Genomic DNA, 72,089 nt, shown 5'->3' with positions numbered 1-72,089 from the left:
TGAAGATTTACATGTTCTGATTGTTAAGTTGAAGAATATTAATGGGTAAAACGAGAAGAAGTCTCAACGGGTTATTATCCCTCCAAAGAAACTTAATTTATGATTAATACAATTCCAGTGTGAAACGTGCGGGGTTTAGGCACGTCGAAAAATCGTTTACAACCCCTTTTACATGACAATATTTAGTAGTTCAATGTACAAGTCAGCATTGTTGATTAATACACTAAAATTAATCACATTCTATGTCATGGGTTCGATGCATGATAGCACAAACAATTATTTACATCTCATCCAATCAAAATAAATGGGTGCCCATCTAAAACTCAAACACATTATTTGCATTCTATATTGTTTGAGGTTAATTTAACTAATGTTTAGACTAATTCATGATTAATTGGATAATTGAGGAACAAATTGCGAATCAAGAACAACCAACTAGGGTTGTTCTATCCTTTATGAGGCTTTAGCGTACATACGTATCTTGGTTCAAGTTATTTTAGAGTTCCAATTTCATATTTCATAGGAAACAACAACGTATAATTTTTTACTTGAAAATTAGATTTGGAGGGTAATTGCGAAGTTATTGTTTAAGTTTTTCTAGTCATAACTCTTCAGTTTAAATTATGGCCTTAAAGTTCTAGCCTTAATTGTGTTTTCAAATTTTAATTTTCAGAGTTGTCTCTTAGTTTTACAGCTTTGGCTAATTGAGTTTTTAATCTTAAATTGCAATCTTAATACAATACCTAGCTAGTTGTTACAATTTAAATGTGCAGTAGCAGCAAGTTTTTTTATTAAATAATTTATAAGGTTTAATTTTCAATTTTTTAGTATGTAAGATAATGAGTTTAATCCACCTCTAACACCCCCATACATGCCTATAAAAGGTGTAGCTCACAACTTTCAACATACTTTTGACCTTCCAACTCTTCTCCTAGCACTGTTATTCTCTTTCTCTCCTCTAATAAAATGATTATCTTACATATATTGGATTTAGTTTGTGAGGTTCTAATTTAGTGTGCACCTCACCAGTAGCATAGTGTAATGGAATTAACACAAAATTTTCAAATCCCGTGAGAATTACACGTACAAGACAATATTTACATGATTCAGTAATTTGCCTACATTTATGGAGTTGTAGGGATTTCACTTTTATCAAGAAAAAATTACAGAGTGCGGCTCTCTCTCAGAAACTGCGTCTCTCTCACACAAAAAGACGGTCAACCCTAATCATCGAAAAACGATAATTTTATATCATGCGCACAGCAATGAATTACAAAACGGGCCCAAAAATTTTATATCTCTTCACTTCATGGACTAACCCTTAGGATGAAAATCTCTTATTAAAAAACGCGCAACATTAATTCAGGTCAAGTCATCATCCGGATCAAACGCAACTAGGCTCCACAAAACACAACACATAGGTTGTCAAATTAGACCTCGAGTATCTTCTGCAATATTGAAGGCAACAAGTTCAATTGTAGGACAACAAAATTTTTTGATCTTGCAATCTCTTATCGTAATTTATTCTTTGTAAAATTTTATCTTTCTAAGTATTCTATTTTTATTTGAAGTCCTTAAGGTTTCATTATGCTTATAAGAAATAAAATTTAAATTATTTCCAACAACACTAAAAACAATTATAATATCTAGTTCAATTAAAATACAAACACAAGGCAGAATATAATTGGTCTTGGTGTACCAGTCAGTATGCTAACTAATCTATCCAGTGTACCCAATATTTTTTCGTAGAGGGAGAACATATTTTTTAAAGAGGAAGACGTTGTAATCATGTCTGGCTCATATTTCAAATGTCTAAAACCCAAAGAAACAATAAGGACCCATTATATTACTTCAAGTCATAACCAAACTGCAAATTAAACACCCTAACAAATGAATCATGCACAATAAATATAGAATTCAAGTTCATCAAATTCTTGATTCTGTTACACGTAAAATGTTTATTCGATGCTGCCAATCAAGAAATAAAGTGTGTGAGTGTTAACTTTTGAATCCGATCCCGGTTTTGATGCTGGTAAAACACATGTATCTTATGTATGTGTCTAGTGTTTTGAACAGGTTTACAATTCAGAATGCACACAAAAAATAGGAAGATGGAAGCCAGAAAGCTAACATCAACTGTCGTTTTTCATGAAAGACAGAAGAGTAAAGAAGAAGACATTTGTTTTGTAATTATATTGCATTTATTTTTTATTATTTGATCAATAATAATGCATACATATGCATGATATGACTTGAATGTTTAGATGACCGTAGACTTACCTTAGGACACCTAACGTTTAACCAAAAGCTTTTTTCATAAAAACTAAAATCAAACAAAGGTTTTGGAACAGTTTTAGGTAACTTCGGTCGACGGACTTCGGGTTTTTAGGCTTAATTCAAAATTCTCGGTCGATCGAATCCTTTGGTACAAAAAAACTTGGTTGACCGAACCAGCCTCGAGTCAAAGTTTGATTTGCCCAATCGACCAAACATATGGCATTATAAATGTCATGGTCGACCGAACGGTCGAAAGTCAACATTTGACTTCATGGTCGACTGTTCCAATTTGAACATATCTTCCTTGGTTGGTCGAACCATCACATGTCTAACACCCCAACTACTTGGTCGACCAAACTAACAGTTCATTTTGGCCACGATGGACCAAACCTCGGGGTATGGTCAACCGACCTTATCTTGGTCGACTGAACCGATGAAAGGGTTCAAAATTGCCCTGATATGGTCGACTGAACTTGCAGTTCAAATTATCCACGATCGACCGAACTCAGTGATATGGTCGACCAAACCTCTCCGGTTGGAAATTTTTTAAGGGCTAAAACGTCATTAATTTTTTAATTAAATTTTTCCAAAATACCGAGCGTGCCCCCAACGGTCATAATTTTTGAAAAATCTATAAATACCTCCTCCATAACTTATATTAGCAACTTTGATTAACTCTAAATTTCTTTCTAATCTTTTGTTAATCAACGTTCCATCAAATCAAATTTTATTTGAAAAATCATTCTTTTGGGGCAAAATCTTTTAAGCAAATCTCTCTCAACTCTCTTTCACTTGTTTTTTTCAAAATCATTTTTGAGGAGAGTATTTTATTTAGGACATTTTATTTGCATGTACTCTCACTTAACACTTAATCTTTGAAAAAAAAATTTTTAAGTTTTGATTAGGTTTTCTCCCAGTTATTTCTTTGATAAATATTTTTGGGAAAAAATTATTTGCAGTACAAATATTTTCCTGAGTTTAAATTCCTAGATTCTCCAAATATTCTTTATTTACAAAAATATTTATAGGAAAACAATAATACTCATTTTTCATATATTTTATTTGTACAAAATCGTTTGATAGCACCCTGACTCTACTGAGCATAATGTATATCATTATAGAGTGCATATATTTTATGAGCTTAAATGTGTACATCTCAACTTATTGTTTGAAGCATGTAATATGTACAGAAATCTTTTTATTGTACCGGTTGGGTTCATCTCATTAATTGAACTAGAGAGTCTCAGCCCCGTAAGTGAGACCGGTTGGGTTCAATCTGGAATTTGAACTAAGAGAGTCTCAGTCCTCTAAGTGAGACAAGTTAGACTCACCCTTACAATTCAGTTGGGGTTTACCTCACCCCGTAAGGAGAGGTTGTAACGATTTCTACTCTGCCCGTTTAAGTGAGCAAGTTTAGTAGAATCTTTGGGGAGTATGCCCAAGGCGAGGACGTAGACTGGTTTGACCGAAAATTTAAAACAAATATCGTGTGTTGCTCTCTCCTTATCTCATTTAATTTATGCCCTTTAAATTCAATATGTGTATGTCTGTTCATTTATGGTTATAATTATTTGCATGCATACTTTTATTTAAATGAGATATGCTGCACATGTATATTCACACTTATAACTTAATCATTTTTCATATACGTTATTATATTGAATGAGATATGATATGTGGCGAAATGGCGTAAATGTTTAATTTAGCCAAAATATTTTTAAAACCCAATTCACTCCCCTCTTAGGATCACACAAATTCCAACAGTGAGGATATTAAAAGAAAGCTAGATTGCATGCATTACTCCATTAAATGATGGGGATTTTCCCTCCAATGCACTCCTAAGTTGAATTTAAAGTAAAACTTTGTAATGGTGAAATTAAGTTGTCAAACAATATTTTAATAATTCGATTAGAGCTTTTCTTTGCCAATACGAGAGACCTGTTGAGAATTCCACTTGTGAAGTTTATCCCACATTAGAAAAAAGTGAGTAATTGATGGCAGTGTATGACTGAGGCTAAAGAAGGATCATATAAGCTGCCAAGATGGATCCTAATTGGGTCAAGACGTGGGAGGTAGGATTGGTTTGGAAGTGTCATTTGGAATAAAATTCAAGACACGTGAGATTACCTACTTGAGAAAACTATTGGAGAATTTGTCATGTAAGGGAGAAGATGACTTCCGTTCAAAGGAGAATAATTGGAACTCACATGTGGTGGAGCTTCCGTTCAAGTGGGGAGCAATTGAAACTCACAAGTGAGGGGGAGATTGTTGAGAATTCCACTTATGAAATTTGTCCCACATTGGAAAAAGTGAGTATTTGATGGATACTTATATACATGGTGTAACCCAAGACCCAATAGGCTTAAGCTATTGGGTCAAGTTGGTACTCACCCATGTGTATCAAGCACATCTATGGACTCCTCCAATGTTAACAAGACCATCCTTGATTATGCAAGAGACCTTGGTATCAGTAGTTGCAAATGTGTATAGAACCTCCTTGGGTCAACAGTGTTTTATGAGGAAGAAGTTGAAGTGAAACTAGGAGAAAGTAGACAAATCGACAAAATGAATGAGCTATTGTGAAAGCTAAAAGGTTTGCATCCTTTACTTCTAATGGAGAAGAGGAAGCAATTAGAAATTCAAGATTAAGTTAGAGATTCACACAAGGATGCAAAATGAATTTGAAAAACAAAACTAAGAATTAACAAAGGTAAATTTGGTATTTTAAAAGTTATTACTAAAGATTATAAAAATAAAAATAAAAAGGAAAAAAATTATACTGTTAGGAATATAAATTGTCCAAGTTGTAAAGATTCATATGACAATTATGGTACTCCTAATTAGTTCTTATAACCAAAACTCCTCATTAGACCCATCCATTATAGAATTTTTTATTATTTTTTTTTAGAGGGTAAAAGCTGAAATATATTCAATAAGAATCGCAGCAAATAACCTCAAACCAGAGGCTTGAAAACGAAAATAAAACAGCTGCTGAACAACTCACAAAGGCAACACAGTGGCAGAACAACAAGAAAAAGCCAGAAAAAAAAAAAAAAAAATACAAGGCTCCTCCAAATACAACAGCAAAAATATCTTAAAACCAATCAGCAAACAAAGTGTTAGAAATACTAATAACATAAAATGATAAATTTACAAATAAAAAATAAAAAAATAAATCATGATTCACAAATAGGCTGAAGCACGAATATCTCACTCTCTTTAAGAAGATTCAAACCCTCTACGGTTTATTGGTTTAGCTCACGAACCGGTGCAACAAATTTCTTCAAGACTTGTCTTCCCTAGGATACAACAGCCCGATATGAATCGTACGACTCTCTCCAATTCTGCACAAACAGAAGAGTCCAAAGTTCCACAAAAAAAATACCTTCTTTTGTTTGTCAAACTCTTTAGACTCAAAATAAAAATTATATGATGAGAATGAAGAGAAAAAGTTGGTCTTTTTTTTCTTTTGCTAATGCCTCAAGGGTCTATTTATAGGCACAAAATGACCTTTCATTTTCCATGTAGTTAATAAATAAGTTATGTATATATTAAGTAAATACAACCTAGATTCAAGGTACATTCATCTAATTAACTTTGTGCATTTAAGAGATATATGAATAAATGACCATAACCCAATCCAAGATACGTCTTCATTTTTCTAAGATAAAATAATAATATTAAAATACACTAACACAAAGAAACCAAGACCATCCACAAACTGTAACAAGAAGAGCTAGATTGTTGTAGCGCCAAAAAAAGAAAAGTCGTAGAGTAGTTCTCTAGATTTCCCAACATAAGAATCAATCACCAAGAACAAAGCAGAGCTCGCAAAAACTAAAATAGCCCCCTATTAGTCTCCTAAATCGGACAAAATGCATTAGAACTCTACCCCCGTCTAGGTTCGCAAGGACCGAGGAGGATCTAGACCATAGAAAAAGATTATCGAGACATCTAGAAAGAACTTCCAAAGTTGAAAAGGAGGATTCCTGAAAATCCTTCTATTTATTTCTTTCCAAATCTCCCAACAAACAATGCCCATGATGGCTGCTTTAAGACTTTAGAAAACCTTCAAATCTAGTGAAATTCCATAGATCGTAAAATGAGCTTTATTTGAAGAGGAAGACCAATTGGAGCTGCAAACAACTACATTTGGAGACCCATAATTTCCTACTAAATTGACAATGAAGGAGCAAATGATTAACCTCCTCATCTTCCTCTTTGCAAAGAACGCACTTCGTGGCTAATTTCCATCCTCTCTGCTAAAATGTCATCCACTATAGCATTACTAATTAATTACAACTCAATGGGAAAAATATCAATACTCACATCAATTATTTGTGCATAGGGGATAGTAATTATCCTTCATTAGTGTCCTTTAGTAATTGTATCATTCCACGATGATTCAAGCTTGTTCTTTAATGATCTTATATCCATATATATATATATATACCGTGATTAATTTAACTTTACACATATAATGACGTGAGTGTTCATAGTTAAACCAAAAACTGCAATTAATATAGAATAATCAAAAGGAATCCATGACATATATGTGGTGAAAGTGATGTATATGATGGATTGGGGAGGCAATTAATTAGTTGAAGACCTTGATGCATGGGTGTCATCTTCAAAACGTCCAAGCAAGAAGAAAACAAATGAATGGGAAGCGTGCGCGTGCATGGGGACATAGTGTGGCATGCCTCTTGGCTGCAAACCATAGCTAGCAATTAAGAAGGTGGTTTAAAGCATATTACTCAAGAAAAAGTGAGTGCGGGAGAAGGAGAAGGAGCTAGCGAGGAGGGTCCATCCCACCACCATGCAGCTACACAGATATGGTGCAATGCACATTTCTACTGCATTCCTTGGCCAAACATGGCCTTGGTAGGCCTCCATTACCACTAACTAAGCACACCCACATGCTTGTGTATATTCCCTCCATGACTCCTGTTTGCCACCATATTTTATCTTGTATTCAAACAAATATTATTTGAAGGGGAGCCTAAGTGCAACGGTAGATTTATTGCTATGTGATTCGGAGGTCCAGGTTCGAGACGAGAAAATAGTCTCTCACAAAAATATCAGATAAGGTTGCGTACTATAAACCCATTTTGATCTTTCTCTCGACATATAGGATCCATTTGAGTCAAAGTTTTACTTGAAAAAAAAGACAAAAAATAAGGATTATATTTCCTTCTATATTAAATACTATTAAAAATGAAAATTTATTTTTATACGGTTGAAAATCACAAAAAATTAAATATTAATAACGTGCAATGTCAAAACTTTGTGCGTAGATTCATATATTTTTATTTTTTTTCACTTTCTTTTACAATCAAATATAAAAATGTAAATTTTCTGATTTTTTTTTTCTTTTCTTTTCTTTAATATTTTTTAAATTTCAAAAAAGACCTAACATGGTGAAAAGTGAGAATGCCTCTAGTGATATATATGTGTGGTCACTCTTCAAACCCCAAAGACCAAAAGCTTATCCTCATTAGTTGAAATTTTGGTGAAGCTCACATAACCAATGATATATAGTTTGTGCCCCTAGCCTTTTTGCCCATGCTGCACTGCTAGACCTTGAATCTAGTCATCCTTTCGGTGGGAGAAAAATAAAATAAAATAAAATAAAATTCACGAAGGTATGTATAAGAGTTATTGTTAAACAATTTCGAACTCATTCAATTGTGAAAAATAATTTATTTTTAAAAAAATTACAAAAAAAAATAGCTAGTTACTTCATTTTTATTTTTATTTTTATTTTTTTAAAAAGCAACAATAAAAAGTGTTGACACTGTCTGCTTTAAGAATTGTACTATTTTTTAAATTATTACAAAAAAAGTACTGCCTTATTTTAAAATTTTTAAAATTTACATAAAAAAATTTGAAAAAATATATATTATTTTATACTTTTAAAATTTTCTATATTCGGGAACATGAAATTCAAAATTGGACTTTGATTCATATGGATTGTGACAAAATCTATTAAATAATTACATTGAATTTATTTCAAATCCAAACATATCCATGTCCAAGACCTAAAATCTATAATCTCATATATTAGGCACCTTACAGAATTTTTTAGAAAATTAAAATACCAATAATTTCATTTTTTGTAATTATTTTAAAAAAATAAAAAATAAAAAAAATATTTTGCACAACTAAACAATTCTTTATTCTTACCTTTTTTTAGTATATATAAGAATGGAAAACTAAATAATTAAATTTAATTTTAAAAATACTTTTAAAAAATAAAAAATAAATAAACATTTAAAATATATTTTTCACAACTAATTAAATGCCTCAATATTTGTAAACTTTATTTGGACTGCCCTTGTATCAGGATTCATGTAAGGTCAGCTGACATATTGCATCAATTGTTTTGCATTCCTCTTCGGATTTTATTCAATCCCTCCCTTTAAGTTGTTGGGAAGTGACAAGAGATTCTTGTAATCTAAACTCTTTTAAGTTATGTTTGGAACTCAAAAGAATATTAAGGAAAAGAAAAAAAAAATTCAAATTTAAATATCAAAAAAAGTAGGAAAAAAATAAATTATAGTAATTTAAGGAATAAGACTTTGATTTTACACATCACATTTGATTTTTGTTAATTTTTAATTATATTTGAATAATTTTTAAAAAATTTTTATACAAAGGCAAATGCATTAATGATGGAAGAGACAAGGAAGGAGTTTGAACTTTCAAGAAATACAACTGGAAGAACAAAATAAATCAGCGAAAAGTCAAGTTGCATTCTACCTACTCAAACATTGGACAATCAAGATGACTCTTAAGAAAAAGAAAAAAAGAAAAAAAAAATAACAAAGTCAGCCCCCCAAATCCGAAATTGCAGTCAAAAACACCTCCCATTTCAAAGATTTGAGGTTGATACATATTCGACCAAATCCATTGATGCAAATTTTATAAATAATTATGTGAAATCAGAGTGGCATTAGAATACTTATCTCAGAAGATTTTCTCATTTCTCTCCTTCCGGATTTCCCAACAAACGGTCCCAAGGATTGCAAGTTTGAAACTTCTAAGGAACCCCTCTTTAATAATGAAGGCAATTGTTTTGGCATGACCCAATTGAGGTTTAACCTCTTCCAAACAGAGTTCCAGATTTGTATGCTAAAGGAGCAATATAAGAAGAGATTATTCACTTCTTCAATATCCTTCTTGCATAGAAAACACATAAGGGACATAATCCACCCTTTCTTTCAACTGTAAGAATTTTATTATTAAATTTTTTTTATTATTAATTGCCAACCAACAAAATATGCTAATCTTCGAAGGGATAAAGGGATTCCACAACGCTTTAAAAGGCACAATTAGCCTAGTTTGAGATACTTTTGAGAGAGATAATTATAAAGGCTCATTACTGAAAAGAATTAAGGATTGGAAACATCTCAAAAACATGTGTAAGAACTTGAACCGTGATAAATGGGTTTAAATAAATAAGAGATGGGTAAATTGATATTTGAACAGGCTTCGTCGACGAAGCCAAAGTTTGTCGAAGAAGGCCTTGTATCTCTCATTGACGAAGTTCAGAGGCTCGTCGGCGAGGAGAAGCCGAGGGGTTTCGAAAAATCGGAGATCTTAAACTCATCGACGAGAAGACTATAGAGCCTCGTCGACGAGAACGCAATTCTTCGACGAGAAGTGGCCGAGTCAAAGGGTTATAAATAGAAGTTTTCATTACTTCCAAGCTAAGAAAACTAAATCCTATCTCTCTCTCTCTCTCTCTCTCTCTCTCTCTCTCTCTCTCTCTCTCTAGAACTCTCCTTACTCTCTATCTCTCTAGATTTCTTCACTGTTTGTCGCTGGAATCATGAATATAAAGTTACCACAAGGATTGTGGAAGGATTCTCTACAAGTTCTATGAATTGGAATCTCGTTTCAGAGATTATCAGGTTTTAGCGAAAAATCGAGGTAAGGCTCGGTTTTCAATTCTGATCCTATTGTTTTGTATAGGACAGTCTTGTGAGTATATTCTATACTGTGATTTGTAGGTTTTTGAACTCGGTTCGCTGTTTAGGAGTGTTAGAGTTCAGGATTTGCTATTTAGGGAAAGGTAAGGGGAATCGTGTTTATATCGATTATTTTTTAAATCGAACTCGGTAAAATTGTGGTTCACGGTCCTGTGTGTGTTTTGGCTACTCATTTGGGAGGATCTCACGGGGAAAACTATGGGTTTTTCATGATTACAGTTTTGGAAAAAAGGCGGCAACGGGCTGCATCCCTGGTTTTATTGAAAACCTAATGTATATGTTGATTTATACTGCGCTTTAGGGATGGTCATGCCTTGACTTGTTTAAACCATATTTTTTTAGAAAACCACGATTTTAGATTACAAAATGGGTGTGGTTTGTTTGGTTATATGAGCATACATGTGTGTGTGATTGATTAAATGCTAGTAGGAACATAGTTCCAAATTGTGATAAAGGGATTCCACAACGCTTTAAAAGGCACAATTAGCCTATTTTAAGATACTTTTGAGAGAGATAATTATAAAGGCTCATTACTGAAAAGAATTAAGGATTGGAAGCATCTCAAAAACATGTGTAAGAACTTGAACCGTGACAAATGGGTTTAAATAAATAAGAGAGGAGTAAATTGGTATTTGAACAGGCTTCGTCGATGAAGCCAAAGTTTTTCGAAGAAGGCCTTGTATCTCTCATTGACGAAGTTCAGAGGCTCGTCGACGAGGAGAAGCCGAGGGGTTTCAGAAAATCGGAGATCTTAGACTCATCGACGAGAAGACTATAGAGCCTCGTCGACGAGAATGCAATTCTTCGACGAGAAGTGGCCGACTCAAAGGGTTATAAATAGAAGTTTTCATTACTTCCAAGCTAAGAAAACTAAATCCTCTCTCTCTCTCTCTCTCTCTCTCTCTCTCTCTCGAACTCTCTCTCGAACTCTCTCTCTCTCTCGAACTCTCTCTCGAACTCTCCTTACTCTCTATCTCTCTAGATTTCTTCACTATTTGTCGCTGGAATCATGAATATGAAGTTACCACAAGGATTGTGGAAGGATTCTCTACAAGTTCTATGAATTGGAATCTCGTTTCAGAGATTTTCAGGTTTTGGCGAAAAATCAAGGTAAGGCTCGGTTTTCAATTCTAATCCTATAGTTTTGTAGAGGACAGTCTTGTGAGTATATTCTATACTGTGATTTGTAGGTTTTGGAACTCGGTTCGTTGTTTAGGAGTGTTAGAGTTCAGGATTTGCTATTTAGGGAAAGGTAAGGGGAATTGTGTTTATATCGGTTATTTTTGAAATCGAACTCGGTAAAACTATGGTTCACGGTCCTGTGTGTGTTTTGGCTACTCATTTGGGGGGATCTAACGGGGAAAACTATGGGTTTTTCATGATTACAGTTTTGGGAAAAAGGCGGCAACGGGCTGCATCCCTGGTTTTATTGAAAACCTAATGTATATGTTGATTTATACTGCGCTTTAGGGATAGTCGTGCCTTGACTTGTTTAAACTGTATTTGTTTGGAAAACCATGATTTTAGATTACAAAATGGGTGTGGTTTGTTTGGTTATATGAGCATGCATATGTGTGTGATTGATTAAATGCTAGTAGGAACATAGTTCCAAATTGTTCCAGTTACTGAGAGTGTCCGGCTCTATATCCGATGGCGTATGAAATCGCTGGCCATATATTGGTAGAGATCTGGCTTTATATCTGAGGGGGTGAGCCTATTCTGGAAGATCAGGCAGAGGGGTGTGGATCCATAGTTAGCGCTGGTACGATGCCATTGGAGTCGGGGACTAGTCATGTGTCGATGAAGCCGTGTTCGCGGGATGGGTATGGGCTAATGTCGTATGTCACGGGTCGGCTTCAGGCCGATGGGTGTGACGACACCAGGATTGCTAATCATGTGTGTAGTAACCGGGAAAAAAATATATATAATAATAATAAAATAATAAAATAAAATTAATTAATTAAATTAACAAGTAAAATGAATAGTATGATAAGGAACAAATATATATATATATATATATATAAATATTAAAGCATGTATATATATATATATATATATATATATGTGTGTGTGTGTGTGTGTGTGCGTGTGTATATATATATATATAAAGTATAAAAGCTTCTTCAAGAAGCTACACTTTAATAAATGTTTACTATTATATATATATATATATATATATATATATATATATATATATAATAACACAAGCTTCTTTAAGAAACTTTGAGTTCATTCTCTCTCTCTCTCTCTCTCTTCTCCCTCTCTCCTACGACTCTCTCTCTTCGATTTCGGGCTAGTTTTACGCCGGATCGACAAATCGAAGCCACCAGACGCTCCTGGCGAAGTTCTCTATAAGTCTGCCGGAGCGGATCGTCAGGGAAACGAAGTTGGATTTCATCCCAAATCCAAAGTAAGACTTTATATTCAATATTTGGATTTTTGACAGTTGAAGAAAATGATATACGCGTAAAAATACTGAACTTTAATACTGGAAATTTTCAGTTCCAGGGTATTGATTGGGAACATTGGGAATCATCCCTAAGTTGAGGTAAGACTTTTTAAGTCGAATTTGACTTAATGGTAGTTATAGAAAATGTTGTACGTACGAAAATACTAAATTTTAATTCTGCGAGTTTTCATTTTCAGGGTATTGAGTTGAGAACCTTGTGGGTACGGGGAAGATTTTCTTAGGGGCTTTTCAGGAATCAGGTAAGGGGATAAACTAAGCTAGTTTTGTTTTGAGAAAATATATGTATATATATATAGCATTTGGTTTCAGGAAAAATAAATATATTTATATATATGATTTATATTTGGAAAATACTGTTTAAATGATGATATGTTGAATACGTAGAAAATTTGTTTAGTGTGGCATGAGTATAAAAATGTTGTGAAATACTGTTTTTTTTTTTTTTTTTGAATGGGGACGATATGGATTTCTATGAGGGAAAATCGGCGTAGGGGCCAAGATATTTTTATATGTATATGTGATTTGCCGGCGTATGGGTCGTGCTATGTGGATGAGATTTGCCGGTGTACGGGCCGTGCTATGTGATTTTCCAGCGTACGAGCTGTGCTATGTGATTTGCCAGCGTACGGGCTGTGCTATGTGATTTGCTGGCGTACGGGCCGTGCTATGTTAAAATGTGTAATACCGGCGTACGGGCCGATGATTTTTATGATACACGTATATATGTGAAATGATATGATTGATGTGAAAATAAATGATATGAGATATTTATGTATCACGGTTTTAGTATATGTATATGATATCAGAACCTGGTTGGCTTGGTCTAGGCTAGCACTTGCACGGTACCGTTGCTATGTGTCCATGGTCCTCGTGATCATGATATCTGTGTTAACGCCGCTGTACGGAGTGGTGTGAGATTAGATGGTCGATGTGGTTATTTTCAAGAAGTGTGCTGTTATCGCCCCTGGTGTACGAACCAGTCTGGGTAGACCCATCGGACCTACAGACTACTGTTTGACTTGGCAGTGGTCGGCCAACCATTGTCAGGTCCCGCCTTCGGGCCACACAACGCAGTCATGTGGGGGTAATACATGACAACAGCCAGCTAACCTACCAGGATTGTTTTATGTTATTATTAGTGTATGAGATGAGATATGTTTATGAAAATGCAATATATTCTGCTATGTATTGATATGCATATGTTTTCCCATATTTAATAAACAGTATTGAATATGTTATGTATGGTATATGTAGAACACAGAATACTCATGTTGCCACACACTGGTATTAGTTTATTTCCCTTACTGAGAGGTATCTCACCCCTAAATCTTATACATTTTTCAGGAGCCCCTGATAGGAGAACGGGAAAAGCCCCGCTGATCTAGATCAGTTGTTTGCCCTCTTTGGAAGGGTAAGTTTTTGGTAGGGACAGTTAGGTTTATTGGGGGATTGTCCCTAGATTTCATTTTTGAGATGTATATACTGTGAGATAGTAATTGTAGTGACTCTGGTATGTGTTATGCACATTATGATGAGATGTATATGATTTTAAACTTCAGGCTGCGTAGGCTTCTGCTGTATGTCTTGTTATATCCCTGGTGCCCACGGACCCAGGTGGATATGACCTGCTGAGCTAGGATGTATGATGTGATGATAATTTATTTATATATAAAAAAATATATATATGTGAAAAAGGAGCAGGTCGTTACAATGTGTGTGTGTGCCTGTATGCACTGTTGTGAAATTAGTACTAGATTGCATTTAACTACGTGTATGTTGCATCATGATAACACTCAAATGTCACACACCGATATAACCTGTGTTCTTCCTTACTAAGAGGTGTCTCACCCTTACTATACATACATTTTTATAGGTCCTTCGAGTAACCGGAACTACCGTCTTGGTGTAGGGAGCGTAGTGGCCAGTGTACTGCGGGTAGCGCTTAGGTAAGTGCTAGGACTTGTATTTTGTGGGTTGCCATTTTGAGATGTGTTGGGCACCCAATTGTACATTATTTGATGGAACCTTGATTCTATCCTTGTACAAACTCTGGTATGGTACTATATTTATGTATAGAACGACCTTTTTTTGCAGCGTATATTATGTTGTGTTTGGATGAGTTTAGGGTGCCTAGGAACCCCACGATTAGACCCTCATCCTTTGTACTGTATTTGTGGATGGTTTGTATGATACGGGGACAGGTTAGATTACATTTTCACCCCTAGGTTCCATATCCAGATTCAGGGCATGACAACATGTGTCTAGCTCCTCCCTATTTATGTGTATACCGTATAAAAAATGTGAAGAACTTTATCATTTGGTTGACTTCCTTGCCTCTGACTTGTCCTATGAAGGATACATCCCAAACAATTTTGTTGTTGCGAAAACTCATAACCTCGGCCACTCTGACTTCCTTACGGCGAGTCACCAATAAAATTTTAGGTAAAGCTCCTGCAGACATGATTTAGCGGCCTAATTGTCCAACCAAAATTTGGTTTTATTGCCATCTCCTAATCATGATGTGATCCCAAATTATTTTTTTTCAATTTAGCAAATTTTTTCCGCAAGCTCCAGCCTTGGCTTCTTGAAGGCATTATTGGGAACCAGTCATCACAACAGTAACTATATTTGATACATATCACTGATTTCCAAAACACCTAATCTTCCCCACAAACACTACAAAAAATTAGGGTATTAGTGAAGGAACAAATCCATCGCTAATACTTATAAATTCATCACTAATACTATTAGTGATAAATTTATATATATTAGTGACGGTTTTAAATTAGTTGTTATATCTGTCGTTACTACTAACTGTTAGTGACGAATTTTAAATTTGTCACTAATATTCTGAACAAAATTTTTTTTTATTTTTTTAAATAATAGTAGTGACGATTATTTAATCGTCACTAATAAGTGTCTTTTAGTGACAGACTTAATTCGTCTCTAATACAATAGAAATCTTTACTAATATTTTTTCAAGATAATTTCTGCACGAAAAATGTTTTCTCGCGATATTTTCCTGTTTTTAATAACGAAACTATTAGTGGCGGTTTCAAATCCATCACTAATACCCACATTTAGTGATGGAATTGAATCTGACACTAATAGTTTCATCACTAAAAACTAGTTTTTTTGTAGTGAAAACCTCCATAGTCATTTCCCCGTAAAGGCTTTATTCATAAACTCCAACCTTTTTATGCCCAACCCACCCTAATTTTGGGTTGTGAAACCAAGTTCCAACTTGTAAAAGGGTATTTAAAATTCTCCCTTGAGCCTTTCTAAAAGGAATTCATCTGCATCTTCTCCGACGCATATATGACTTTCTTTCGCATAGGTAACATGCACATAATAAAGATGGGCTAATTTGAAAGAACTGAGCTAATAAAAGTTAATCTGTTAACTTTTTGAGTCTGATCCCTATTTTGATACTGACAAAGCACAAAGTTCTTATGTGTGTTTTTAAGTGCTTGAACAAGTTTACTATTCATCACACACATAAGGCAAATGGGAAATGGAAACTAGAAGCTTGAAGCACAAACATCGAGCGTATTCCATGAAGTTTTGAAGAGCAAAAGAAGAAGAAGAAGACTTATGATTTGTATTTTTAATGCATTTAAGTTTAGTTTTGGTCTGTAATAATGCATGGCATGCATGGTACAAATGAAAGTTCAAACTGGCTATAGACTAGCCTAAGGGCACCTTCACCTTATCAAAATCTTTTTTATAAAGGCTTAACTCAAACAAAGGATTTTAAAATAACTTTAAGGTCAAAATCAGGGCTTACAAAGACTTCGGTCGACCGACGTTTGATTTTTTGGCTTAATTAAAAAGCCTTGGTCGCCCAACCCCTTATGCACTGAATGACTCGGTTGACCAAACCGTGCCACATGAGGCATATGTTGTGCAACCTCTTCCGACCGAACTAAAATGAACATACTATCCACCATCAACCGATCAGTCAAATTTTACTTTTCATTTTACTCAGCCAACCGAACTTCAAGCCCGAAAAACCAAACCTAAGCCTTGGTCAACCAAACCTACGAAGGTTCGTAAATCACCCTGGCTTGGTAGACTAGTCACCTCTCACAGCCAACCGAACCAAAAAGTTGAATTCAAAATTCTGTGTGTATTCGGCTGATCGGCCCTATCCCACGGTCTACTGAACCTCTCGGGTTCTCAATTTTTTACTGCACTAATTTGGGTTAAAGCTTAATTAAATAATTTTAAAAATACTCGTTATGTCCCTAACGGTCAGATTTTCAGGAAACTCTATATATACCCCCTCATAACTCAATTTTTAACTAAGTAATTAGAAAGAAAATCCTTCTAAAATATTTTTTATTCTTATTCATTTTTAATACTCTCTTACACTTTTATTTGAAAAAAATTTCTTTTGGAGAGCATGTATCTTTTGGGCATTCATTCGTTGTTAGATATAATACTCTCACTCATCTTCATTTGTTGAAAATCTTTTTGAGAGTATTAGCTAGAGGTTCCCCTGTATATTTTACTTGATAAATATTTTTGGGGCGAACTGATTATAGCTTGAAGATCTTAACATACTTATTGCAAGATTCCAAAAAGCTCATATTCTTATTTGCAAAATTCTTTTTGAGCATACCCTAGTTTTCTTAGGCAATACTTTTGAATATCATTGTTGGAGGAAAGCTATTGAGATTTCAAGATCTTTGAAAGAGTATATATTTTCATAAAACATTTTTTTATCAAAGATCATTATCTTCACTATCTCTCACATTATTTAATACCTGTACGTTTAAGAGATATACCACATACTCACATTGAGCTTTAATTGCATATCCTTTGTGAGTGCATTCTTAGTGCGTTATTGTGTACACATCCGTCTATTATAGAAGCATCTCTTTGTACAAAATCATTTGAATATATATTGTATTCCCAACGTGTGATCGTCGGAAGAGGATTGTGAAAACTAAGGTGTGGTCTCAAAAGGGGGTGAATTGGGTTTAAAATTTTTTAAAATCTTTTTAATTAATTCTTAATTTCTTTGTTTGATTTAACAATCACCCAAAATAAAACCTTGGTTCTTTTTATACAATCCACAACACAATTAAACTATCAATCAACCACACCAAACTTTAAAACCAATCAATCAAATCCACAAAATATTCAATCAAGATATACTATGCAATTCTTTTAGCTTTTCCAAGAATTCAAGATGGTTAGTTTGTTTGCAACCTTGTATATGAATTTGTAAGCCTTGTAGAGAATGTAATTTTTTTCTCAATTTGATATTCAACAAAACATCCACACTCTTCCCAAAATTCAGAATTCAAATAAACTCTTAATTAATTTATCTTTGGGTGTTAACCAATTAACATACTCCTTTTGAGGTTTCTGTAAAGAATTAATCAACTAACATACTCCCTTTCGGTTTCTGCAATCCCAAATCAAAATTAAACTTTAAGTTTACTTAATTTCCAAATTTACGCATTATATATGATTTAGGAATTTAAAACATTCACGCAATTAATATATGTGCTGAAAGTAAAGAGAGTAAGGGAAAGAGAGAGTGAGACCACAATTTTTACAAGATTCGGCTTATCCCCAGCTTACGTCCTCGCTTTTAGCAAACCACCAAAAGATTCACTAAATCAATTCCTTTTTCAGGCGGAACAACACCGTTACCCACTCCTTCAGTAGGCTAGAGCCTACCTCTCCGAGTGATATCCTCTCACTCGGTCACTCCTTCAATTAGGCTAGAGTCCGCCTCTCTAAGCGATATCCTCTCTCTTAACCAACGATCCAAACACCTTGGAATCGTCAAAATCACTGCAAGACAATAAAATGATAGCTACGTACAAGGACACTCTCTTAAAAGCAAATTAGTACAAATTCAAAACTATATACTTCAAAGCAATTCAAATATGAAATTCAGATTAAATCTCAAATAGTATATCACCGAATGGTTCTTCCAATGGATGATAGAATTCAGAATTGTAGCACAAGATTGGTGATTTAGAATCAACAAAACCTTAGTAAATTTCGTTCACAAGATGAGAGTGAAAGAGCCTTTGAGTGTTGAGCACAATTGAGAGAGTTTGAATGCTGAATTTAATTCTTGGTAATTGAACTAATTGATCTTAGGTGTATTTATAGTGTTATAAAAATATTTAACTTGATCCCCAAGTTTACTTGAAGTAGTGTCCAAGTTTTGAACAAGCTTGAGCCTCAAATTGATTTTTTAAAAATATGCTCATTATGAATTTTAAATTCTACCGCGTGGCAGTAGCCTAAGGGGTTCTTGTCAGTCATCTGTTCATGAATTACACAGATAAAATACACAGGCTGGGTGGCAATCGCCTATCACCTTGGGGTCAGGCGCTTGTCACTTAATAACTTAGATTTTAAAAAAGGCAGAAGGGTGACAGTAGCCTGATGAAACCTTGTCAGGCTTCTCATTTTGCACCGTCAGGCGCCTGTCAAGACCCAAATAGTAGCCTAACGACCTTCTGTCTGTATATTTTGAAAGCCTTTAAAGTGGCATCCTACTAACTATTTTCAGTCAGGCTCCTATCCAGTAAAAATCTGGTTTTAAAATATTTTTCTTATTCACTCTCTTTACTTCTTAATTCTTGGAATATCAATTTGTTCTCTTTGAAAAATATGTTCCAAGGTTTTAAAATAAGGTCTCTAGGTCTCTTCATTCCTAATGATCTTCAAAAATAATTTTTATAATTTGAAAATACTCGAAGTACTTACAATATATCTCCTATTGAGTATCTTTATTTCTTTTGATTTCTCTTTGTTGCTGAGCTTAAATAATCCATTAAGCTTTCATTCTTGAAGCTTTGTCTTTAATATCAATGCTCTCATGATCTTCAAGTTTTAACTTTGAATTCATGCTACTAAGCTTCATTTGATTTTCTTTCTTTGGAATACAAGCTTTGTGAGCACTTGAGTTGATATGAGCTTTCAATGTTCTTGTAATCTTTGAGTCTTTCCATGTTGATCTCTTGAGCTTTCAAAATAGATCACTTGTCTTCATGAAGTATGCTTTTGTTTCAATATCTGAAATATCACAACTTTGAAGAATATTAAATAACCTTACTTTGTTATCATCAAAATTAAAAGTCATAAAACTTGATTAGGTCAACAGATTGCACTAGCCTGTAACGTGCACCAAATAGTTCAGACTCGACTAGGAGGACCAAGTGCACCATTATTTGGTGTGGTTGTAAAGGTTGGGGTCAGCCCTATAAATATGGGCTAGGGTATTCCCTTGCCTAGTAAGGAGAGGGTATTGTGACTGGTGTTGCTCCACACATTAAGTGAGTATTAGTGGAATCATCTTACTTGCGTTCCTGAGGCAGGGACGTAGGCAAGTTTAGCTAAACCCTGATAATATTTCTTGTGTTTGATTTTAATTTTTGCGATTTAATTTATACACTTGAATGTTAATTTTTCTATTATTGAGAATTATTGAAAAATACTAAGATTGTTTTATCTGCATATATATTTGCTCAGTTTAATTTTTGGTGGGTTATTGGTATTTGCTTAGATAGACCCTAGGTTGTGAAATACTATTTGTGGATTATAATTGAATCTAGGCAAAAAAATTTAAATACCAAATTCACCCCCTATTGGGAATACACAAATTCCAATTCAATCTACCTCCTATTAAAAGAAATTTTTCTTTTCAGGTTGCTAACTTGCACTCCATTTTTTCCATATTCGAGTCCCAAATAGATGGAAAATGTTAAGCTGAAATGGAAACGGAGAAAATGGAAATGCCTTAAAATAGATGAGCTATAGTGGAGGAGAGAGATAATACCGCATGCCAAATTCACTCCATCAAAAACACAATTATTCATGTGCTAAAATAATTCATTAAATACCACGTGCACATTATCCTATTAGAATGCAATAACTCATTTCCTTCTGTATATATCCTATGTATCCATAAATAAGAACATTTGTGTTGTGTGAAGTGTGCAAGTAAAGTGAGTGAGCGAGGAGTGTGAGAGTGCTGAAGGTGAGAGAAAGAAAAGTGTGAAAAGAGTTGAGTTGAGTGTGTGTCACCTCGTCTTGTTTTTCTCCCAAGTTATAGTATATTCGGTCTGCTTCGTAGACTTAGGTCATATTAGACCAAACCACATAAATCTGGTGTTCTTATTTTGTGTGTTTATTTTGCTTATGTTTGTGATTATTGTTCCTAGATCCCAAACAAGTGGTATCAGAGCCAGATCAGTGCAAAGTCGCCAGATCGGAGTAAAATTGCCATATTTGAGCAAAGTCGCCAAATCGGAGGTCTCACGAGCTATATTGTACTAATTACGTGTCTAAGAAAAATTTTGTCTAGGAAAATGGGACTTAAGCGGTCCATTGTGACCTCCCACTTCCCTGAAAATTTACCTGCTCTAAGTTAGCACAATCATCACTGTGCCCCACTACCATGTTAGCACAAGGCCCCACTGCCACGTTAACGTCATGTCATCACTAGGTCCCTCCTGCCACATCATCACTGGGTCCCTCCTGCCACGTCAATAGCTAGTTAACAGCGTCAGTAACAGATTTAATTAATGTCGTCAGTAACGACATCAGAATATTTCGTTAAAGGGGAGTATATTCCGTTACGTTTAACGAAAAGTTGACCAATTTTGTCCTAAAAGCTTGACTAGATTTTTGAAGTCATTTCAGATCCGTTTTTCGAATGACTTGAACCATTTCTAAGGTTTTCATCCATTCCAAATCTAGTCATACTATCTGTTTGACCTGATTCCATCTCTAGATTGATGAATTGAGATGTCGAATGAAAAGAGCTCAAAGATCGAGATGTTAAATGGTACCAACTTCAGTTTCTAGAAGATGCAGATTGAGGACTACTTGTTTGGTAAGGAGTTGCACTTACCATTGAAGGGAAATCCAAATTCCATAAAGGAGGACGAGTGGGAATCGCTTGATTGAAAAGCTCTTGGAGCTATCAGGATTACGCTGGTAAAGTCTATTGCCTTCAATATCAAGCATATGACAATCACCAAGTCTCTTATGGATGCGCTCTCCAACATGTTTTAGCAGTCATTAGCCACCAATAAGGTACACTTAATGAAGAAGTTATTTACCATGAACATGTCTGCAGGTGAAAGTTTTAGTAGACATTTGAATAATTTCAACGAACTGTCGGATTAACTCGCCTCAGTTGAAATTAAGTTTGACAGTGAGATTCGCGCCTTACTGATTCTTAGTCAGTTACCTGAGTGTTGGAAATGTGTTGTTACTACGATCAATAGTTCTACAGGAAAATCAAAATTGAACTTTGATGAAGTCGTCAGTATGATTTTGAAGAAGAGATCAGGATGCATTCAAACAGTGCTTCCACCTCAAGTTCAGCCTTAAACGTGGAAAGTCGAGGGAGAGATTCTTGGAAAGGAAGTGTGCATGGATGATCAAACAACTCTGGCAGATCTAGGACTAGGCGGTCCAAATCTAGAAATCTCAGAGGTTCCTAGGGCACAAAGAACATTGAGTGCTAGCACTGTGGAAAGTTCAATCATTTCAGAAACCAATGCAAAGGTCCAAGAAAGGAATATAAGGCAAAGACAGAAGCAAATGTTGCTTCAAAAGAAGGTGATATGTTGATATGCCCTTTGGAGAGCAAGAAGGATTCATCGGTTTTAGACTATAGAGCCTCATTTCATGCCACTTGCAGTAAAGATTGCCTAACGGAGTATATATCAAGTGACTTCGGTAAGGTATACCTTGGCAATGATCAACCTTGCAATATAACTGAAAAGGGAATTGTAAAGATCAAGATTAACAGGTTAGTATGGAAGTTGAAGGATGTCTGATATATTCCAAACCTGAAAAAGAATTTGATCTCAGTTGGTCAACAGGCAGATTAGGGATACATCACAACATTCATTGGCAATAAATGGAAGATTTCAAAGGGTGCACTGTCGATTGCACGATGTAAGAAAAGTGGAACACTTTATATGACTTCTAATGCATGTATGTCTATTTCAATTGCTACAGGAAATGTCTATAGCAACATTTGGCATTAACGACTTGGTCACATGAGTGAGAAGGGACTCAGGGTGATGCACTCAAAGGGAAATTTGAGTGATCTGCGGTCAGTACAGATTGATATGTGCGACGACTGTATACTTAGGAAACAAAAAAAAAGTTCAGTTTCCAAATATTCATCAGTACCCCAAAGAAGAAGATACTTGAACTAGTCCACTCAGATGTATGGGGACCAATCCATCTCATCCCTAGGTGGAAGGAATTACCCCATGACGTTTATTCAAGATTCTCGGAAGGTATGAGTTTACTTCCTGAAATAAAAATCTGATGTCTTTGATGATTTCTAGATTTGTAAAGCAATAGTTGAAAATAAAACTGGTTTAAAAATCAAGAAGCTGAGAACTGATAACGGTGGTGAGTATGATGACACCGGGTTCAAGAAATTATGCTATAAGCATGGTATCAAGATGGAAAGAATTGTGCTAGGTACGCCTCAGCACAATGGCATAGCCGATCAAAGGAACCAATTATTGACTAAAAGTGTCAAAAGCATGTGTGTGCAGTCAAGCTTACCAAGGTAGTTTTAGGCAGAAGCAGCCAATACAGCAGCATTAATAGGAGTCCATTAGTACCATTGGAAAACAATCTACTAGAAGAGGTACGAAGCAAAAAAGATGTGAGACTTTCACATTTGAAAATTTTTTGTCATGCGGCATATGTGCATGTTAATGATCATGTCAGAAACAAGCTTGATCCAAAGTCCCGAAAATGCACCTTTGTCAGTTACGGTGAAGATGAGTATGGATATCGCATTTGGGATAATTAAAACAAGAAGGTGATCAGAAGTATAGATGTGATCTTTAATGAAAATGTGATGTACAAAGACAGACACACAACAAAACCAACAAAACCCGTTGAACCAGTTCAAAATGAAAACAACCTATGTAGACTGATATCCTAGAAGGTTTTGGGACATAATAGCAAAACTATAGAGACCCAAAGAATTATAGTAATTAAATAATAAAATAAAGGAGAGAAAAAGGATTTTTAAAAGGGGTTTTAGTAGGGTCTCATCGACCAGTGCAAAGTGTTCGTCGACAAGCAAGCCTCTTGGACTCGTTGATGGAGTTGTGTATCTCATCGACGAGAAATTACCATGAGGGCTATTTTCAGTGCCTGAAACTCGTTGATGAGGAGTAAGTATTCATCGATGAACTATCTTCATAGACTCGTCAACAAGGTGACGTGTCTCGTCAACGAGTCTGAATTCTATAAATATACCTACTCCAGATTTTCAGCGTTAAAATTTTTAGGAAACCCTCCCTCCCTCCCTCCCTCTCTCTCTTCTCTCTCTCTCTCTCTCTCTCTCTCTCTCTCTCTCTCTCTCTCTCTCTCTCTCTCTCTCTCTCTCTCTCTTCGATTTCGGCTCCGTTCTTCGCCGGTTCGAAGATCGGAAGCTGTCATGCTACTCCTGGGAAGATTCTCTTCAAGTCTGCTGGAGTAGTTCGTTAGTTAGGCCAACTTGGGTACCATCCCAAAATCTGGGTAAGTTAGTCATTTTAGGCTTTATAAGTTATTTGGTGTTGTTGGACTAGAGAAAATGTTTTAAATAGTATTATACTGAAGTTTGGTTGGGGAAAACACAATTTCAGGGTGTTGAGTTGGGAAACACACAGGTGTGAATTTGGAGTATTTTGTGGGTTTCTCAGTAAGTCAGGTAAGGGGATAAATTAAGTCAGTATTTTTCATGAAATTATTTACCATATTACAGCATTTATTTTCAGAAGTTACGTATGTAATAGCACAGTATTTGAGAATATTATTGTTGAACACGAAAATGGATTTAATGTTAATTATCATGAAAAATGATTTCAAATCAGGTTTTATGCATAAAAGTATTATTCATATTTGTGTGGCATGAGTATAATTTCCATGAAATTATGTTATATTAGAATATTATGATTTTTTTTTTCTAAAATAAGCATGTTTTACTCAGTTTTCAGGAAAACCATGAAAACAGTACAAGAACTATGATTTTATGAATATTGTTGACTTTTTGAGTCCAATCCCTAGTTTTGATTATAACAAACTGCATATTTCTAATGTGTGTGCCTAGTACTTGAACAAGTCATTATTTCAGTACACACACATGAGAAAGGATTCTTAGAAGCCTGAAAGACTTAAAGATCATACTCCTAGCCTACTCCATAGAGAATCCAAATAACAGAAGAAAGAAGAAGAAGAAGATTCCTATTGTAAATGTATTTATGTTTTAAATTTGGTCTGTAATAATCTATATCGGTCTGTAATAATCTTTGTATGTCATGCATGTAGGTAGTAAGTTCAACAAGACCATAGTCTGACCATAGGGTATCGAATGTCATTAGGGCACCCTTCGGTCGACCGATGCCGAATTTTTGTGACTATCTCAAAACGGCCTCAGTAAGACCATAGTATGACTTTAGGTCCCAACACTCACACACATATCATACAAAATACTGGAGTGTTAAAAATGCATCAAAAATGAATATTATTAGGGATATTGAGAGAGCTCAGGTGACCAAACCCCAGGAGTTCAAAACTCCTTGGGCGCCCAAACTATTGAGAAGTCAACAGTTGACTTAAGCTCTCGGGCGACCGAACATTTTTGTGCACAACGTCCACGAGTGCCCGAACCACTTGAAAATGACATTCCACCAACTCGAGCTACCGAATAGTTTAGTTAAAATTGAGCCCCGGGCACCCGAAGTTACGAAACAATGTTTCTGACTTTGATTCGGGCCACCGAACTTGAAGTCGGGCTACCGAACTGATTTTAATAGCCTTTATTATTGTGTCTGTTCCAGCGACCAAACCACGGTTCAGCCACCCAAACCTCGCCGGGTTAAAATTTTTTTAACTGAGATAAATACGGGTTAAGTTGGGTTAATTGTGTTTAAACAATTTGAAACTTTTCTAAGAATTCCCAACAAGTCTCAAACGGTTATAATTTTACCCTTACCTATAAATATAGGCTCATTTGTGAGGATTAGCAAGAATTAGCAAAAATCATTAGCCAAAAATCCTTTCTTTTGCAAACACTCTTATTGTCCAAATACTCTCAAATTTCCATTCCTTTGATACATTTTGAAATTGTGAGAGTTTATAGAGTGTGCTTGTGATTGCTAGATAGTGTTAAAACTCCCATTTGCTTTGTGTGATTTGTGATATTATTTTTGGGGAGTTCGGCTTAGTTTTATCCCACTGATTTCATATTATAAATCTTTGTTGGGATAAACTAGCAAGTTTAGGATATTTGCATTGTTATTACAAGTGTTCTATAGCTTTAATTTTTTTGTGCCAAAATATTTTCTCCAAGCTAAACTATTTTTCAAACTACTCGTGTGCTTATTTCATTGAAGGAAATATTTTGAGTTAGTTTGAATATTTGACTAACATATTTGAAACTCTGATCTATTATTGAAATTTGATATATACTATTTTAAAGAAATAGCTTGATTAGAACACTCTTGAGCATATTAGTGATAATACCTTATTGAGTGTTGCTTGCACAAAAATACAGATCACTGAACTTACATTTACCTACATTGTTGATATGTATGTGATTGCGCATATTGGATACATATCTACTTTACATGAAAGTATAATCACTATACCATTCTTATTGAGAAAAATACTGTTGCATTATAGGCGTGGCCTGAGGGGGCGGTAATCCAGCCCGTGAGGATTGTTAGGGCCTTCCCCACCTCGCAAGGAGAATCCTCAAGCTTGCAAGCTAGAGGTGGGGACGTAGGCACAGTTGGCCGAACCCCGATAATATATTGTGCGTGTTCTTTACATTTCTACAATTTGTTTACTGCACATATGTGTTTTATTGTGAATGATTGGGTTTATTTTTGCATAGACAAACCCTAGGTTAAGTAATACTGTTGATCTGGTTTAACCTAGGCGATATGTTTTAAATACCCAATTCACCCCCCCCCCCTCTTGGGAACACACCAAAGCTAACAAATATTATGTTAAATAGTACAAGAATTTCATGTTCAATACGTTATGATATACTGGTGCATAAGTCGTGATTTACATGTTATGATATGTCGGTGTAGATGCCATGAATTATGTTGGCATAGATGTCGTAATCATGTATGATATATTAAATTCATGAAAATATTATCATATTAGGTATTATTATGAATATGAAACAGTCATGTAACAGTATTTGAAACGTACTATATGTAATTAGAACTTGGATGGTTTAGTTTATATTTCACGAGCACGATATCGTAGCTAAAAGTTCAAGTTTAAGTTCAAGTACAAGTTCATGTTAGTGCTACCACACATGTTATGTAGAGTTTGGGAGATGGCAGTTGATGTGGCTTCATGGTAGTGCAAGCACTCTCCTGGCAGTCCGGACTAGGTGGGGCAGGTCCATCGTACTTATAGACTTATGTTTGATCTAGCGTGGTCGGCCAGTCATTGCTAGGTCCTGCCTACGAGCTGCACAACCCAGTCATGTGGGGGTAAAACATGACATCAGCTAGCTATCCATCCTGGGTATTAATTCATGTATTTTACATTTATATAAGATGATTTACATGTTACATAAATATAGTATGATATGTTATGTTAAGACAGGTTACGTTTTATTTAGAAAATTACAAACAGTTTTATCAATTATGATTTATGTACTGTTTATATTTATTACACAAGAATACTCATGTTGCCACACATTGATGTCAGTTTATTTCCCTTACTGAGAGGTGTCTCATGCCAACATTATAAACATTTCAAGAAATCCAGATAGAGAGGCGCATAAAGCTCCGCGACAGTAGAGACTGATTGGGCTACCTTGTCAAAAGGGTAAGTTGTTGAGTTAGGGTCAGATGGGTTTTGGATTGAGACCCTAGGGATACTTTTTGGGACTTTTTATGGATGACTATATATATATATATATATATATATATATATACGTATATGACAGATTTAGTAGTACTCTGGTATGGTTTCTAGTGTTTTATGGCATATACATAATTTTATGTTTTCTGCTGCTTAAGTATCAAAATTGTATGATAGGTATTTGATACCTATGGGTCCAGGTTGATCATGATCTTGATAGTCGAGCAAGATGTTGGAGTTATTATTATTATTATTATGGAAAAAAAATATAATATGGCAAAATAGGCTGGTCATTACAGAAACATTGAGAATCCTCAAGTAGAGGAGACACAACAGCGAAATTCTGAGATTCCTTAAGCAGAGGAACCTATGGAGTAGATTGTTGCACCACTACCTCCTACTCTAACTCTGGAGCTTAGGAGATCTTCTCAGCAGCATGTACCAAATAAGAGGTATATAAACCCCTCCACGAACCGACGATAATAACCCGCCAGTTCTAGAAAACTCTGAACCTCCTGTACATTTTTTGGCCTCGCCTAGCTTACCACAGCTTCGATCTTGCTAGGATCAACTGATATACCATCACCAGTTACTACATGGCCTAAGAATGCCACTTGATTCAATAAGAATTCAAACTTCTTTAGTTTAGCATACAGCTTCTTCTCTCACAGAATTTGTAATACTAACCCCAGATGGTTCTCATGCTCTTCCATACTCCTCGAGTATCCCAAAATATCATCAATAAACATCACCACAAACCGGTCCAGGTATTCATGGAAAACCCTGTTCATAAGATCCATGAACACTGCCGGAGCATTCGTCAACCCAAATGGCATAACTAGAAACTCGTAGTGGTCGTATTTGGTACGAAAAGCAGTCTTCCCTACATCTTTAGATCTGACCCTCACCTGATGATATCTTGACCGTAGGTTAATCTTCAAAAAGACCTGGGTACCCTGCAACTGGTCAAATAGATCATCAATACGAGACAACGGGTAGCGATTCTTCACAATTATCTTATTAATCTCACGGTAATCAATGCACATACGCATCGACCCATCCTTCTTCTCACAAACAATATTGGAGCTCCCTAGAGTGAAACACTAGGTTGAATAAAACCCCTATCCAATAATTCCTGTAACTGCTCATTCAACTCTCGAAGTTCTGTTGGAGCCATCCGGTACGAAGCCTTATAGATCGGTGCTTTACCAGGCAGCAACTCTATCGTGAACTCCACCTCACGATCCGAAGGCAAACCGAGTAAATCATCTGGAAACACATCTGGGAATTCACTGACTACCCAAATATCCTTGAGTCTCAACTCATCCTATGGCGGTTCCTTCACACAAGCTAGGTACCCCTAACATCCATCCAAGAGTAATCTCCTCGCCTGCAATGCCAATAGAATATGTGGCGTCGAACGCACACACGATCCCATAACCTCGTACTCCTGCTCCCCAGGAGGTCTGAACACTACCACCTTCCTACGATAGTCGATCACAGCATAACTGAAAAATAACCAATCTATTCCCAATATAACATCAAACCCTGACATGTCATATACTACAAGGTTTTCTAGTAGCAGCTTCCCCTAAATTACAACTGGGCAGTCCTCTAACATTCTCCTACAAAATGAAATACCCCCAGATGGTGTGGCTACAGACAATTCCTCTTCCATGACTTGGGTCCCCACCCCACACAATTTCAAAAAATTAACATATATAAAGGAGTGGGTCGCACCCGAATCAAATAAAACCACAGCTCTATTTAAAAGCAACATCATGGTACCTGTCACCACATCTCCCGCATGCTCAGCATCCTCTAGAGTAAGCGAGTACACCCTCGTTGGAGCTGTGTTCATCTGGTGGGTTCCTCGGGATACCTGATTACTCCCCCAATTCTAACTCAAAGAAGGCGTACCCCTCTTCGGTGCGTTACAATCCCAAGCCATGTGACCTGACTAACCATAGTTGTAGCAATTACCTCCAAACGGATGGCACTCACCACTATGCCATCTGTGGCACCTGGTACAATGATCACCCACTTGGCTCATCTCAGAACCCTGATGCTCGGTATTATGTTGGTAACTCGAGCCCCTGTTCCGCTTCTTTCACGATCCCTGATGAGATCCAGACTGAGAATCAGAAGGTACTGGCCTCTTCTTCGGCTCCTGATCCACCTTGTCTTCTCGGATACTAGTCTCAATCACAGTGGCTTTATCCACCAAAACTGAAAAATCACAGATCTGAAGCATACCCACTAATCTGCGAATTTCCTTCCTCAGGCCCTTCTCGAACCTTCGAGTCTTCTCGTACTCGTTCGATATCAAACATGGTGCAAATCGGGATAGCTCTATAGATCGAGCAGCATACGCCTGCACCATCATACTCCCCTGAGTCAGCGCAGAATACTCATCTGCCTTAGCGTCACATATAGAAGCCGAGAAGTATCTGTCGAAGAACACTTCCTTGAAACGGCTCCAAGACATCTCCACAGGACCAGCCCTCTGCTTCTCCAGCAGACTCACGACAATCCACCATCACCCTGCCTCCCCAGATAACTAGAAGGTAGCATAAAGAACTCTCTGATTGTCTGTGCAGTGTAGGACCTCCAAGATCCTCTCGTTCTTCTCAACCCAGTCCTCTACTATCATTGGGTCGTGTCCTCCTAAGAATGTCAGAGGTTGCATTCGTGTGAACCTCGCAATGGTGCATCCCACAGATTTAGGAAAACATTCGAGTCTCCTGACACTCAGCCCGATCTCTCGTAGGACCTGTCTCGTTAGTCCTCGAGGCACAGTAGGAGACTCATCACTCGCCCGTCTCCTCGGAGCCACTTCCCATATCGTTATCCTTAGGCTCCATTCTGAAAGCACAATAGGAATCTATCATTATCCCTACTACATGTACCGTTAACACAGTCATCTACAACTAAACATGTTAACTACCACCTCACGAGTCCAGATCAGTCCTATCACACCGACACAAATATCATCAATAGTTTGCCATGATTTTACTAAAATCGTCATTCTAGGAAAAATACAGAACACTTCCAATGAGTCTTTGTCTAGCAACAAAACAACCCTCGACCTACTCTACCCACATCCAATCTCCTATGCTCTGGTATGTACACACAGCTATGCCTAACCAAGTCTGCAAGACCTAGCAACTTGGTTGGCTCTGATACCAAGTTGTCAAGTCTCGAACCCAGTATTGGGACCTGAGGGTGAATAAGTAACCTAATCATGTCCTTGTATCATACAAATCACCAATGACACAGTACAATGAATGAGGGTCCGTCCCTGTGGGGTTCCCAGGCACCCTGTACACATTCACATATGCCACGGAAACACAACGAAAGATAAGTCTTTCTCTACATGTACAATACCATACCAGAGTCTATACAAAGGAGTCTAACTCCACAAAATACAACACAAATCCGGGTGGTAGTCCAAACCCCCAAAATACCACCCAACATAAGCTTAGGACTTACCCAGGTACTTCTCGCAGTACACCAAAATTACGCTCCTACACCAGGTAGCTAGCTTTGGTTACCCGAATGACCTGAAAAATATGTACGTACAGTAGGGATGAGACACCTCTCAGTAAGGCAAATACAGGTTATATCGATGTGTGGCATTTGAGTGTTATCATGACATCAAAACATACACAGTTAAATGCAGTTCCAATACTTTCATCAAATAGTTTCAAAAACTTGCATACACGCACACACACATGATCAAGTAACTCGATGTCATCACACCTTTCGACCCGAAGCCGGCCTATGATACCCGGCGTCAACCCGTAGCCGACCTGCGATACATGGTGTCCCCAGCACATGGAAAACCCCAGGCTCCCATGGCATCGTACTGTTTCAAACTGGTTGATCCACATCCTTTGGTGATCAGCCGGTAAGGCTCACTCCCTCGAATATAGAGCCGGACACTCTTACCAACATGGCAGACGATAAACACATACCCTCAGATATAGAGTTGGACACTCTTTCAGTACCTGGAACAACTTGGAACCCAGTTCCTATGGCATTACATTTTAAAACACAACCATGCATGCTTATATAACCAAAAAAACCACACCCATTTGGTAATCCATAAATCATGAATTTTCAAACATACACAATTTAACAAAGTCAAAGCATGGCCATATATCCTTAACACAGTACATAACACAATATACCAAAGGTTTTCCAGCAAAATCAGGGAATATAGTCCAGTACCCCCTTTTTCCCAAAAACTATCACGTGAAAAATCCACAATTTTACCTATTAGATTTCCCCAAATGAGTAACCAAAACACACATAGGACTGTGAACCACAGTTCTACCAAGTCTGATTTCAAAAATAACTGACATAAACTGAATCTCCTTACCTTTTCCTCGAATGACAAATCTCAAACTCCAAGGCCCCTAAACCGCGAACCGAGTTTCAAAACCTACAACCCACAGTACAAAACTTGCTCACAACTCTGTTACCTACAAGACTACCGAATCATAACTGAAAACCGAGCCTTACCTCTATTTTAGGCCAAAACCCGAGAATGCTCGAAACGAAAATCCAATCTGTAGAACTTGTAGTAAATCCTTCCTTGATCCTTGTGGTAACGTCGGATCTACGATTCTCGCTACATACGACGAAGAGATCTAAAGAGATAGAGAGTAGGTTGAGTTTCCAGAGAGATAGAGAAAGAATTTAAGTTTTCTTAACTGAGAATTAATGATAATATTTATTTATAACTCTTTGACCCGGTCACTCCTCGTCGACGAAACTCTGCACCTCGTCACCAAGAACTACAAAGACTTTGTCGACAAACTCTAACTTTGTCAGCGAAGCTTGCTTAATTACCAATTTACCCCTCTCTTAATTAATTAATTCCCTATATCACAGTTTGGGTTCTTACATTGATGCAGTTACCTTCATCAACCCCAGCCCATTTTGTTGAATTGTTAAGCTGTAGTCGGCAGCCACCTCCACCAACCAGGCCACTTTTGTTGAAATTTATCTTCACCTACCATCCCATCCATAGCTATATATATGGAGATGTGTGTGTGTGTGTGATGTATGTGGTGTAGAAGAGGGAGAGCAACCAGTGAGAGAAGAATCTATATTTTGAGAATTCTTTGTATTTATATATTATTATTGGAATCAAAGAGTATTTTTGTGTACTTGAGTGTTTCCTCATGGAATTCAATCACGACCAGTGATTGAGTGATTCCCCTCCACCCATCATGGTTCACCTTCTAACTCCCCATTGATAAGATTAGGGTTTGACTCCTCCAAATTAGAGGCCTTTCCCCAAGTTTTGAAGGGGGTGGGTGGGGGGTTTTGGGTGGCAAGGTTGAAGCTTGTATTGGATAGATGTTGTGGCGTCCCCTATGGAGGCTATTTTTAGGATGCTACATTCCATTAAAAAAAAAAAAACAAACATATGATCTTAAGAATCATGGAAAAAATGAACTATGGATTCTACAAATCCAAAAATTCTCAAGTATTAAGGGCGACATGTGATTTTGGTGACCTCAAGATCATGGGTTTGATTCTTATTTAAGACATTACGCTAGTGAATTACCAAAGATGCGTTAATGGGCGGGCGACTTTTACCCTTTCGAATTTGGTATCGCACCATAGTGTCCAAAGTGGCGCAATGGTAGCAGGAGTCCCGGGTTATAAAAAAAAAAAAAAATTATCAATATAAAAGATGTCCAAATTTTAGAAAATCTTTCATTTAGTGAACTCAACCAAGCATCTAATAAAAATTTTGTTAATTAGACTTCATACCCAAAAAATTAGGCGGCGGCGGCTCTCTACTTTATATATATACACACACAGAGTTTATACCATTTCATTAAATAAAAAGAAAAAACCAAATACTTAAGAAACCTGTATAGCAGTAGCCAGTAGATAGAAAAGTACTGTTCCACTTTACCTTCACATTAGTTGTGGCCCATCAGCCTCAAGCGCCTATAAATTGGCCCTCCCCCACCCACCGCCCTTGCATCCAAGTTCCAACCCCATAACGTGGATTAAGAGAAAGAGGCCAACTTCACTCTAGCTAGAGAGAAAGAGAGGAGGAGAGAGAAATGGAGAGCAGCTGCACTTTCCCAGTGATCAACATGGAGAAGTTCAATGGTGAGGAGAGAAACACAACCATGGATCTCATCAAAGACGCCTGCGAGAACTGGGGCTTCTTTGAGGTACTTCAATTCTCACCAAACCCCCCCCCCCCCCCCCCCCCCCCAAAAAAAAAAAAGCAAAAATTCGTCTGAGTTTTTCTCTAAGCAATTCTACTACTCTATCTTCTCCTCTTTCTCTCTCTCTCTCTCTCTCTCTCTCTCTCTCTGTTTGTTCTTGAAAGGCTTTAATGTTTTCTCTTTTTTTTTTAAGGCTTTAACTTTTACTGACTAAAAGGTATTACCTTTTTTTTTTTTTTTTCCGTTTTTGAAGTTGGTGAAACATGGGATAAGTCATGAGCTGATGGACAAGGTGGAGAGGCTGACGAAGGATCACTACAGGAAGTGTATGGAGCAAAGGTTCAAGGAAATGGTAGCCAGTAAAGGCCTCGAAGCTGTTGAGTCTGAAATCAATGACCTCGACTGGGAAAGCACCTTCTTCCTCCGCCACCTTCCTTCCTCCAACATCTCTGAAATCCCTGATCTTCTTCCTGATTACAGGTACTCTCAGCTCTCTCTTCATTAATTCATCACTATATATTTAATTAATTAAGTGCCACTGTATATCTTTTAATTGTAATTAATTAATTTCCTTCATTATACATACATATGTACATATATATTATTATTTGTAATAATAAAAAATAGATATAGTAGTCATAATGGATTCAAGATTTAGCTGTTGGATCAAGATCCTATAGACTTACCTTTTTTTGTAAAAATTCTATAGATATGAAAATTTGTCTTGTTTTTCTCCTACATTAGCTAGTCTCTTTGTTCCGATGATGACGACCGTCAAAAATGAAATTTTATGCAGAGTAAATCTAGACCCGTTTGGGTTCGAGCCGGTTCAGTTAGGGTAAAAATATATGGTTAATTGTGACAAGTAGCCCTAGAGAGGGGCAAAAGTGTGTGTATATATATATATAGAGAGAGTTTAGTGATCTTAAGGGCTACCCTTTTGTTTCTAGGGAGGGGGAACATGCAGCTACATACTTTTCTGTCTTTTATACACTTATAATATATATATATATATATATATATATATATATATATATATATATATATATGACACTATAGCTTTCAAAAGAAAAGAGAATAATTGCAATATTAGATGTGAAGGACAAACTAGGTTTGTTCCTTTTATGTCAATTTTCTTTTGTAGTGGACCAGTGGTCATCTCTCTTTCTCACACTCAAACCAGAAGAAAAAAAGATTTGATTAGTTTAGTAAGTAATGTTCTGTAAAATGGTAACAAATGAGCAGGGAGGCAATGAGGGAATTTGCATTGGAAATAGAGAAGCTGGCTGAGCAGCTGCTAGATTTGCTGTGTGAGAATCTAGGGCTGGAGAAAGGGTACCTGAAGAAGGCCTTCTATGGCTCAAAAGGCCCTACCTTTGGCACCAAGGTGAGCAACTACCCTCCCTGCCCCCAGCCGGAGCTCATAAAGGGCCTCCGCGCCCACACCGACGCCGGCGGTCTCATCCTCCTCTTCCAGGACGACCGTGTCAGCGGCCTCCAGCTCCTCAAGGACGGCCGTTGGATCGATGTTCCCCCCATGCGCCATTCCATTGTCATCAACCTTGGCGACCAACTTGAGGTACCTAGTAATCTACTACGGCTACTTAGATACATTTATCCTTTTTCACTATTCGGCATGATTTAGATATAAATTTTTTTGAAAGGCCTTTTCTAATAATACTTTTTCGAATAATAATAATAATAATAATAAAAAGAGACTGCATGCCCCTTATGAATTTCTACGGCTCATTTTCAAAATTTATACCAAGCATCATTCTTTGAAAGACATTAATTCTTAGTAACACTTCCCAAAAAAAGGAGATTTAAAGTGAACACATGCCCATAATAATTTTGTGTGACCACTTTTTTCACCTATATATAGGGCACAAAGGTGAAAGTGGCTATAATTTTTACTTCATTCTTATTGAAAAAAATATATCCTTTCATCCACCATATTCTTTGAGTTCTAAATAAATTGAAGTTTTCATTTTTGTCAGAAAATTAACATATTTGTTTTCTTTCTAAAAGTTTAGTTGCTTTTTGGTCGCTTCTACTAGATTTAGAGCAATATAAGACCCTTCTCAATAAAACTTTTTTCTATGGTCTTCCTCATCTTGGTTTTATGATACTGTACATAGGTGATCACTAATGGCAAGTATAAGAGTGTGATGCACCGTGTGATCGCTCAACCGGATGGTACGAGGATGTCCATAGCTTCATTCTACAACCCCGGCAGTGACGCTGTCATTTTCCCGGCACCTGAACTGGTGGAAAAAGAAGAAGAGAAGAGCCAAGTGTACCCAAAATTTGTGTTTGAGGACTACATGAAGCTTTATGCTGGCCTGAAGTTCCAGGCCAAGGAGCCTAGGTTTGAAGCCATGAAGACTATGGAAACCAGCACTGTGAACTTGGGTCCAATTCCTACAGTTTAAGCCCTTAATTTTCATCTCTTCCCGTCAACAATAAATAAATAAATAAACAAAAAGAGATAGAAGAAGAAAAAAAAAAAAAGTCCATGTGTAATGTTAGCTAGCAAGTGATTTGGGTACTGTTACTAAACTAAGGTACTAATGGAGAACTACTCTCACCGTTATAGGTTTGGTCAGATTTAATTTTTATTTTTGTTTTCTAGTTTGTTCGGGATGATCAGTAATTAATTTTTAAAAAGGTCTGTATTGGATTAGGGCTTTTAATAAGTTGTTTTCTTGTTCTTCTTTTGGGCTAAGTGGGTTTTGAATAAGTTAAAAGCTTGGATTTAGAGTCCCACCAGGCACCAGTGGTATCATGTCTGGTGGTGGTCTGAAGTTCGTCACTGAAGTGTTAGAAAGTGACCCAGACATGCATAGCTCTATAATAAAAATAATAATAAAGTATATTCTATTATTACTAATATTTTAGTTTGGCAGTATGCAATATGCAGTATTTCTCTTTTCCCTGCTCTCTGTTCCATTTCCTTGAGCTTACCTGAAAACAAATGCATTTTATACATACTTATTTTCCATAGCAAACAGATCGTGCAGAGTTTTTTTGCTTTTTGGTTTTTTGGCTGAGGGGACAATGGGACAAACTAACACTACTTCCAAAACAACACCTATAAAGAGGGCATAAAACAAGAAATTTACTGAATAATAATAATAATAATAATAATAAATGGGGGGGGGGGGGGTATGAAGGCAAAAGTGCAGAGCCACACAAACCAGCTCTCCACTTTATTTTGAGACATCATGCAGAGTAAAATGGTTCATCTAATCATAAACTCCCAACCACTAAGTGTGCTTACCCATTGTACTTCGATATCCACAAAACAAAAACAATTTTATAGATTAAAACAAAAATGTATCAGTGGAGCACTTAAAAAGAAAGACTTTACCCAAAAAATGCTTTCACCCAGCATAGACATGAGGTGATGTCAACACGCCAATGATGGAAGCAGCCACAAATGATGATATATTTTCATGATCTTGATTGTGAATCCAATAATCCCACAATTGCAGCATTTTCCCAACCCACCAGTGGGGTCAATATACCCTTTTGTCTCAAGGGTAATGGTCCTACAAGTCATACCGGATTATGAGGAGAAAGCAGAGGGTGTGGTGATTTTCCTGCCCCTTTTTTATTTCACATCATATCTTATCCCGAGAGCTCTCAATCCCCATCTTATCATTTGTGAGAGAGTATAAAACTACATGCTGGAAGGGGGAAAAGACTCTGTCTCATCCCTGTATCGGTTAAAATTTTCAACCCTGTTCTCAAGTTCTCATGCTTAAAAGAGAGTATTATGATGCGTTTGGTTGGAAGGCAACAGTGGGAAAGAATATAAGTGGGGGGTAGTATTTCTATGAATCATGCAAGGGTAAAGTTCATTTTGTCGCTCCCAAAAAACAGTGACAGATTTACGAGACAATGGTAAATTAGTGCATTAATATCATAACAGTTAACAGTAAACATATTACAAGACTACCAGCCAACAGGCATTTTCTGCTAACAGTGAAAGCCCAAGTTCACCATGAATACAACTTGGCCAGGGAATCCAAAAGAGAAATTGTGAATAACAATGGTGTATCCAGCTACATACATGTATCAATAGAAGTCCTCCAAAACCAGAACTCGCGCAAACAAGGTTTAGTTGTTTACAGAGAAACATCGACAAAGTAAATTATATGACCATCCCATCCATTTGCTTTTCATTTATAACTAATAAAAGATTAACAAGTCCATTCTTATTGACTCTTTACATTCTTTAGATGAGATAATCTAACATATATAGATATAAGATTAACAGATCAACTAACCAGCACACGGGGAAGTTCATGTTAACAATGAAGCACATTGTTTTCTCAACTCCCGAATATGGGACAACAGTTTTTAAAATAAAAAATAAAAAAAAATTTGATGAAGGCATCCAAGCCAAACCACCTTTATTTAAAAGCACCTTCACAAATCAACCCTGTAAGCCCCATTCACACATCAGCACTCTGAAGGTCCACCAACAAGCTTGAAGCAGTGAACAAAGATGACAATCAATTCATACCATCACATTTTAAGCATCGTATAAACCCATTTATACTTAGCACTCTGAAGGTCCAGCAACAAGCTTGAGGCAGTGAATAAAGATGACAATGGAAAAACCACTCTTCAGAGAGAGATAGATTTCCATTACTTCACAAAAAAACCACTCTTCAAAGCTGGTACAAAGAAATCACCTTGGTCAATAATGCATTTTCTCATTTTGCCACAGAAGCACCTAATTAATCAATAATTTAACATGTGGAAACACAAGATTGTTATCTGACACCTTACCAGGCGCTATACTTAACCAACTCAGAATCATCCACTTTTTAATAACATAAAAGGGGGAAAATATATCACTCTCCATAGCCAAGAATCAATACTATATTATATAAAGGAGCACTTAGTAGTACCATGCACCTATACTCCTATTATTGCAGTCCAAGATGTGATTCTCAAATTATTTGTCATTTCTTCAACTTTTAAAATTGTACTTGCTATCAAAGACAACTTTCGTACAGAAAAAAAAGAAATGATAAAGAGAATTAGTTCATTCGACCAAAATAATCAAATAATTCCATGAATAAGCATGGGATCTCTATTAGGACAAGTACAATGAAACCAAACAGCAGTCAATAACAGTTCTTGCAATGAAAACAAGCAATTTATAGACCACTATAACAAGAACATTGCATGGGACCATTTCAGCCATCTTTCTCACCTTTCCACCTTCTTCCAACACCTCAAACTCCCTGCATTCACACCTCAAGTGGGAAACGTAACAACATCACTTTTATTATCATTAATAATTGCATAAGCTTATTGTTGGGGTTAAATGGCAACATACTTAGATTGGTGGCCCAATTATCATGTTAATAGTTCTGGCACACATCACTAAGGACAAGACCCTCAAAAGATAAATGGAAGTCCTCGTTGCATTTTATAATCGCTATATATTAATATCCTCATTAGATTTCACAACCTCTACCACTCATAGCAACATATGGAAGAACCAACAAGATTTTAATTTGGAAATACTCCAAAAGAACAAGTTTATAATGTTCATTAGATATAAATTGAATGAAATGCAATAAAAATTGGTCACTGTATTTATACATACTCATCATTTTTTTTTTTTTTTGTTCGATTACACTTGTGATTGATTTCATTCAAGCATACGAAACATTGTGCAACCAAAAAAAAATGCAAAAGATAATTTTAATATTGCAAAAGGTTTAATTGAGCACATTTCTGTTATGTTCTCTTAGACACAGCAGATACAAATCACCATACAAGTGATAACTCGTGTAATACACAATCCAAAAGTATTCATGAAAATGTCAGGCCCTACTTATGTGGCCCATTTGCTTTCTCCTAAAAGCTTCTTAATGAGCACCAAAAGAGGTGATTGTTGATACACCTTAATGTGCTCTTATATCGCTTATGCAATAAGAATGGAGAAAACTCTAACTCGGTCAGCACTCCATTAACAGGAATCTGAAGGAGAAACAACGCTCAAACATCTAAAATTGCAATAGAACACACTCACATATCACAAATGTCTTATCCATTTCCCTAAATATAGTGGAATGGTGGAAACTTCATATTTTCTAGTGGCGGAGCAACCAGCCCTAAATCCATGATGGCCAGTCATGCACTCTATTTTTTATTCTTTTTTTTTTTTTTTAATGACAAACAATTTTTAGATATTAGCAAGCTTTTGTTGTCTATAAAAGCTATTATTCTTTACATTTTTTAATTTTCTTAAAAAAAGCTTTAAAGATGATATTTTTACTAAACTAAAAAATTATTTTAATCTCAGCAACTGTTTGGTTTTTTACAATTTTTTTTTTACTAAACAGTTGTGTTCAGCAGTTGAGAGGGTACACAGTCATCACCAAACAACTACAGATAATTCACCATACAAATTCTAAGAGTTCAAGTTATATTCACAATCTGATTCACTACATTCAGAAGTTCATTCAGCACTAGTACTAACTGCTTAATTTTATCAAACAACCCTTTGAGCTGACAACAAAATTACACCTTTAAACTACCAGTCTAATGGATCCTTTTTCAAACCATGGCAATGATAGTGCCGTAAGTGTGAAGTCATGACAAATTTTTCCTATTATATTCCAAGTCCAACACACTGCAAACGAGTTCTTAACATTGAGAAGCCACAAAATCAAGAATAATTGTTTCTCTGACCCATCGGATTGAGTAATGCAACAATGCTCAAAGAAAATTGTTCAATAAAATTGCATCATTTTCTCTTCAGATCAGAAACATAAGACAAGTTCAAACTGTGCTATGAAGTGGCGATGTATTATTAGTAGTTTGTCTCTTTTGATAACACTTCTGCAAAAAACATATTATTACTGTGAAATTCCATTTGAACTACTTCATCCAGAGTTTTCAAGAATTAGAATATAAACAAATTTTATGAAAGTAGGAATGCAACTGCTAACATAACTCCCAACGACGACATAAAAATTAGGTCCCATAAAGGCCAAGAATGGATTGATAAACACACTGTAATTGGACAGGGCAGCAAAGCCCAAAATTAAATCCTAAGCACATAAAATTATCCATGAAAAACTATCAGTATTCCAAACAACGTAATGTTGAGTAAATGTCACCTTGAAAGCTAACAGGGAGTATTAAAACTCAAAATTCCTCCAAGCACAAGGCTGTGTAACGTTGGCAGCCCGTTTTTATATTTCAAAATAAAAATGTCCAACGAGCTCACCCTCTTCTCAGAAAGCTTTACTTCCTCTTTTCACTTCATAATCATCAATGAGGAGAAAATATGAAGGTAATTTCATGAAAGGTCACCACACAAAATGAACATTTCACTTCCCTGATACTGGATTGACCTCATCCTTATTATCCATGGCAAATGCAACACCAGTACTCAGCTTCTCATTCTTTTTCTGATCTCCTTCTTCATTGGAGCAATGATTCTTCAAAACCGTTGATATGTCAGATTCTGAGGCTCCAGCAAGCTTGAAGCGCTCAACAGCAGCATCCAGGTTATTCTTCCAACCATTCATCCCTAATTTGCATTCAACTTGGGAACGCTCAAAAAGCATGTTACCCCAGAAGAGATGTATCTGTGATCTCATTACAGCTGCTTGTTCTGCAGCTTCATCTGCTGAAATCTCCCCCTGACCATCAACTTCAGTTCCACCTCCTTGTTTCTTCCTTCTTTTCAACAATTCTTCCCTCTTGCTTGTGTTTGGATCCTTTAGCTCATTAGTTCTCTGCTCCTCCAGCTTCTCCCACATCTCTGTAGCAGCTTTCATCTTCTCCTCTGCACTGTCAAAAAGTTCAATTGTCTCTGTTGAGTCCCAGCTTGAGAGATCTATTTTCTTTGCAAGAGCAAATGACCAGTGAAGTTTTGCCATTTCAAATTGCTGTTGGCCCAGGGCAAGCAACCCCTCATAAAAGTCTGGTTTGATCAATAGTGCTTCCTTATACTTCTCACTGGCCAAAGAGTACTTCTCCTTAACCCAGTCATAAGCAGCTTGAAGCTGGGATGCCATTAACTCCTTCCCAGCAGATTCGTCCAATGGAATACGTTTCCTGGCTGCACACATGTGAACATTCCCCCAGTTAAAGAAAGCCAATGCAGCGACCTCCTGGAACTTTAAGGCGGCCTTGTCAAAAAGGCTTTGAGCCTCTTCACTTGTCACAGTCTCCTCAAGAGCTTCAGAACAAAGCTCCATACCAAGTTCATGCAGGTCTACATGAGCATCAGGGTCAATACCAACATGGGTCCGGAAAAGCTGGGCAAACTCAAACAACCAATCATCCATCTCCATTTCCTTGCACTCTGGATCTTCAACACCCACGGGTTTCCCCTTGGCAACTTCTTTCTCTGTCTTATCGATTTCAGTATCTGCAGCATCCAACATAGAATCACTGAGCGAAGAATGAGAACCACTTTCATCTCCCTTAATACCCTCATTTTCCACAGGCTTCTCCTCTTCTTCTTCCAACAAAGGCGGCTCTTGTTCAGGATTCACCTCTACAATATGCAATCTCAACACTGCAACAGAATCAGTTTTACCCATTTCAGGTTCTTTCGGCAAAAGATTGTCCACAAAGGACTCTGCCAATCTGAGTTCACCAGTGCAGGTAATAGTAACCAAATCACCATCACTATCCTTGTACTTAATCAACACTGATTTCGATGAGGGAAAACGTTTACCTACAATCTCCCTCAACATTCTAAAACTGCAATTCACCGGCATTTGGGCAAGCCTTATATCATGATCATATACAAGCTTCAATGGCCTCCAACAAATTACAGCCTCCAAAGCCTGCCCATGAACCCGCAATGATGCTGATGAAAAAGGCAATAGTTCTTTGTGATTGTCCTTACTTGGATTAACAATGGATTTGGAAGAACCCTCTGAAGGTTTCAAAATGAGTTTTGGCATATGGGTTTTGGGTTCAGGACCATTTTCAGCAGCCAGATTCGAATGGGGCTTCTCCAATTTAATATTAGGTGACACAAGGGATCCTCCAGCCGATGCTGCTGCCTTCTTCGGAGCTGGCCTCGCTGGTAAACATGGTCCAAGACCAGCAATTGGGGCTCCCCGAACAGCTGAAGCTCCAAGAGCAGCTGGGGACGGGCGGCTCTGGAGGTCCTGCTGGGCCTCCTGGCGAGGTCCAAGTGCCACCCGCAGCCTCTGAGCAATCTCCAAAGCATCCCGGTGGTTTGGATCAGCACCCAACAACAACTGCACATCCTGCATCGCCATCTCATACTTACCTATTGCCTCAAATGCCCGCGCTCTCCGGAGGAGAGCCCGGACAAATCGAGGCTGAACCTGAAGCGCCAAAGAACACTCAGAAATAACAGTTTCGTAGTCTATGGGCTTCATTTGCATCAAGCAAGCCGCCCTATTGCTGTGAAACACAGCCCTGTCCGGGTGGGTTTTGGGGGTAAGCTTAAGGGCGTTATCGTATTGTTCAAGAGCACCCACATAGTCTTTGGATTGAAATCTCTTGTTACCTTCCTCTTTGAGCTCATGGGCTCTCTTCAAAAATATTGAACAGTCCAAATCAACACCACCATTAGCATTAGGAACTGCGGTATCTCCAGAGCCATGGTTTCCACCACCCTTCTTTCTTCTACCCCCAGACTTCCCCATATAACTCTCTCACCCACTTAACACAAAACCCAGAATCAGAACAAGGTAAAGTTGCAATCTGCAAGCCTTTGAACAACAAAATTGAATTGCTTCCTTGGGCTTGTGAGCTTTCGATGGATATAATGAAAGAAAATACTAAAGCATAAAAAAGTATACTTACCAATCACAATTTCTTGCAAAGCAACAAAGGTTTTCTCGCAGAGGGCTGAGAACAGAGAAAGAGGAACCAATCCAGAAATGTTGAAAGCTGCGATTTCAAGATGATGGGGGGTTCTGGAAAGGCAGTGGCTTTGAAGCTTGAAAATAGAAACCCTAGATAATTCAGTCATTTGTATGGACCTCAATACTGATCATGCATGCTCAACCGTCTGATCTATGGAATGTTTACCCATGATGCACATCTTGCCCTTCAAATCGGATATATCAACAGATCAAGGGCTTGTGAAGTTGTGAGTCCTTCAATATTATTGCAACGCGTGGCAGATAAATGAACCTGAAATGCTCCATTGTTTTTTTTTTTTACAGGGTTTTTGCCCTTTTTTTGTTTTTACCATCTGTGTTTATTACAGCAATAAAAGCTTAAAATTTATTTAAAATATTTGCTATTAAAAGAAAATTTATCGAGTTACAAAAATTTAACCGTTCACAATAAAATAAGAAATTTGAAATCAATCTTCTCATAAAGAAAATAAAAGAGAAAATTCATATTCAATGTACCCATAGCCAACATGTAAAAGGTAAATCACGGATGTGCAGTGCGAGCGATAGCAACCGAATATGAATATGATTAAAATTAAAATATTTATAACTTTTCAAAATATAAAAAAATATAACTATAAAATATTTTTGTTATTATTTTCATGCATAATAAAATTATTATTAGAAAGTGAATTTTGAAATATAAAAAATAAGTAAAATAATTGTAATAATTTTTATTTTTATTATAATATTTTCATTTATATTTATTTTTTATTTTATTATTTTAGTAATATTTTGTAAAACAATATTATTTAATTTAAAAATAAAAAAGAGCATTTGTTTAATTAAGTTTTCAATTTATTTTCGGATCATACTACTTATTTGCATGCATTCAAAATATTACCCGCTACATTCATTTAGATATTATTCTTCTAAAAAATTATAATTATATTCCTTTCATCCCCATTGAAATTTCAAAAGAAAATGAGTTGTAAGAAATAAAAGAATTAATTAACATACAATGGGGGATATTTATTATATAACCTCAAGTTTTTCCCTCTTTTTCATAAAATAAATTCCCAAATCTTTCTAGAAACCCCAATGCTTATATTTTTTTTTTTCAAAAAAAAAATAATTATGCTAAGTTTTCATACACATTTTATTTTCAAATAAAATTTTGAATTTCTACCTATTTTTAGTTAAATGTTACCATAATTGCTAATATGGTGTGTCCTCTAAACAACTAGAATTTACAATATTAAAAGCCCATGCATGAGAATCATTTAACCGGCATAAAATTTATAAAGATAAATGACAGTTAATATTTTGAACTAAAAATACTTGTAATTGTAATAACTAATTAAAAAAATATTTTTTTATAAGTATGGATACAAAATTAAGAATAAATATACAACAACAATAACAACAAACCTTAAGTCCCACTAGGTGGGGTCAGTTACATGAATCCTTTTCTGCTAATTTACTCTGATCCAAAATATTTTTCTCTATTAAATTAAGAACTATCAAATCCTTCATTATTACCTCTTTTCAAGTTATTTTACATCTACCTCTATCATTTTTCATGTTAAAACCATAACTAACTCACTCCTATTGATAGGTAATCTACTAGGCCTACGTTTCAAGTGTCCAAAATCATCTAAATTACCTCTCCCTTATCTTGTTTTCAATCGGTGTTATGCTTAAATTATTGTGTAAGTGTTCATTTTTAACTTTACCTTTTAATATTAAACCACTCATCCACCTTAACATATGCATCTCAGCAACTTTCATTTTTTGTACATATTGTTTCTTAGTTGCCCAACGTTTTAAACTATAGAACATAGTCAGCCTTATAACCGTCTTATAAAATTTTTCTTTTAATTTTAAGAATATTCTATGATCACACAACACACCTGACGCTCTTCCCCATTTTACCCAACTTATCTTAATTCTATGTACTGCATCTTCTTCAATTTCCTCTGCTGCTGATGCTCAATTCAAACTATGGCAGATGGGAAACAAACTCTGCTGCAAGGAAATGTACCTCCATTGGAGAATTAAAGGCAGAAGGGTCCTCTAGAATTCTGAAGTATGGAAGAGCAGAAGTTACCCAAAGTATGCTTTTATTCTTTGGCTTACTGCCAAAGGTAAGCTCCTTACTAATGATAAATATGCCGAGGTTGGTCTGGAGCAGGTTTGTTCCCTGTGTAGAACTAAAGAGGAATCCCTTGACCACCTGTTCTTTAACTGTAACATCTCAAATACTGTTTAGGGCCACAGAAGGAGCTGGCTTGGGATTAAAATAAAGATGACAACCATTAAAGCTGCTCTCAAATGGTTACACAAAGAGTCTAGAGGGACAGAAATCTAAGTTGTGGCTAAGAAGACTTGCCTTGCTGCAACAGTATATCTTATTTGGAATTTCAGAAACAAAAGTAAATTTGAAGGGAAGGAGACTCCTACCATAGCTATAATCAAAACAATCCAGTATCAGAACAAATTTCATCATCTCTCTGTGTGGAAGGCGGCTACTTTTGGAATTCTGTGACATGCTTGGAGTCTCTTTTTTTTTTCTTTTTTTTCTTTTTTTTTTTTTGGAATACGCACCAGGTATCCACGCGTTCGTTTTATAGTCCACGTGACTAATCTTGCGCCCCTTGAAGTTGACCCCACAACTCCAAAGGGAGGATAAATTCAGGAGTCCAGGAGCGAAAACGAGTCTGGGAGGGTTTGAACACCTGATCTCGTGAAAGGCACTCCCGCAGCCCGCACTACCACCTGAACCACACCCTGAGGGTAATGCTTGGAGTCTTTTGGTTGTATGGATTTATGTATGTAGTTTGTTCGCTCGGTGCGCTGCAAGTTTGGTGGTCTCTCGAGTCTTACTAAATGTTCGATTATAGGTTTTGTTGACTTTTTGAGTCCGATCCCTATTTTAATGCTAACAATGCACTAGTATTTTATGTGCATATTTAGTATGTGAACAAATTAATAATTCAGCACACACATAAAGGAAAGGGAAATGGAAGCCATGAAGAACTTAAAGCACAATTTTCTTGGTGTATTCCATGGAAAAGTGAAAAGTAAAAGAAGAAGAAGAAGAAGACATATTTTTTAATTTGTAATGCATTTAGGTTTTGCTTGTAATAATGCATGATCTGCATGATATAATGCTAAACTTAAATGAACCCTAGGTTGATCGTAGAAAAACCTTAGGGAACAAATATTTTCACAAAAAACCTTTCACATAAAATTGCTAAACTCTTCCAAAAGTTTTTAAAATGATTTTGAAGTCAAAAAGGGGCTAAAACCTAATTTTTTATAGTGCCCAATCGACCGGCCTCGTGTAAGCTTTAATAGCCCAGTTGACCGACCATGCTTTTGGGCAAGTTTACAAAGGCCCAGTCGACCGGCCTTAGTATTTTGGCCAGTGTTCTCAGCCCAACCGACTAGACCATATTGAGCTTAAAAACAACCAGCCGACCAGACCACTTTTGGCCTAAATTCCAAAGTCTAGTTTGACCCAGAAATTCATACCATTATATATATATATAGACTATAAAATTATATTACTTTGATACCTCTTATAAAATCTACTATAATGTCTTGGTCCCAAAATGGACACTGAGAATTCCTGTTCATAACAACAAAACACCTATACAGTAGAAAACATAAATTACATCACCATAATTACAATACAAGAGTTTTAGTAATTTCCAAACATACATACACATCTCTCCAAAATCATCCACCAGATCCCCTAGGACTACTCAAAAATACATTTCCCAAAATCACTTACCTTATAGAAAGGGCAGTACAAGGGTCTCCTCTATCTCCGACTTGATCTACTCGTCTAACTGGATCACCTAAAATGTTTATAAATATTGGGATGAGACAACTCTCAGTAAGACGAAATATGTTATTACTAGTGTGTGGCAAATGAGTCTACGTAGGCAATATATTTATTAATCTGGCTATAACTAAATTAACATATGAAATAAGATACATCATAACTCACACTTTTGTCATTTAAAATACAAGTGTTTATTAACTTTCTACATAATCATACTTTTAGCTACTCTATATATATATATATATGTTTTCTGAAAATCTATATACATATATATATAACTGTGAAAAATTTCCTTGATGGATAATTGTATGTCATGATTTAACCCCTCATGACAGGGTTGTGCGGTCTGTAGGTTGGACTTAACACTGGCTAGTCTACCAAGATAAGTCAACTGAAAACCTCTATCGTCAGATTGGCCATCTTAACTTAGACTACCAGGGAGTCTTCGTTTCTCCCAAGGCACAATAGACTACTCATAAATTCCACACTATATCTGAGATGTGTGGTTGCACTTTGAACTATAATAGCTACGGTACCATGCTATGTAATCTGATCTGGTCCATCAGGATCTGATAGTATATAATATTTTTATATATATATATATATATATATATATATATATATATATATATATATATATATATTCATGTTTTACCATAATTCTGAATAACTGAAATAACCATGATTCTATAATAAATGAAATAACTGTGTTGGCTATAATACCATGATTTTGTATTTTCTGTATATCATGGTTCTGTATTTTCTGTAACGACCTCGGCCTGCCACGTTGGCTCGAAGTGCTACTTTAGTGACGTCTGTGTACCTAATACCTTGTTCATCATATATAAAACACATATATGCAGCGAAAAAATACAAAATCCTTAAATTATATTACCAGAGTTTTAACTACCTTATACACAAATATATCCATTTTCACATAATTACATACCATAAAACTAAACCAAAATAAAATTTTTATCTATACACTACCTACATAAAATTTACACCACTAGCCCGACTCCTCTAGCCTGCTAGACCCGATCTCTAGGATTCCCTGAAAAGACAGTTTGTAAAGTAGGGGTGAGGTACAACTCAGTAAGGGAAAGACTAAGTTAATGTCAGTGTGTGGCCAGCATGCATTTTGTGTACAGAAAATAACCAATTCACTAAGTAGATAAACATATTTATGAAAACATTCTTATTTTACACTCACACACACAATTAGCCGAGGATAGAGAAGACTACCCGCTCATATAAATAGTTTCCCTCTGATCTAATACCATTACTGCTACTAGGGCACTCGCCTTTCTCAGCAAGCCCTTGAAATTATCTTATTAATTATTTATATTCACATAAAATAATAGATATGCATATAAGACACTCCATGTGACAAACATGTCATTTACTTCACCCATGGCACAAGTTGTGTAGCCCAAAGGCTGGACTAATGTCCTGGGGGATCCACCCAGACAATAGTCATCTGTACTCTCCGTTAACATACTCCGCGAGTATATGCAACTCCAACTACTGGTCTGATTGCCCTCATCGAGGGGGTGCATTCACCTCACGTAGGCAAATCAAACAAGGTCACCCTACACCTCTCAGCACAGGTATGGGTGCACACAGCCACATAACAAATCCCTATCAACGGTACCGTACTCACAATACACTGGTCCCTAGGGTTCCTAAAGCATATCATGCAATTAGATAATAGAAAATACCATTTAAAACATCATTTCACGTATTTTTCTTGTTATTCCAAAAACCTGACCCCCCCACCCCCGGCCACAAAATACAACCCAGCGTATAACCATCAATTAAAACTTGGTCCTCGGTCGTCATACCAAATTCCTGCATTATTCACAAGCAATTCCAATATTTTTCGCAATAATTCCAGTATTTCACAAACAGTTCCAGTATTTCGCAAATAATCTCAAATCCAGTTAAACAATAAATCCTACTAAGAAATCATCGGCCACACAATTTTAACAATTAAACATAACCATATAAACAACCAAACTTCTCACCTTTCATTTCTATTCAAAATATCATACCATATATCCTAAGTTTGTAAAGTCCATTTCAAACGGTTGGTTTTTTAAATAACCTTCAAATTCTTAAATAAATAAATATATATATTAATTTAATCAATTCAAATTAAATAAAATTACTGACTTAACTTAATCCCCTTACTTGATTCCTGAAAAAGTCCGCTAACACCTTGGCTTACGCCCCACGACGTTCCAAATCTCTGAAACCTTAAAATTCAAATTTCATTACATTACTCATCAAAATCCCTAGAGTATTTTTTCCTAAAAATCCCCTAGGCTCTGAATACCCTAAATAGCCTAATAAAGCCTAAATTATTAAATTTACCCTCGATTTAGAATTGGTACCTCGGAGCTCCAATTCGAAAACCCACTCTGGCTAGATTGTAGAGAATCTCCCCACGAAACTCCTGACAATTTCCATTCATTAATTGGGCTTATAGTTTAAGAGAAATTGAGATAAGTTTGAGAATTGGCCTTATCCCAGGAGATATGCCTACACTGCTCCCATAACAGATCCGCTCTAGTAGAAGTGTCGGTGGCGGCGAATAGAGCCCAACAGTATTTTTGGATTTCCAATCAGCCGATTATCGAAAACAAGATTGAGGAGAGTGGGAGAGAGGAGACGAAGTTGTGCTGTGCTGCTTCTGTATCTTCTTCTCAGGTAAGGTAATTCCTTCCTGAAGCCTCTCAGGCTTCCTGAGGCTTCAGGAAGGTTATATATATATATATATAATATATTTTATTATAATATTATATTATATTATTTTTATTATTATATTATTTAATTAATATTTATTATTATTTAAAATTAAAATTATTTAAATTAAATTTTAAATTTAAATTTTTTTATTTTTTTTTATTTTTTAGGATCACTACATTTTCTATATATCATGGTATTGTAAGAACTGTAAAATCATGGTTCTATATAACTATAAATTATATCTCTATGATGACTAAAAACATATTTCTATAATATCTGCAATTCATGTTTCTGTACTAACGGTAAATCGTGGTACTATAAAAGTTATGTAAAACTCTATACTAAACTGTCATTTCTCATGCCACACAATCAAATAAATAGAACTCATATATTATAATCTGTATTTTTCTGCGGTATAAAAATAACTTATAACGTGTAGAATTTTTACGAAAATACATAATTTCTTACCCACAATCTCATATTCTGAGTTTTTCTTAAAATCATATTCTGAAGGCACATAATTATTTATGTATTATAAATTACTAGTAAAAATTACTAAGCATCTCGCATAACATATTTCCCTTACCTGTGTCATGATAAACCTGTTGAAACTCTAAATCTACACCCCGCGGTGTTCGAAGCTCAAAACCTTAAAATTCATAGTTCCCAAATTTAATCAACTCAACCCCCAGTATATTTATCATTCAGTATTTTCCTAGGCTCTATATACTCCAAATTAACAATAAAACTCTAAATTACCTCACTTACCCTGGTTTTGGAATAGTGCCCTAGAACTCCAAATTGAAAATATGCTCTAGTGAAGTTGCAGAACCTTTCCATGAATCTCGTGGTGGTTCGGGATCATCAAAACGGGGCTTAACGGAGCAAGAATCGAAGGAAAATGGAGGTAAGATCGTAGGGTTTGGTGAGAGGGAGAGAGAGAGAGAGAAAGCAATTTATTTTTTTAGTTTTCAAGTGAAGCTCACGTAAAAGCATGGAAGAGATTTGGAGAGGTTTGAATAAAAAAATTTTGCCCCAAAAGAATTTTAACTATAAAAATTGGTTTGAGGGAACTTTGATTAACAAAGGTTTAGAAAGAATTTTAGAGTTAATCAAAGTTACTAATCAAGGCAAATGAAGGGGTATTTATAGTTTTTCTAAAAATTATGACTGTTGGGGACATAAGAGGAATTTTAGAAAAAGTTTAATGAAGTTTAATTAAAAATTACCCCCTAATTACCATTGTAAAAATGCGCCAACCCGAGAGGTTCGGTCGACTGGCGGATAGGTTCGGTCGCCCGACGGATAGGTTCGGTCGCCCGACCACTCACACAAATTCAAAGCTACTTTTTAGGTTCAATTGATCGTGGACATACTTGGTCAGTTGAGCCAAGTGTTTTCCAATTGTTCATGCTTTCGGTAGCCCAGTGAGTGGTTTGGTCTGCCGAACCTTAAAGTTCGGTCAATCGTGCCTATTTTGAACTATCAAGTAACCCAATGTCGTCACATCCTTAGGCCCAAACTCAGACCGCATTACACAGTGTCCTCAGCACATGGCTTAGCCCCAGGCTCCCATGGCATCATACCGATACAACTGGTGGATACACACCCTTCGGTGATCAGCCGGTAAGGCTCACGCCCTCGGATATAGAGCCGAGCACTCTTGCCACTAGCAGGTGGTATTTCACACCCTTAGATATACAGCCGGACACTCTTTCACAATCTGGAACAACTCGGAACCCCATTCCTATAACTCATTTCAAAAACAAAACATTCAACACTCATTTGGTAATCTAAAAATCATGATTTTCCAAAAATACTGTTTAAATAAGTCAAGGCACGGCCACCTCCATAACACAATATATATCACAATATATCCATGGTTTTCCAACAAAACCAGAGATGCAACCCAATGCCCACTTTTACCAAAACTGTAACATGTAAAAACCCCTAATTTTCACTCGTTAGATTTCCCTAAATGAGTAACCAAAACACACACAAGACCGTGAACCATAGTTCTACCGAATCCGATTTTGAATATAACCGATATAAACAGAATCCCCTTACCTTTCCCCAAAAATCCAAACCTGAACTATACGGCTCCTAAATAGTGAACCAAGTTCCCAAAACCTATAAATCATAGTACAAAACATACTTGCAGTTCCATTCTCTACAAAATGACTAAAAAGGAACCGAAAATCAAGCCTTACCTCGATTTGGGTCAAAACTCGAAAACGCTCGAAACGAAGATCCGTTCCACAAATCTCGAACAGAATCCTTCCCTGATCCTCGTAGTAACGTCGGATCATCGATTCTAACAACATACGACGAAGAAATCTAGAGAGAGAGAGAGTGGAGTTTGAGTTCTTAGAGAGAGAGGGAGAGAAACTTGCTTACTTAGCTAAGAGGTAACCCAAATGGATATTTATAGTACCTTTGACTCGGCCAACCTCGTCGACGAGGCGGCGTCTTTGTTGACGAGTAAATGAAGGGAATTCGTCGACAAAACGGTGGCCTCATAGACGAGCCTGAGATTTCCAGATTTCCCGATACCTCTCAGCTTCTCCTCGTTGACGAGCCCCTACATTTCGTCGCCGAGCAACATAAGAGTCTTCGTCGACGAACTTTGGCTTCGTCAACGAAGCTTGCTCAATTTACCATTTTGCTCTTTTTCTTTATTTATTTATTCCAAATCTCACGGATCAGGTTCTTATACAATGAGTGTGTACAATAAAAAGCCTCCCCCTAAGTCATGCAATTGCTCATAGTTACATGGACTTTGAATAATATAACATGATGATTGACCATTTGGGTCCTTCATGAAGTTCATATCTTCAAAATATCTAGCGTTTTGGATTTTAAATGTACTGACCTATTCAATTATCTAGCATCCTAGGAAATGAGCATGAAGACTGTGCATGTTTTTTAGTTTAGCACATGCCATTTTAAAATTCAACATGCACTAGCTAGTTATTTAATTATTTTGCATGCATTATAAAAATAATTATAAAGTTCACCTAGCATGCATTTTATCAAAATTTATTCTAGTACATGGCTTCATTTTTGGAAAAAAAAAAAATCTACCGAAATTTTGGTAGCATGTTGTCTGTAAATTGAACATTTTTCCATTTTTTCATGTACCGAAAATGTAACGACCCAAAGAATGATGATATTTAAATAATAAAGAGGGAGAGAAATGGAAACAATAATAGAAGGAGGCAGTCGACTTCGTCGACGAACGCGAAATATAATAACCTAGGGGATTTTCTCATGGCCTCGTCAACGAACACAGGGGATTCGTCAACGAAGGTACAAGAGGGTCACGTCGACGAGGGCAAGTTTCGTCGACGAGAAGATACCGAGAGAGGATTTTTGGAAGTCTAAAATTCGTCGACGAGGGTGCAGGTTCGTCGACGAACTTTCTACAAGACTCGCCGACGAGATGACGTGGCTCGTCAACGAAGGCGGCAGTATAAATAGTGCTAAGCTCATTTTCTTGCGCAGAAATTCACTGAATTCTCTCTCTCTCTCTCTCTCTCTCTCTCTCTCTCTCTCTCTCTCTCTCTCTCCCTCTCTCTCTCTCTCTCTCTCTCGCCCCCCCTCCCCACGGCTCCACCTCCATCTCTCTTCTATTTCGACCCCGTTGTTCGCTGAATCGACGATCTGAGGCCACCACGACTCTCCTGGGGAAGTTCTCTCCAAGTCTGCTGGAGCGGATCGTCGGTGGGACGAAGTTGGATTTCATCCCAAATTCAAGGTAAGGTCTTTTAAGCAAAATTTGGTTTAATAGCAATTGTAAGAAATATAGTAGACGTAGAAATAATGATGTTTTGGTCTGGGATTTATGATTTTTAGGGTGTTGAGTGGAGAACCCTGCGGGTGTAGGACCCGCTACAGTTAGAGGATTTTAGCAAAAATCAGGTAAAGGAAATATGTTATGCTAGGCAAATTTAATATGATTTTCAGTATAGTATATATATTTGTACCAGACTATTATTCGGAGCAGGAATTAATACAGTTTATCCATTATGTATAATATGTTTTAAATTACTGTGTGGCTTAAGAATATGAATATAGTACAAAGACATGCTCTACAGTATTTTTCAGAGCAATGTTTTACAGAATATACAAACAAAGGAAATATTTTATAGTAATTACAGAATACCATGATTATGTAGTTAATACAGATACAGTTTACAGTACCATGACATGTAATTTTACAGTCCATTTCAGAAATACAGTTGATACAGATACAGTTTATCACAGCGTCATGGTTTATACAGTTATTACAAAATCATGGTAAAACAGATAATTGTATATAGAGATGTATTATATAGTATCAGACCCTATTGGACCATTACGGTTTACAGAGCACGGTACCGTTGCTACATACAATATATAGAGTGCAACCTATACAAATAATACGTAGTATAAAGGTCGATCGTATAGAGTCCACGAGTGGACAGGCTCCCCATCAGATATAGGTTGAGGAGGACTGATCAGACCTATGGAGTATAGTGATTTATCCTGGTCGGCCAGTCAGGATAGATCCCGCCTACGAGCTGCACAACCCTGTCAAGAGTGGTTAAATCATGACACACAGTTTTTCACAAATAAGTTTTCAGTTATTACTATGTTTATATAGATTTACAAAGACAGAAAATATATATATATGAAGTATTTTGAGTAAAAACCTAAAATACAGATATGTTAAGCAACAGGGAAAAGGTGATGGTTTATATTACTGGTATTGTAATTACAAATTCAGTGATACATGATTATATAGTAATAGATTTTCACAGTATTGTAACTCAATTGCCACACACTAGCAATAGCATATTTTGTCTTACTGAGCGTTGGCTCATCCCATTACTTTAACATTTTTCAGTTGATCCAGGTACGCGAGCAGATCAAGCTCGTAGATAGAAGGGCCTTAGTATTGCCCTGAAAATATAGTGAGAATTTTTGGGAGTATTTTTGTATAGCCCTAACCCAGTTGAGGGTATTTTTTGGAAGCAGTCATATATGTATATTTTGAGAAACCTTTTAGCACTCTGGTATTGTATATAATTATATATGGTTATGTTTATTTGATTTCCGCTTCTCGCTACTTAGGTTGATGGTTGGGTTTAATTCAGTTTGGTATTTGAACATTATAAATGTTATAGTATATATATAACCAAGTTAAATAGCAGGTCGTTACAGGAAACTTGATAGATTCACGCAAATAATTCAAAAATAATCTGCATCATGCATATATCATTCAGTTTAAGCATGCGAGAACCTATATTCACTACCAGCATGCAGTTCACATCACTGCATCAGTCATACAGGAGGCATTCAGTACATGCATACATTTCAGTAGAGCAGACGACAATTAAAATAAACTATCCATTAAATAATGCAAACATTTAACAAGCACAGGATAATGACATTCAGCACTTAAATCATCCAACATACAACCCCTAGATAATAAATATAATATAATAAAGAAATTATTGGATGAAGTTTTAAATTATCTGCTCCCCCTTAATTATGCAGCCAAAGAATCATATATTTAATTTGCATTATTTGGCATAACTAATATTTTTTAATTTGGGGATAAGCTTATGAATTCCTTAATTTTAATTTATTATTAGAAAATAATTTATCATGTAAGCTCAATGATGAGTTTAGGATTTTACATTACATATCGTAAGATAGATTTCCTAAAACTCAATACAATGTGATGGACAAATTTTTCTATATTTAAGATTTTTATATTATAGTATATATATATATATATATATATATATATATATATATATATATATATATATATATATGGATAGATATAGAATTAAGAATATAATGATGTTTAAAATCAATTTGTCCATTCGAATGGGATAGCCAATATAATCATATATTATCCAATCATAATGATGTGTATATATTAAGCTTAAATTGGATATATTAATAAGACTCCCGAATTAGAATCTCTTAGGGTTCTCAAAATAATAATAGTGTTTTGTAAAATTTTAAACTCTTAAACATAAAATATTATTTAATCATTTAAAGTATTTTAACCCTATATATACACATATATCCAAAAATCTTATGAGGAAAAAAAAAATTATTTGTAAGTTCACCTCATAAGATGGCATGACAAAATACATCATGATATACAAAAATAACACAAGATATATCACACAAATCATGACATAAAATTTTCAATAAATTAGAAGGAGGAGGATATACCAAAACTTTGCTCCTTCTTAGGCATTTGAGCGCGAGGTGGTGCTCTTATCTCTTTCGGTTTCTTATATCTCTTATGTTTCCCAAAGGACCTTAGCACTCAAAAGAATAAGCTTTATAAGAGCATTAGTAACTAAGGCAAAGTAACTATATATATATATATATATATATATATATATATATATATATATATATATATATATGCATGGCACTAAAATGATATGCATTAAGGCAATGTCATGCTTTTTCAAAATATTTTCAAATATGGGAAAACTATGCTTTTTTAAATATTTTCTGTGGGATATGAAATGTTTTGCCGAAACCTTTTTCAAAACCTCCAATCAATTGATTTTACAAAAGAATTTTCACTATTCAAACTGTAAAATCTATGCAATGAAAATAGTGGAGGATTTGCAAAGGATTGTCCCTCAAAATAGGGATACACCGAAAAATGAGTCGTTGCAATCTTTATGCAAATCGGTTAAGCTTATTGCAACCGGACTCTGATATTAATTGTTGGAATTGGTGTGATCCCAAGAAGAGGGTGAATTGGGTTTTAAAAATATTTCGGCTAATTTAAATATTTTCCGATTCACCATAGTTTATATCCCATTTAATATACACGTTTGTATGTAAAATAATTTAAACAATGAAAGCAAGCATACATGTGTGCAGTATATCTTATTTAAATCAAATGTGTGTATGCAAATAATTATGTGTAAGCAGAATTCTATATGAATAATTCTTCAATTCACATATGTACATCCCAATCTTTTATAATACAATCAACTAATCTAAATAAGGAAATAATCTCCCTACAAAATAAAATACAATAAAATAAAATCTCCTACGTTTATCCACCTTCCTAATTTATTCATTATTCACAAAGATACTTGGGATTTTAACACTCCCCCCCAAGTTGGATCATAGATATTAATCATCTCCAACTTGCTAATGAGATCATCAAAGTTTTGTCGTCCCAACCCTTTAGTGAAGATATCTCCAGTTTGTTCCTTGGTAAGTACATAAGTCATACAGATAGTTCCTTCTTCATTTTTTCCTTTGATAAAGTGTCTGTCCACTTCGACATGTTTAGTCCTGTCATGTTGAACTGGATTGAGAGAGATACTGATAGTTGTTATTGATTTTATTTTCCGCAATTTACTTTCTGCACCTGTATGCTTATGTTTATCGTTTAAATATTTGATTGGAATTGTGAATACATAGACAAACCCTAGGTTTGTGTAATACTAGTTGTTGGATTAGATAAACCTAGGACAAAATTTTAAATACCCAATTCACCTCCCTTTTGGGAATACACCAAGGCTTACAAAGACACACATGCATAATCGTTAAATAAATAATATCATGCAAACAATGCTCACAAAGATTCTCATTAAAATAAAATAACTGAAGTTATTAATAAATACTAAAACCGATTACATAAAACACGTCTTTCAGTATAAATACCTAACAACCCCAACCAGTCGCACCACCTACGGACGATGCTCCCTCATGGTTCATAACTTATCAACAGAATATGAATACGCAATTGAGTGATTTCTGTGGCGAAATGCATATTGGTTTTAGCTCACTTCAGTCAAACTTCACTAGACTTTATCAGCAGCTTGGACGCCTTGAGTGCTACATGGAAGGCTCATCTTCTTCACAAGAAAAAGCTCCCATGGAAACTAGCTCAAGTGATGATGATAAAGAGGCTGATGATGATGAAGAGGGTACAAAAACTGACGAAGGAAATGATGCTTAGCTTTTATCTCATTTTCCTGAACAAATTTGGCTTATAATATTTGCACTGCTACAACTCTTGACACTGCTTTCTTATGTTTTTGTAACTTCTTTTTTAATGTTTAGTAAGGATATGTTATTTTGCATGTTATTTCGGATTATATTGAATATTGAATGATGGATATTTGGATTGAATATCTTGAAGGATGCTTGCCTTGAGAATTGCATGCTGAATTATGGACATGTACTTGTGAACTGAATGCTGATCTTATAGTCCTCAGTAGATTTGCATGATATTTTTCTTGATTTATCCTTTTTATTGATGTCAAAAGAGGGAGAAGTATTTGCAAAATGAGAACATGAAATTGATATATGGGAGAAGTATTTGCAAAATAAGAACATGAATTGCAAAACATGAGCATGAAACTGAGCTTATATATATGTTGAAATTGATATATACTCGTATGAATGAATTTCTGATCTTATTGAACATGAACATTGAATGTGTTTAGAGAAACAATTCATTTAGGGGGAGTTATACCATGATATATGTTGAAAGTGCTGAAAGTTTGATATATATTCTGATATGAGTTTTGAAAATTCTACAATTCATGTTATGACTTGTTAAGGATATGCTTATTGTAAAGGGAAACCTTATTAAGGTTTTCTCATTTTTGCTCCTTATTTGTCATCATCAAAAAGGAGGCGATTGTTGGCCTACCAAGGCTTAATCTCATTTTAACGATAACAAATCAAGGTTGCTCAACATGTTTGTTTAAGTTAAGTTTCAGGGCTTAAGTGTTTTTATGAAATCAAGTGAGCATGCTTCAAGAACTTGAACGAAATTTACATTTAGAGTTATGAGTCATGATGGATATAAAGCTTCAAGTCAATAGGGATATGAAGTTTATTGAAGCAGTAATTAAAGCTTAGAAGGATATTGGAAGTTTCACAACATGAAGACTTAGGAACTTTAGATAAATTCATCTTGATTAAAGTCTCATGTAAGTACTTCAAATTTTGATATTGATGATTGAAGCTCTTAGGATATATCATGGACTTAAAGACCTATTTCTATACATGGAAAATATTTTCATAAAGTCCAAATTAAGTTTTCCAAGTTATACATTTAAGTTTTGGAACCAAGCTTTGAAAAACATTAAGTGGCCAAGTGGTCAGGCGACTCATGTTTTATCATCAAGCAACTGATATGCTACTGGCCTTGTTTTTAAACGAATAGTATAGGAACAAGCGACTGACCTATCGGAACCAGTCGACTAACCCAATACTGACTTTCAGAATGCACTATTTTTAAAAGATCTCAGGCGACTCACCCATCATGTCCAGTCAATTAATGTTTATGTTTAAATTGTTAACAGCGCTGGTTTTTGTTTCCAAATTTGATTGAATGGTTTCCAAACTTAGAAAAAAATTAGGAAAAATATTTAAAAACCCTTGTGCACTATATATATATATATGTATTATTCTCGCACATTAGGGCAAGAGACGACACACATACGAATTGAAAACCTAGTTTATACTGTTGAAAGTTTTTTGAAAAGAGCTACTGTAACAACTTGATTTTCCATGATTTTTTTTACTAATATATATATAACTGTGAAATTTCACTGCTCTGATAAATCAAACCCTCATTACGGTCCAGATATGACCCATGAAAATCTAAAACACAACAAACAACCTAAGCAATGAGAAGCTGATTTCATAAAACCATAACCATATATATACAATACCAGAGTGTCAAAATATTTCCCAAAATATACAACCACAACTGTTCCCAAAGATACCTTCAACTAAAATCATGGCAACACAAAAACAACCTCCCAAAAAGCTTACCCTATAAATAGGGTAGTATTGTAGCCCCCTTTATCTGCGAGTCTAATCTGCTCGCCTAACTGGATCACCTGAAAAATTGTTAAAATCACTGGGATGAGATAACGCTAAGTAAGACGAAATATGCTATTGCAAGTGTGTGGCAAATGAGTTACATATTGTAATCTGATTTAGAAATACCATAGATAACTGAATTTGAGAAAGCTTGTATAAATGACGTATAATATATATCATACCTATGTTACTTAACATAACTGTCTTTATACATTTCTATTCATAATACTTTTAATATTCATAGATACATCTACTGATTCTATAAATATAAGTATACATATAATAACTAAGAAAACCTCCCTAGATGGATAACTGTATGTCATGATTTAACCCTTCATGACTGGGTTGTGCGGCCCGTAGGTGGGACCTATCACTAGCTGGCCTACCATGATAAGTCACTATGCTCCAAAAGTCTAATCGGCCTCCTCAACCCTAACTGATGGGGAGTCTGTCCACTACATATGTAACAACCCGAAAAATAATAGTATTTAAATAATAGAGAGAAAGAGAGAAAGAGAGAGAGAGAGAGAGAGAGAGAGAGAGAGAGAGAGAGAGAGAGAGAGAGAGAGAGAGAAATGGGATCAGTAACAGAAGGACGCAGTAAACTTCATTGATGAATACAAGGTTTCGTCGATGAGGTCCCGTTTCGTCAACGAGAAAATACCGAGAGACGGATTTGGGCTACTCTGAATTTCATCAACAAAGGGTAGGGTTCGTCGACGAATTTACTGAAGGACTCGTCGAAGAGGTGATGTGTTTCGTCGACGAATCTGACCCTATAAGTAGTAAAAAAATTGATTTTTATCACATTTCAGGCTTCTCTCTCTCTCCCCTCTCTCTCCTACGGATTCTCTCCCTTCTCTCTTCGATTTCAGCCCCGCTAGTCGCCGGATCGACGATCCGAAGCAACCACGACGCTCCTGGCGAAGTTCTCTACAAGTTTGCCGGAGCGGATTGTTGGTGAAACGAAGTTGGAATTCATTCCAAATCCAGGGTATGGTCTTTTATTCGGTTTTTGGTTTCCTAGCAATTGTAGGAAATGATGTAGGCCAAGAAATATTGATGTTTTGTTATGAGATTTATGATTTTCAGGGTATTGAGTGGAGAACCCTGCGGGTGTTGGACCTGTTATAATAGGATATTTTTGGCAGGAAACAAGTAAGGGAAATATGTTATGCTAGGTTATATGAATATGTTTTCAGTATAAAATTATAAATGTTCCACCAAAGTATTGTTTACAACAGAGATTTATATAGTTTATCAAATGTGATTAATATGTTTTAAAAGTACTATGTGACTTGAGAATATAGATATAGTATAGAAACATACTTTACAATATTTTTAGATATGTGTTTTACAGAATATATAGACAGTGAATGTATTTTACAGCAATTACAGAAATACCATGATTATATAGTTTTGCAGTACCATGACATATAGATTTACAGTTAATTACAGACACAGTTGATATAGATACAGTTTTCTACAGCGTCATGGTTTATACAGTTATTACAGAATCATGGTAAAATAGATAGTAGTATATAGACATGTATTATATAGTATCAGACCCTGTTGGACCATACAATTACAGAGCACGGTACCGTAGCTACATACAGTTTATAGAGTGCAATCACCTATTCAGATAATACGTGGTATAAAGGTCGATCGCATAGAGCCCACGAGTGGACAGGCTCCCCATCAGATATGGGTTGAGGAGGGCTGATCAGACTATGGAGTATAATGATTTATTCTTGGTTGGCCAGCCAAGGTAAATCTCACCTATGGGCCACACAACCCTATCATGAGGGGTTAAATCATGACACACAGTTATCCACATAGAAGTTTACAGTTATTATTATATTTATACAGCTTTACAGAAATAGAAAACATATGCATATATTAGTAGTATTTTGAATAGAAAGCTAAAGTACTGAAATGTTAAGCAACAGGTAAAAGATGAAAATGATATTTCTAGTATTGTGATTTACAGATCCAGTGATACATAACTATATAGTAATAGATTTTCTCAATATTGTAGCTCAGTTGTCACACACTAGTAATAGCATATTTCGTCGTACTGAGCGTTGGCTCATCCCAGTGTTGAATCATTTTTCAGGTGATCCAGGTAGGCGGGCAGACCAGGCTCGTAGATAGAGGGGCTTTAGTACTGCCCTGTCAAAGAGAGAGTGAGTATATTTTGGGAATATTTTTGTATACCCCTCACCGGTTGAGGATATTGGGGGAACAGTGATATGTGTATACTTTGGGAAATATGTTAGCACTCTGGTATTGTTTTGTATTGTATATAATTATATATGGATATGTTTATTTGATTTCCGCTTCTTATTGCTTAAGTTAATGATTGCGTTCTATAAGTGGGGGAGAATGTGATACCCCATGGATGAAAGACTTAAAAAGATTAGATGTTACTACTCATATCAACAAGGTGCACATTTCTTTTTGGGAGCTTTCCCATAAAAACTCCATAGTTAAGCGTGCTTGGCTTGGAGCAATCTTGGGATGGGTGACCACTTGGGAAGTTTTGTCAGGAAGTGTGTAAGTGAGGACAAAACACACTGAAAAGAACATGTGTTGGTTTGTGGGGCCAGTCATTAGTCCGATAAGGCCCACCCCCCTGTTGTCTGGTCCAAGTGGAGGAGGAGAGACACAGTACTCCCTGGCAGACTAAGGTTGGGGCGTTACAACATGGGCACGATCGACTGCTGTAAATCCACATACTATCTTAGTTATGTGGTTGTATTCTGAACTATAAATGACTACGGTACCGTGCTCTGTAAACTAATCTGTAATGGTCCATCAAGATCTGATAATATATAATACATTTCTATATAAAATCTATCTGTTTTACCATGATTCTGTATCAACTGTATTTATGTATGTCATGGTTCTGTAAAACTGTATAATCATGGTATTATGAAAACTGTAAAAACATATTCATGTCTGTATGTACTATAAATCATGATCCTATAAATACTGTAAAAACATCTTTCTATATATATCTGGTAAATCATGATTCTGTAGAAACTATATAACCGTAGTTCTGTAAAAGTTGTGTAGAATTCTTTACTATATTTATATTCTCATGCCACACAATATTTAAAACTCATTAAACATAATTTATAAAACTGTATAATTTCCTACTCTGAAAACTCATAAACATATACTATATTTTACTGGTAAAAATCTCTATTTAAACTGATATAGCATATTTCTTTTACCTGATTACTAGAAAATCCCTAGTATGACTAGTCCTATACCTGCAGGGTTCACCATTAAACACCTTGAAAACAACATCTCTCAGAACAAAATTTCAGTTTTTCTTGACTACTACATTTTCTGCAATTACAGGAAAGTCAAATACTGAATATAAAGTCTTACCCTAAACTTGGGATGACATCCAAGACAGCCCCACCAACGATCTACTCCAGCAGACTTGAAGAGAACTTCCCCAGGAGTGTCATGGTGGCCTCGATCATCAAACTGGCAAGAATCCGGCCCGAAAACTTAGAGAGAAGATAGGAGAGACGAAGAGGAGAGAGAAGATGGGTTTTGTGCGTGAGATTATGGCTGAAAAATCAGGTTTAGGCTATTTATACACTGGCCTTCATCGACGAGCCACGTCACCTCGTCGACGAAGTCAAGAAGGAAGTTCGTCAACAAATGCTCATTCCTCGTCGACGAAATTCAGAACTGAAAATAGCCTCTCGGTAACTTATCGTCGACGAGACACGTGTCCACATCGACAAATCCCTCAAGCGCACTCATCGACGAACGTCCTGTGTTCGTCGATGAGACCCTGTTTAATTTCAAATTTTAATTCCTTTTTCCTCTCCTTTTCCTATTATTAAATTATGAAAATTATCCGGGTCTCTACAGCTACTATGTATTCTTGCTACTTTCTCACGAAAAACTGATTCGTTCTACTGAAATCCACATTATATAATTATATTACTAGTGATATACTTTCGAACTTCATCTTCTTTATTGATTTCTTTGAAGTATATTCATTCTAACGCGTATTAATCTGCTCTTTTGATGAGTATTTTCTTGTACAAACAATATTGTTTTGTTTGTTTTGTGATTGACGATTCGAGAATTTTGGATCATTGCCTAGCGAGAGGATTGTTCTTATTAGAGAGGTGGCTCCACCTTGATTGGAGAGAGGTATATTTCACATGGTAACAAAGTGGAAAGGAAATCCTCAAAATGGGTTGCTTGAGGTAAGGAAGTAGGCTGTGGCTGAACCTTGTAGAAATCTGGTGTTCAACTCTTCTTCCCTTACTCCTTTAAATTCTTGCTAGATATAACCTATGTGCATGCTTTATTTTTATTGAGAACTTGCTAAATATTGGAACTTGCTAAATATTGGTTTTGGTTGTGATTGAATCTATATTGGTTTTGGTCGTGTTGTTGGATTGAAAATTTAGACAAACTTTAATCTTTGAATTCTGGTGTGAATTGCTAAGGTAAAGGTATTGAGATTAAGTGTTTGATTGTAGCAAAGACATCAAAATTATTTAATTCACATTATTGATTTGGTGTCTTGAGAAAAATTGTTAATTGTTGTTGGAACTTTGAAGTGATTATTGAGTATAGCTGAAAATATGATTTTGATACTTGATTAACTGAATTGATTGAAGTATTGAGTTTGAATTATAATTTCATATTCATATTCATAACTAAGATTCCCGATTGGTATAGTACGGTCGTTGCTTAGATATTGAAATTGTGTTAGCGTGGAAGTTTAAAATAACTAAGTGTTAAAGTAAATTAAAATTCCGCAAATAAAATTTTTAATAACCCAATTCACCATCCTCTTGATAATACATTTTAATTTCATTATGCTATTGAAAAAAAATTTTAAATTTAAATTAAAAAATTATGTTATTTGTAATGATTAGAGACAAAATATTTTTTAATATATATATATATATATAAAATACAAATTTTGAACTGAATATATAAATTAATGAACTTCTTAACAAGTTAATAACTACTAGATTTTTTCTATTTAATATAGAATATGAATGCATGCGATTTTTCAATGATTTCTTTGTTACAATTACTAAATTTTTGTTTTTGAAAATTTAGCTTCTTGACAGCTACACCTTGAATTGTATAAGGGCAAGAATACTGAAGTACTATTTGAAAATATAGAAATGAATTCAAAAATTTAAAAACAATTAAAATTAATTTTAAAAATTTTTTCCTTAACTAAAAAAAACTTAAATTATGACATAATAAATAATTCATATTTGGGCAAAAGATATTCACCTCACTTGAAATTTGACAAATGAACAAAGATATTTCCTAAAATTTTAAAAATATCACAAACATTCCTTGAGATTTGTCAAAAAAAAAAAACACAAACTCCCTATTATATTTTACAAAAAGATAAGTTTCCTAGAGATTTTTAAAATCGCAAAGGTAGTTTCTAAAATTTTTGAAATTTCAAGAGAAATCATAATTTTTTTGTCAAATCTCAGAAGAGGTTAGTGTCTTTTGCCCTTAATGTTTATTGAATTTCATGATAATATTTTTTAGAACAAAAGACACTTAATTCTCTTGATGTTCGGTAAAAAGATAAAAAATTCTCCTGGACTTTTAAAAATAAAATTAACATCATCTGAAGTTTAAAAAAAATTGAGAAATCTTCCTTAAAGTTTGTCAAAAAGATATAAGCGTCTTCTTAGAGAACTTGATTTTTTTGCAAATCATAAAGAAAGAATTGTGTATTTTTAATAAATTTCAAGAAAGGTGTTTAAAATTTTAAAATTTCAGAAGAGATTTGTATTTTTTTTACCAAATTTTAGTACGGATAATGCTTATACCCATTTTTTATTATTTATTTTTTACTTTAAAAATGCATAGGAGCATTATTGGTAATAACACGAAAGAAGGGTGTCTAGGGTTGGTACTTCACACGGATCCTGCAGCCTACAAAAGGCCGCAGGGAGCCGTGTGCGTATGAAAGGATTCACTGTTATTAGGGTTTCTAACTTCGGCGCCGTTCTTCGTTTCCTTCTCTGATTTAGGTTTTCGATTGGCCCAATCTCAGAACTCTGTTGATAATCTTCGATTTCATTATTTCTTTTTCTTTTTATTTCTTTTTGACCTTTCAGGTTTCGATTTTTGAATGAAATTGCTGTGAGAATGCCTCTGTTCGATCAGGAAAATGAGGAGACGAATGTTGTAGTGTCTCATCATTGGCGAAGAACAGTGAGGCAGAACAATGAAGGCGAGATATCGTTTCAGTCGTCATTTTCTCGGATTGACGATTCGATTGTTGCTCGTCCACATTCTTCTTCTTCTTCTTCTACTACTCTTCTTCTACTTCTTCTTGTTCTCTCCTTCATTTATCAAATTTCCTATTTTTTTTAATACAAAAAAGAATCAGAAAAGTGAAATGAGAGTGCAGGTGATGTTTAACACAAATTTTTCTTCACTTTGAACCGATTGGAGAGCAATGATCTCCATGGGGAATACTCCACTGAACTGATGCACTCCTCTGTAATTGTTTAACCTTTTTAGTTTTATTTTAATTTTTTCTTGCATTGGAAGACCGTGTTTGAGAGTATAGGTTTATAATTTTTGGATTTATTAAAATTATTATTTTGTTCTTTTAAAAATTAAAGTAATTTGACATAATTAAAAACTTAAAACATTAAAATATCAATAATGAGTAAAATTATATTTTTTGTGCATTATTTTCGTCGTATGCTTTTCTTATTTATAATTAAGAATGAAACTGAATTTTTTCTTATTTTCTTTTTAATGATTTAAACTTTTAAAATTTTGATTGGCAAAATATCTGTTTTAATAAAATATGCTAATTATACCATATAAATTTAATCCCTTACTCTATTTGAATAAGTAAAATTTTATATTTTCACAATATGATTTCTCTTATAATGTCAATTCTATTCTTACAAATAAACATTAAGAAAATTAGATGTAACTTAAGACATTGAGGTTAATGCAAAATTGATCTAAAAATTGTTCAAAATTAATGAAATTCAATTCTATTCATTCAAAAATTTAATAATGCTATTTGATATAAATAAATTGTAAGTAAATTTAATTAAATTCTGTTGATTGATATTAGTATATTACAATTATGTATATTCATTTTTTATATTTGATTCCTTTCTAAAATGTATGTGATTCAAAAATTATAAAGTGAGAATAATAAACATGCTAAAACCAATCCTTTTGTGTGTTGGTGTTATCTAAACCAACTTTTACACAAGCTGTAAATTTATGTTCTGCCTTCACTCTGTCTTCTTACCTATATATATATATATATTTTAAGCTATTAGATTGTAGATCAACAATGTATATAATATTTTGAAGCTCTGTGTGAAAAGATAAACAAATGATAAGCACTATCCTTTGTAATGAATAAGATAGTTCTTAACAAATAAATAATAAACAGGGGTAACAAGATTAGAATTCAGGACCTTTTGGCAGCCAAACTCGATATCATGTTAGATTATTAGTTTACTTAAAAGTTTAACTTCTTAGGCTAAGGATCAATTAGTAAGGGTAGCTTGAGGTAGAATTTTAGGATATTGGAGGAAGAAAAGAAAGTGGTTACACTTGTCACATGGTCAATAGCAATAATATTGATAATCCAAGGAGTGGTGGGAGAGATACAAGATAAAGTACAAATCGTATGATTACCCTTTGAGCAAAAGATGCAATGTGATGTGTTGCTTTTTGGGATGTTTGATATTGTAGAAACCTTAAATACTCTTCCTTCTAGATCATTATTGCATGTTGTTCAACTAAACAAATGTCGAGCTATGGAAACACACTTTTGGGATTTGAGGACTATCCCAACACGCACACAACCTTGACACAACAACAAATCAAAAAAAAAATATAGCAAATTAAAATGTTCTTAGGTTCCATGAACTTATGGACCAAACGAAACAACCACAAGTGAACTTCCAGATCAACAACTATTATCTCTAACATCGATCGTTCTTTCATAAGTGACTTCTAACTTATCTCATATCTCTTTGGCTGTTTTGCAGGCCATGACTCTATTGAATTCATTAGCATCTAGAGCACAATACAAAGTATTGATAGCACTTGAGTTTATTTGTAACATTTTGTAATCTATATCAGTCATGTCCTTTTTCTCTTTCGGGATATGTTTTTCATCTACTATTTTGAGAGGAATTAGATCACCATCCATGACAACCTCTCAAGTTTTCCAATCCATAGTTTGTAGGTAGATTTGCATACGTTTTTTCCAAAAGGTATAGTTATGTCCATAGAAGATTGGTGGTTGGGTTAAGAATTAGCCCTCTCTGAAGGGAGTTACTCCTATATGAGTCATTTAAGATCTTTATATAACTACTTTTTAAGATGTGTTATAACTAGGCTCTGATACCAATTGAAAATAGAATAGCGTCCCCAAGAGGGGGGGTGAATTGGGTTAATTAAAAATTTATGCCCTTTTTAAAACTTTTTGTATTTTAATTACAACAGCAAACCTAATTAAATTAACCAAATAACAATCACAACCCAAACACTAAACAAAGTACTTGAAAGATAAACAATCCAATCAATTAACAAAATTGAAATCAATCGATCAAACTTTTGATGCTTTTGGTAACAACCTTGTAAGTATGTGCAAGCCCTGTTTTGATTGTTTGTAATGCACTCACTTAACCAAGATTTCCATAAATTAATCAATGTACTCCCTTGTGGGTTTTCGCAAAAGATTAATTAACACGTATTTTCTAGAGTTAAGAGTCTTCTCTGAATTCTTACTTAAGTCCTGCAATCAACAATTTTCATTCATAATATATATAGTGTAGAAAATAAAAGTATAGGGAAGAGAGAAGACACCAAAATTTTACGAGGTTCGGCATATCCCCCGCCTACGTTCTCACCTTTGGCAAATACTGCCAAATGATTCCACTATGAATGCTCCTTTTCGGGTGGAGCAAACCTTTCATTCTCAAGTAATTTCCTTTAACAGTTATTTGTTAGGCCCTCCGGTCCATTGATTTTATAAATATGCTCATTCTAATTTTTCAGGTGGTGTAATCGACACCACAAAATAAAGGAAGACTGGTAAATTACTGTCCCTCTCCGAATGTGGATACACCAACAAGAGCCATTGCAATCTTTAGCATAAGCGATTAAGTTTTTTGCAATAAGGCTCTAACATCAATTGTTAGAATTGGTGTATTCCCAATTGGGGGTGAATTGGGTATTTTAAAAATTCTTCCTAGGTTTAATCAAAACCACAATCAGTATTTCGCAACCTATGGTCTGTCAAAGAAAATACCAATTACCCAACAATATAAAAATGAGCATATAAATAAAACAGATATATCAGACTCAGTAATTCCCAATTATTCACAATATTTTAAACATGTGAACATTCATAACAAATTTAAATATACATGTGCAGGAATTTAAGTGCGAAAAATTAAAGTGCAGGGAAAGAGAGAACGACACACGATGTGATATCGGGGTTTGGCCAACACTACCTACGTCCCCGCCTCAAGCTCACAAGCAAGAGGATTCCACTAATTGCTTATTTACAAATGGAGTAACACTGATTACAATACCCTCTCCTTACTAGACAAGGGAATACCCCAGGTCAGATTATAGGACTGACCCCAACCTTTACAATCACACGTTAGAAAGGTGCTCCTGGTTTTCCTAATGAGGTCTAAACCATCTGGTACTTTCTTAACCGGGTCTAAGCAATCCAGTGCACATTACAGGCCAATGCAATCTTCTTCCGACCACACGTCGGGAATACAACAAATATAATATTTTTGTACAACCAAAGTGCTACTCAAACAAGCAGATTTGTACAACAATAAAGCTCTATATGCACTCACATACGATATGAATTTAAAGCTCAGTGAGTATATGATTTTGTTAAAAAAACTAATGCAATCTTTGAGTTAGATGTATATACTAAAGCACTTCAAAGATGCAAACCCCAATAAAAAAATTTTCTTTCAAAAATATTTTTCAAATGAAGTGTAGGATATTTTAGAGTTATGCCCAAAAATGGATTCTTACAACAAAGGCAAGATGAGCTTTATGAATCTAGCAATAGAAATGCTAAAGATTCACAAGCTAGAATAAGATTTCTCCCAAGATATTTATCAAATAAATATGTGGAGAAACTCAAACTATAATCTCAAGGAATGATTTTGAAAAATAAGAGTAAAGGGGAGTAAATGATAATTGTTGTGAAAAATAACTACCCAAATAAATATATTCTTGAAAATATTTTCAATGTAATAAGTATAGGAGAGTATAAAAGAATGAAAAAATCAAAAATATTTTCGAAAGATTTTCAATCTAATCTCATGCTTAAAAAATGAGTAATGAAAGGGTATATATAGAGTCTAAGAGAATTTTGACCGTTAGAGACATAACGGGTATTTTTAAAATTGTTTAATTAAGTTTTAGCTCGGATTGGCGTAATAAAAATTTGAGAACCCAAGAGATTCGGTCGACCGGACCAAGACGTCCATCGGCTATCCTCTCACAGCACATTTTTAAATTTCAAAAGGGTTCGGTTTGTCAAGTAAGGGGTCAGTTGGCTGACCTAGGGCGATTTTCCTTTACTTCTTGATTTCGGTCGCCTAGCCTAAGGTTCGGTCTGCCGGTCTTCAAAGGCTAGTCGGCCAAGGCAAATTTGAACTAAAAGTTGGGTCGGTCGTGAACTGTAGAAAAGGCCAATTTTAAAGGTCGGGCGACCATGGGCAATATGTTCAATAATAGGTCAATCGGCCGAGCCAAGTCAAACTTTTGACTTCTGGCCAGGTCGGTCGACTGAGGCATTTATAACGCCAAGAGGTCGATCAACCGAGGACCTTGAAAAGTTAAGATATGCCCTAACTTTGACCTTATAGGTTTATCCTTGTATGTAAGTGTTGGCTTTTTAGCTTAAGGGACTTTTCATGAAGTGCTTGGGGACCTAAGGTCAGTCTATTAGCCTTTGAGCTTTCAATCACATCATGCATGTCATTCCTTATTACATACCAAATTATAAAACAAAAAAAAAAAAGCATTTACAATAAAATTCAAATGTCTTCTTGTCTTTTACTCTTCGGTCTTCATGAAATACGCCAAGTTGTATGCACTTTAAGTCCTGTCTTGGCTTCCACATCCCTCTTCCATGTGTGTGTTCTGAATAATTAACCTATTCAAGTACTAGTCACATACATTAGATCCAAATGTTTTGTCAGCATCAAAACAGAAATCAAACTCAAAAAGTCAACACAACTAATTATCTTTTTGAATAATATCTTTTCTTGATATTGTTCAAAATGTGTTCAAAATACAATTTCGATTAACTTTTAGCATCAACAAATGCTTTCATTAAAAGTGATTCTTTTATTTTCGTAAAAAGGCTAGTAGCCTTTGTACGAAATCTTTGTGAATCTCCACATATGTTTTTACTTTCAAAAAGATTGTTTTCTCGAAGAAAGAAGAATTTATTCTTAGAAAATACTAGTTAATATCTTTTTAAAGAATATATGTTCAGAAAATAAAATTTCATGTTTTAATGGTGACATACAAGTACAAGAGAATTTCATGTTTTAAGTGTGGCTCATATTATCCTCTTGAAGCTTATTATAAGTGGAAGTTTTCACCTAGAGTGACTATTAGATTCTTTTCACTTAAACCCAATGGAGTGCATGGGAGGATTGTCAAAGGGAGGGGGGGTGGGGGGTGAAGCCTATTTGTGATACGTTATGGTATTTTGAGTCCAAGAATAGTGCTTTTATATTTTTGTATAATGGTACTTTGACGTTTTCACACCAAAGACTAAATATACATGCTCGTAGGCTACAGTTAAAACTTAAAGGTAGT

At 35.4% G+C, this 72,089-nt stretch overlaps 2 protein-coding genes and 1 non-coding gene across 4 annotated transcripts; 2 read left to right on the top strand and 1 right to left on the bottom strand.

Annotated features, from left to right (window-relative positions):
* The first annotated feature begins 33,643 nt into the window (after positions 1–33,643).
* LOC131152898 (1-aminocyclopropane-1-carboxylate oxidase) lies at positions 33,644–36,732 on the top strand. Its single transcript, XM_058104848.1, has 4 exons — positions 33,644–33,845; positions 34,096–34,322; positions 35,088–35,421; positions 35,981–36,732. The coding sequence occupies exons 1-4, from the start codon at positions 33,732–33,734 to the stop codon at positions 36,272–36,274; spliced, it is 969 nt and encodes a 322-aa protein (XP_057960831.1). The 5' UTR covers positions 33,644–33,731; the 3' UTR covers positions 36,275–36,732.
* Positions 36,733–40,847: 4,115 nt separating this feature from the next.
* Positions 40,848–43,965, bottom strand: LOC131152897 (protein CLMP1). 2 transcript variants are annotated; one of them, XM_058104847.1, is made up of 2 exons: positions 43,677–43,965; positions 40,848–43,532 (listed from the first exon to the last, which is right to left on the bottom strand). In XM_058104847.1, exon 2 carries the CDS (start codon positions 43,514–43,516, stop codon positions 41,207–41,209), a length of 2,310 nt encoding a protein of 769 aa, XP_057960830.1. In that variant the 5' UTR covers positions 43,517–43,532; positions 43,677–43,965; the 3' UTR covers positions 40,848–41,206. The 2 variants fall into 2 exon arrangements, with proteins under 2 accessions (XP_057960830.1, XP_057960829.1); XM_058104846.1 differs by having other exon boundaries at positions 40,848–43,582; positions 43,677–43,916.
* A 22,428-nt stretch (positions 43,966–66,393) lies between these two features.
* Positions 66,394–66,524, top strand: LOC131154714 (small nucleolar RNA snoR111). Its single transcript, XR_009136628.1, has one exon. It is a non-coding gene; the product is annotated as a small nucleolar RNA snoR111 (small nucleolar RNA).
* Positions 66,525–72,089: the final 5,565 nt, after the last annotated feature.

This window comes from Malania oleifera, chromosome 4 (assembly GCF_029873635.1).
Source record: "Malania oleifera isolate guangnan ecotype guangnan chromosome 4, ASM2987363v1, whole genome shotgun sequence".
Taxonomy (NCBI): domain Eukaryota; kingdom Viridiplantae; phylum Streptophyta; class Magnoliopsida; order Santalales; family Ximeniaceae; genus Malania; species Malania oleifera.
This window is presented reverse-complemented; position numbering and strand designations above follow the sequence as displayed.

Excerpts from the sequence above, each read along its gene's own strand:
- LOC131152897 (XM_058104847.1), bottom strand. The coding sequence starts at position 43,516 with ATGGGGAAGTCTGGGGGTAGAAGAAAGAAGGGTGGTGGAAACCATGGC.
- LOC131152898 (XM_058104848.1), top strand. The coding sequence starts at position 33,732 with ATGGAGAGCAGCTGCACTTTCCCAGTGATCAACATGGAGAAGTTCAAT. Across the intron at positions 33,846-34,095 it reads AGAACTGGGGCTTCTTTGAG|TTGGTGAAACATGGGATAAG; the intron begins GTACTTCAATTC and ends CCGTTTTTGAAG. Across the intron at positions 34,323-35,087 it reads GATCTTCTTCCTGATTACAG|GGAGGCAATGAGGGAATTTG; the intron begins GTACTCTCAGCT and ends ACAAATGAGCAG.